Source organism: Talpa europaea (genome assembly GCF_964194135.1).
Source record: "Talpa europaea genome assembly, chromosome: 6".
NCBI lineage: Eukaryota > Metazoa > Chordata > Mammalia > Eulipotyphla > Talpidae > Talpa > Talpa europaea.
In genome coordinates, this window is record NC_140072.1 from 22,068,054 (window position 1) to 22,140,142 (window position 72,089).

Here is a 72,089-nt window from a genome sequence, read left to right on the forward strand (position 1 = left end):
TCCCAAATGGCACTCTGAGAGCTGCCGCAAGCCAGGAGCCATGAAGCCAGCAGGTGAGCAAGCGAGAGAGACCCCAAGGCCCACGTGTCTGGTTTTTATACCCAACCTGGCTGCTTAACTCCACCCTCAGGTTCCAGCAACCTTCCCTTTGGTGGTGACAGGATTCGTCTTTCCCAATGTCTTGATGGCTTTGGTCTGGAGGGGGTTGGAGTCCACAAAGCCTGTATGGAATTAGCTCAGGACATCCTTTCCCCCTAACAGTACCAGCATCCTTTGCTGGACTATAAAGTTGTGACAAAAGGGACAGTGCCCGGGGGTCACCACTGTGTCCACACACACATCATGGTCGGCACGCGGCAGGCACGCCCGAAATGTGTGCTGCATGATGGACTTCGAGGTGAGGGAGACAAGCTTATGCACTCTGCTTGCCTTGGCATAACACCAACTGCACAGCAACAACAAAATGTAAACATTCTGTTCTTGTATTTGGGATAAATCAGTAGCAATCTGGTATGCCTGGCGACCTCTAACAATTCCACAGGGCTAGACGAAATGATGAAACTGGAATATTCTGATTTAAGAATAAAGGTAGACTATCAAAATGCTACTCCTAGAAGAAATGCTACCCCTAGAAGAAATGCTACTCCTAGAAGATATGCTACTCCTAGAAGAAATGCTACTCCTAGAAGATATGCTACTCCTAGAAGAAATGCTTCTCCTAGAGAAATGCTACTCCTAGGATCTAAAGGTCATGAGGTTTAAAAATGAGGAAGGGAGGGGGTAAGGGCATGTGATTGTCTCCAAGAAGAGATCATCCTCAAGTTTTCTGTGTCTTCTTTCATTGCTTCTCCAGAGCCCCCTGCTGTCACCAGCCCTCCAGGGATGTGTGATGTGTGTGTATCTCTCAAGGATTAGTAAAAGCAGGGTGGGAAGTAGGCCTCACCTTTAGTTCAGGATGGAATTATTGAGTCTTGTTAGTGCTAATATCACATTTACTATGCCTGTTGAACTCACTTGAGAAGCTTGGGCTGGGCTAAGCCTAAGGAGTCAACAAATGAATACAATGCAGAAGCATTCTAAAGGAAATAGAATTACGTGCTAATGGGTATGATACAGAAAATATCCAAGAGAGAAGTGTTTCCACCAGGGGAATGTTTTTACCAATTGAGAGTGGCACTCGGCCTTTCCAGGGCCCTTACACCATGGCACACTGCACAAGCCAAACTGGGGAGGGGCTGGGTCCAGAAAACTGTCTTGGGCACAGGAAAGCCAGGGTGAGACAAGCGTGACCCTGTCCTACAGGCCACTTGCCATTGCAAGGAGGCAACTGATGCTGGGTGTTGAGGGGAGAGAGGAAGGAAGGAAGGTTTAACTAGAGATCCCCCCTGTGCTTCCCTGGGTAATGCTGAAAGTTGGCAGAGGATGAGCAACAGTGGAGAAGCAGAGGGCCACCAAAGGCTGAACACCACGGGAATAAAGGTTTGAGTCACTTCATCAGGTCAAGTTGCGAGTTGGTGGCTGAAAAAAGGGAGCATGGAATGGGGACTATTACTTCCACCTCCTTTTCCTCCTCCCTCCTACCCCGACTCTGGGTTCTTCAGGCCCTAAAGGTTGTCCTTGAGCCTAATTGCTATATACTGTATTAATTCTGTCATGTATACTGTATTAATTCTCCTTCTTCCTCCCCGCCTTCCCCAACTACTCTATAGAGATCCGCTGATTCATTTTACAATTCATCCAGAGTTTACAGGGTATTTAGACGGAATCCAATTGCAATTAGAAACACCATCAAATCAAAATCTGGAATATAGACCTCAGTGGGCTGAGGTTTGGGGCTTCCCTGTTGAGGAAAGAGCACACAAGGTGCAGGATGGTCACTCATGTGGCGTTAAGGACACCTAGAATAATCGTAGAACATGCACCAAGAGAAGAGAGGGTCAGCGCCCCTCTGTAGCTGTCTGCAAGGGGGAGAAGAGAAAATAGGGGGCTAAGCAAATTGCCCACTGTAGGGGTGTGCGATGCATGGAAAAGTCCAGCAACTCTAAAGAAGCTGCTTTGCTTGCTGTTGTTTAATACAAGAAAAGATTTGAAATCAGCAATTAGGCTCAAGGACAACCTTTAGGGCCTGAAGAACACGGAGTGTGGGTAGGAGGGAGGCAGCTTTGAGAAAGCTCAGGGAGTGAGAGGGGAAACCAGGTTTCAGTTAAGACAAGAAATGAAGAGAAAACCAAGGGAGATGAAGCATTTAGGGAACTTTGTCAGTGACAAGGAGTGGGTGACAGGAGCACGCAGGGAGGGGCAGAAGGTGGAAGGTGGAGCTCCAGCAGGGAGCGGTTCTCAGTCCGATTGCAATTCCCAGGTAGGGCCAGGGTACGGCGATCCTGATGCAGAGGTGAGAACCACTGGATGAAGTGATATGTAAAGCAGCATGAAGATAAATAGCTTCTCTTTCTGAGGGTGGATGTGGGAAGGAGTCATGAGGCAGCAAGGCGCTTGTCCTAAGCATTGGAGGCAGCACGGTCTCCTAGAGGATGGCTGAAGAAGGTTGTAATTTGGTACAAGGCCTCTAGAGGGCAGTGATTCTACTTCTAGGAGTTTGTAATGATCTCCAGATTAGCAAAGACGTGCACAGATGTCAGCTGTGTTTTCAACACACTAAAAATGGAAATGTCAAATGCGCAAGATTGTGAAGCTAGATAAATTATAACAAAATCAAAGGTAGCCACAAAAAAAACAGAATATGATTTATTCTCAAAAAAAGTCCACTTGGCATATTAAATTTAAAATACATGTTAAAAATTATGTCTAGCATGCTATCAAACTCAAGCACATACTCACTTTACTCATTTAATACATATAACCAATGAAGGAGGTACCAAAAAAAATCAAATCAGTGTTTATCTCTGACAGCTCAGTATTAACGTGATTGTTTTGTATATATTTAAAACTTCTTGCACACATTTTATATGGGCGGAAAATGTCTTTTGTTTGGGGATTGTTTATTTTAAAGAAATGGGTTTATAATAAAGCTCCAATTCCCACTGCTCAAAAGTGGGATTTGTCATTCCCAGTCTGTTTCTGTTGATTAGGAGCATGGCATGCACTTTGAAGTATTAAGAAAAATTATCCAAAATTTGGAAATGAAGGAAAAGACAGAACAGCATATCATTTCAAAGTCCTCCTGGGCCACTGTTTAACATGCACCAAGGATATTTCTTAATCTAGTGCAGTGGTTCTCAAAGGGTAATCCAAAGATCCCTGGGGCCCTCAAGACACTTGGGGAATTCTGTAAGTTCCTCCCTTTCCAACTACATAAATGCGTGAGAGCAGATTTTCTTCCATCAAAATAACATTGCAACTTTTGAATGCAGAAATATGAGAATAAGCCATTTAAGTATTCTATTGCAAAGATGTAAAATGATACCTTTTTCTCAGGCTACTTATAGCTGCAGATATTTTTCATAAAATAACTTGTCTTACTTTTAAATTAATAAATTTAAAAATTTGGAAAGGTTTTCTGATCAATTATCAATAGACTGTGTCAGGTTTTCGGCTTTTCAGAGTGAAGTGGTCTTCAGACCAGAGGTCAGGAATTCCCTGACCTGGGTCTGTCTGACTTTGCTCCCTACCCATGAAGGGCTCAGATCCCCCAGCACCCATGTAAAGATACCCTCCCAGGAGGGGTGCATAACTCCTGCCCCTCCAGGTCTGCTCTGAACAGGCACTACTGCTCTCTCCCTTAGGAAGTGAATAAATTTGTTCATTACCTAATTTGTATGACAGCCAGGTTGGATATTTTTGAAGACTATACTTTGATAAGCTGTAAATTCATGGCAGATTTACCAGAGACATTTGATGATTTAGCCCTGAGTTTCTTTCTCTGTGTACAAAGATGGATGCAAGAACTCTGTGAAGTCTCCTATCATCCTTAAACATCCCCATAATGAAATGCAAGAAGATTGCAATGATCTCTTGTGCCTAAAGTTAGTTAGTTCCTCAAGGAAAGTATTTTTGTGAAGCAAAATTTTAGAAGCAAAATGGCAGTTCTGAATGGATGTTTAAGACTGGGTCTGTTGCTTGGGAGAGCTCTATTCACCTTAATATGGACAAAAAGTATATTTTCAGTCTATTGTCCACATCTGTCCTTACCAACACAGATACCACCTCCCTCCCAGGTAAAATCTACAAGAACATAATTTCAGCTCTGTGCAGAAAGCTTCCCTCATCAGAAAAGCTAAAAACAGTAGGAGAGATCTATACTCCTACCCGCCATTAAGAAGCACTTCTTGGGGCCTCCCTGGTAGCACAGGGGTTGAGGACACAGCACTGTCAGGCTGTCACCAGCCACTGCAGCACAAGTTGGATCCCAGCCAGCCAGGGAAGTGACCCACATGGTGCAGCAGAGCTCTCCTGTCTTGCCCACTGTTTCCCTCAGCAGTGTATTTCAGTGGATCCACCTGTTCTGTTCCCCACTCTCTCTGGTGAATCCTCTCACTCCCTGCACCTCTGGCTTACACCCCAGTTCTTATATGCATAAATAAATAAATCTTTAAAAAAGAAGAAGAAACACTTTCCTGTGCTGGCCCTTCATTTGCAGTTTGCATCAGAATTATCAAAAAGGCCAATTAGAAATACAGATTTAAATGCATTACACAGGGTGATTGGGCCAGGAAATGTGCATTTGCAAGTACTCTAGGGTGATTCTGATTAAAAAAATAAACAAAACCATTCTTTGAGAAACTATCCAACTATTAAAATTTGCTGCTTACCTCTTCTATTTTCCTTTTTCTGAGGATCATCGGCAGATGCTGGTCATTGAAGCATTAGTCCTTCTCCATGGTCAGTTGGCTCTGCCTTTACAACTTCATCTCCTGGGACATCCACCTCAGCCCTTCAGCCCCACACACTGGAGCCCAACGCACACCGTTGCTGAGCTTCTCTCTTTCTCTCTTCCTTCCCCTACCTGTGTAGGGCTGTTTGGTCTTCACAATGTGAGACAGCGGGGGTCGTCATGGCAGTCTGGACTCCGAAGCTGGTAGGCCTGGCCCCCAACCCTGGAGCACACTTTGGGAAATATGGGCCACCTCTCTGAGCCTTAGATGATGCCTCTATCAAGACAGAAGGGCCTCTCTGGTGGCTCAAAGGGTTAAGACACAACCTATGAAGCTGTCCGCAGCCTCTGCAACACGAGTTCGATCCCTGGCCGGGAAGCAGCCCACATGGCACAGCAGACCTCTCCTGTCTCACCCACTGCTCCCCTCTGTATTTCAGTCAGTCTGCCTATTCTGTCCCCTACTCTGTCTCTGGTGAATCCTCTCTACCCCCACACCTCTGGCCTATACCCCAGCTCTTGTATGCAGAAATGAATAAATCTATCTGTAAAAAAAAAGACATAAGTAATCCACCCCAAACATATTGCCTCTGCACTGTTGTATTTAGCTTAGATGCATTTGAATCTGCATCAAATAGGTATACTAAAATTCTCAAAATATTACATATCCGTAAGGGTAACCTACCTTTGCAGCCCTAACTCAAAGTTGAAGATCATACTATATTTTACCAGATTATTTCAAGTTAATGATGATGTTCTTTAGCATTTTGAAGGCAAGGGGAGAGATACAATCACTGATGTTTAAAAGTTCAGAACTGTCAAATAATTACCTAACTCTTCTTAGATATGTGTGGGAGGATAGTGTTGGCTAGTCCAGTTCATATTAAAATATTCTGAGAATTTATCATGCACAGAAATATGAGGTATTATGTAAAAAAAAATGCATATTTTTTTCTGAATGCATGAAGCGTGATATATCCTTTCCAAGTTTAATCCCGCTGATGAATTTACTGAGACTGCTTTCTTCCATAGATGAACTAGCAATGACCTTCACCTTCTAAGATTCATTTTTATCCTCTTCAGGAAGTAGAGGATATAAAATTAAAAGTAGGTAAAAGGAAGACAGATGATTTTTTCACAGATATCATTCCTGCAACCTTGTGACTTAGGAGATATTTCTCATAGATACTTGTTCTTCACCCGGTTCCTGGCTCACAGCTCCCTTTGAAATTCCCAAAGTGTTGTGAGTGACACAGATTTCAAGCTAAGTGTGGAGGGGCGGGTTGCCCAGAAAGTCAATGCGAGTAGAGGGTGGGAAGCTCAGTCCCTCTCTGACCATCGGAGAGGAGAAAGGGCGCTGGTGATTGAGTTCCATTTCCAAAGGCCGGTGAGTTAACTATCCTCATGTCATGAAGCCCCATAAAAGCCCAGAAAGGAGGAGCGTCAGGGATCTTCAGGCTGGAGAACACTTGAACATCTGGAGAACAGCGCACCTGGAGAGCACACAGGACTCCCGTCTGTCCCTCCATCCCTCGCTCTGTGAATCTCTTTTCCATCTGCTCTTCCTTCAGACACTTCAGTATCCTTCGTCATAAACCAGTGATCTAGTGAGAAAACAGGTTTCCTGAGTTGGGTGCAGTTCTAGCAAATTAATCCAACCTGTGGTAAGTGTCCTGGGAACGGTTTACTGCATTGTCAAAGCGCAGGACCTGGCTTGCCAGGGCACCTCAAGTCTTGAGGAAGGGGTCGCTGAAACCTCCAGTCTGTAGCCAGTTGGTCAGAAACACAGGTAACTGTGGGGCTGGCCTGGGGCCTCTGAAGGGGGTTAGTTTGGGGAGACTGAGCCCTTTACCATGGAAGCTGAAGCTCTCCAGGTGGTGTCAGAACCGAGTTGAATTCTCAAGACACCCTGGGGTATTGCTTCTTGATTCCCGGAGCCCCCTCCCCCCCATACTCCAGCTGGAAACTGAGCTGCAGGACACCACCAACTACAAAATTCCTATGAAAGGGATTCAAAAAGAATATTAACTAGAATTTTGATACACATTCTCCTCTCATCCTTCCATCCCGGAGAGGCAGACGTGATCTCCTCGTTATAGATGAAGATGCTGGGTCACAGCTGTTTCCTGCGTGTTTGCCCAGAGTTTCTTAGTTTGGAAATGGGGCTGAGGACAGAGCTCCGTTTTTAACTCCAAGGTCCATCTCCTTTTCTTGGAATTGAAATTTAAGTATCTTCCAGTCTACACAGTTCTTAGGCTGTCTTCATGCGTTGTGCCTGCATTTTATGATATCCCTTTCTTGCCCCATCAAGGGCCACAGACCCATTTACTTCCAAAATGATAGTGTTGTTTACCCTATAAACATCTTAGAAAGTTGAAAAAAATCTCAAGTAGCCCAAAAAAGTTAGCTATGGGCGAGCATTAGGAAGCAGTTATCAGGTTATTGGCCAAATAGGATCAACAGATGGAATTACCCCTGCACCTGCTTCCCAAGTACTCTTCCCATTTCATGACTTGAGTCTCCCTCCAACACTGTTAAGGGGAAAGTGTCATTAAATGTAAGAAAACTGCTAGCAGTGACCCACGGTCTAGCGCACACTCAAAACCCCATCCACCCTCAGAAGACTCAAAGCAAAGCAACCATATGAACATTAATTAGTGACCCAGGAAAATATCCATGTTATGAAATATATATAGGTTAATTCTATTTTTGTGCAAAATAAAAACCAGGAGCATGTTTACGCATCTATAGACATGTAAGCAAAATACACTGATTAGCACACACACCAAATAACTACCCTGACAGTGTACAAAGCACATGAACATTTTCACCTTTTGCTTTGTCTTTTAGGTATAAGTAATATTATGGGTGATTTTCACCTTTGTTTAGTACTTACAAAATCGCATTTTTTCCCCACATTTTAATGTTTTCCAGAATATAACCAAGATAGCTTTCATCTTGAGTTCGGGACAGCACTCGCTCTGTCTGTAACTCCCTATTGACACCATCCTCTGGAAGTGCGTAGTAGAAGCTTGGATTTGCAAACCTGAGATCCCAGAGAAATGTTTGGTTTCCCTTCTCATAAGATGTGCGTGAAATGCTAGTATGTGTGTGGGTGCTCGGAGGTGCAAGGATTTTGAAAACATTCATCGTTCCCATTCCTAGGTCTATTAATACATTATCTTTAGGCATCGTTAACCTGGTCAACTGCTTGTTAACTTTGACTCTGAGGAGTCCAAAATGTCATAAACCTGTTTAAGAACCTAATCATTATAAGGCACTGAAGTATGACAAGAACAGATCAATTCTTCAGCCTCAATTCCAGCCAACTGCATATCTGAACTACCTAGGATTTAGGAAGACTTCGGTAGAGGAAGTGGCATTTCTAACTTGCTTAGGAAAGTCCTAATTCAGCTTTGTTTGCTCAGGAACCAAATGGAAGATTCCCAAAGTTACGTTCCCTCTCTACAGAGGTTCTAAACTAAATGCAAGTAAGACAGTCATTTGATTAGCAAACTCCAGCCATGTGAGAAGACAGCTGCCAACAGCACAGCTGCTAGTTTCCCAAGCTGATTTTCATCACCCCACAACTATCACAAGCATGGAAAAACACTTAGGTGCACAGATCAAGTCTGGTCAAAATATGAGAAATCGACAATAAATGAAACTCTGAGGCCTCAAAGTTTGTGCAGCAGACCCAAGTAACCTGGGCGAGCAGCTGACCAAAATGCCAATTCCCCAAGTTAAAACGCAATTTAGTTAAGCTAAAATGCAATTTAGTTAAGCAACCAAAGTCTTTGAAAGGCCATTTTAACTCCAAATGAGGACCATTAACAGCAACATCAGTGTTTTCTGAAATTTTATTATTTTTAATGGGTTCATAACAAAATGAAGACCAAAAGTTTCTTTCAAACATTCTAAGACAACATAATTAAGACCATCAGCACTCATGCCTACAGCAAAGGTCAAGTCACGACTAGCCTGCCCAATTCTGAAAATATAACCCTCAAAAATGAAATAGTGCTGTTTAACTCCACAAAATTATTTTCAGTGAAGCAAGGATGACTTAGTTAGCTTCATGAGAATGCCATAAAGCATGATCCATAGCAGAGTCACAAATGACTGTCCCTCACACAAAAGTAAACTGTCTTAATTGGGAAGATAATCACTAATCATTTCTTTAAAAATGAAAAACCTTATAATATAGATTACTTAAAAAAAAAACCTATACCACAGAAAATATACCAACATCAAGGTTATTTTTAGTCAATAGTTTTGAGTTCGCCTTTAATCCCTTTTCTTATTTCTTGCTTAACAATGTTCTGAATCTTCCAGCTAAAACCAAGATACTTCTTGGAATTCTTTATAGACTTCTTCCTTGGGAAAAACACTCTCCTTCTGACCAAAAAAATACTAAGAAATCCAATGGAACTGGATTTCATTGCGGTTTTTTTTTTTTTTAAAGTGATGTGCTTTTAATTTAAGAAGAATTACTATAATACAACAAACTTTATTTTTTCATTCATAAAAACAGTCCACAGCATTCATAAAACAGGGTGGCAGAAGAAATAAGAGACACTTTTCAGGTGGATTCTTTATGTTTAAGAACAGATGAGTTGGTAGCAATTTAATACAGATGGAAAACAAATACAACCACATAAAAACAGGATTTAAAAGGGGGAACGTAGGAAATTTATCAACCAAAGTTAATTTAGAGCTTTCAGGCATGCAACTCAACATCCAAATTTTCTCCACTTGAAACCAAACTAAGTGCTTCAATAGCTGTTCAGAAAGGAGGCCACAAAAATACTGCAAAAATGTTAGTCTTACATTTAACACCCCCCCCCAAAAAAAAAAAAAAAAAAGGCAAGAAAAGAGAAATGAATAAATCCCCAGCTACCCCCAGGCTAATCATAACAAGTTTACCCTAACAGAGACAGACAGAAGAAAAAATAATTTTGTACAGCTTATTTCTGAGGTACAATACCTTAGAGCTCTCATTTGGGTGCTTCCTGCTCATGCTCTTTTTGGTCTAAACAAATATGGTTAATGTAATGGAATACATATTGAAAGAATTTCTTAAAAAAAGAATCACAAGTTTCATTTTATATATACAACAAATTTTTAATTATGTACTGAAAATAAATTACAGGAAATAACTTTAAAATGCAACAGAGGACAAAGTCACGATAAACATTCCCATTGAATTCCCTTGGGGGTGGGGTGAGATTGCAGTGCTCAAGGAAGATAAATATCACAAATATATCAAAAACTTCAAATTGTCTATGCATTCACACACGGACATGAGCCACAAACATTCCTTCACAGGGACTGTACTTATTAGCCTACCACAGAACCAGATTTTGCCATAAACTACAAAACTTTTAATACAAAATCGTATTTATATATTTATAATTCATATACATGCCCTATCTGTGATTTTAGAAAATAAAAGCTACACACTGTACAGACACTCTTAACTCATAGCTGTAGGCAACATTTTTGGATGGAATTTCTCCCCCAATAAAATTAATGGCATATTTTATGTACATGAAGGCGAAACTGCATAAAGACAGTTCAGTTTCCCAGATATGCATCTCCTTTTAGGGCAGGTTTATAAATTTAAAAAGGCAAGACAAATGTACACCTCAGAATCACTTTCTTAGCTACAAGAGTTGTCATGTGATTGCTGTGAAGTTTCTGACACATGCATTTATGTAATACTGGTATTGAAGGCAGTAAAGCAATATATACTTTTAATGTAGTGGCTCAATAAAGGCTTCATTGTCATTCCCATCTGATTCTTGATACAGTGATTCATAACTTCTCTAAAAATTAAAATTTCAATGGGACACTGTGTTAAAGAGACTCTGAATAGATTTCTTAAAATATTTCCCTGAAATATCCTTTTACATAAGACAAAGTTCACTAACATTAGATTAAGAAAAAGGGGGGGAAAGGATTAAACATGGCACAAATGTGCGTAATGAAACTAACGCTCCTCAGCCAATCTCCGTGTCTTTGGAGCCGTGAACAGAATGCTTAAAACCAACAAACAATTGTCACACTCTGTGGCAGCCATCTGTGAAGCCAGTTATACTAAACTACTTCTACAGTTGATTGTAAACTTTGGTTTATTTTTATTTGAGTTCTCATTGTACAGCAAGCATGAAAAAAAGGGAGAGTGGAGTCCATGAGGAGATGAACTGTCAGTCTGTCTTTAATCTGGCATGATGAGACACCTGGTCAGTCAGGCCTGCTTTGATGGAGTTTGTTACAGATTGCCTTATGTTTTCCTCCATCAAATTATCACCCAGGGGCTTCAATACCTGTGGTATGAGAAATGTGCAAAACAAATAAAAACATGAGGTAAAAAAAGAGTTACATATAAAAATAGATATAAAAATTCAATTCAAAGCAATGATGAAAAATAACCAGGAATGTGGGAAATAAAAAGATGCGTCTCCCAAAAAAAGGCATGATGCTACAAACAATGCAGTTAGACACTTCATAAAGCAACAAAAATTACTTTCCTCCTAATCAAACCATTTACAGTTCCTATGAGATGGATGTGCAATTCCATACCCTATATGCAGCATCAAATCTGGTATGTATACAGCATTTATGCAGACCGGCCCAGACGGTCCTGCTTATTGTCCTACATGTGTAAGTGTGAACACTTCAGATAGAGAAAAAAGGTAAAAATACTGTCTAATTTTTCTTCTTGTTATTGTTAGATGACAGTCGCTGTCGCTGTGCGGATGAAAGAGCACGATGGACCATTCGACGTCTAGTAACTTCAAACAGTTTGGAAAACACCTAAAACATGGAGTGATTCGTTAGGAGAATGACTTGGAGTGCCGTGCAGTTAAAGAGTTTAAGACTACAAGAATTTAAGACTATGTAGGTTTCTCACCTTCCTGGGACTCCTCTGAAGCAAAAGAAAAGAGAAATGCAAAAAAAAATTTAGACAAGGTTTCTTCACACAGCACAGACCCTCTCTGACTACTGATAACCTTACCTTGACTATATTGAAAATTACTTTACAAACTTTATAGATTCTTCCATTTAATTGTCTTGTAATAAGGGCACTTCTAAAATACCAGAAACAATGCTATACAGGAGCTGACTGGTTTCCAAAAGAAGACATTGTGCAATTATTGAAATTTGTGTTTTAAAAAGAAATTCATGTTGCAGTAAATAATGGTCCAAGATTTTGTATGAAAGCTTTTCAACCATCTTCTGTTAGAAAATATCGAAGGAATATGAAGTAGTGAGATTTTTATCAGAGATAAAAATTTAAATTTAAGAAATATCCAAATGCATGTTTCCAAATCAATCTGAATAAACAAAACATTGCCCTAAGGAAAAAATACAGAATCCAAATTAATAGGTCAGTTTATCAAATCATAATGACATTATTACAGGAAAATCAGCATCCAGCCAACTTTCTTCAAAAAATAGTTTATTTCTTCAGTCTTTGAAATTAAAGCCAAAACAATCATGGACCTTCATATCCCAGGTCTTCAAGTAAGATCAAAACTTCATCAATTCAAAAATGCTATCTGAAAATGACTATTTTACTGTCCATGAATAATATCTGCAGCTTTCATGCTGGCCTTTGACATGATGCTCAAGCACATCTCGATGATCATTTTAATGACAACATTCTTCAGTGGAACTTTCTGTACACAGGCAATTCCAGCAAACAACTGAACAACACACCACATGGCTTTCCATAGTAGATACTTGGCAGGTAGGACTGAATTCTGGTTTGAGGTAAAAGATCATGATTTGAATTCTGGCTGAGGAAAAGATTATGATTAAAAGAAGATGGTTCTCAGTGGCACTGTCCCTTTTCCTTAGTGTTTCCATAGTACAGAGATCAAAGTTTCTTTGGCTTACGAAATTCCTACAGGGAAGTTCCCTGGAGTACATAGCAAATCACTACTCTATTCGTGGCAGGCAACAAAGACCCAAATACTATCCAATATTATTAAGCAATTTCTTTTGCTTACCGTCAAAAATCAGTAACTACATTTTCGTTTCTCACTGCCTGCTGTCTGGCATAAACAGGCCTATGGCTAAGACTCTATCAGAGGATAATCACATTATGACTTTAAAGAAAAAAAAAAAAAACCTCTCCAGTTCATACTTTATATTCAGATTGCACATCCAAACAAACCAGAAAATATCCTTTTGATAGTCCTAATATAGAGCAAAGTAGGTATCAAATGCTGTAAGGGTGGGAAAAAGTCACAGAGATAAGATTAGTTAATGAAAAACCAAAAGATAAATACCAACCTGTTCCCATAGTGTTTCAGCAATCTGATCAATCATTGTTCCAATTTCTCTGAACTCCCCAGAGTATTTCACATATGCCCATGTACAAAGAGATGTCAGTGCCAACCCCATGATAAGGTTACACAAGACAGCTATAGAGTTTAGGCCAATGAAGCCAGTCAGTCCTGAGATTATATACATAGCAAACATGACTGCAAATAGTGTGGCAGGGGTACGAGCAGCATAGAAGATGTTTTTGCCATCATTGTGCTTTATAAAATTTGCATAGGTTTCTTCAATTTCAGCCTCAAGCTGGTCCTGATAACGACGGCAGAATTCATCTCCACCCATTTTTTTTACGGAACGAAACTGTTTAAGAGCCACTTCCTTGAGATCCAAGTGTTTTCGCTCCAGATCTGAAGGTGCAATGTAAGGCTTGTCGCCACCGCATACCTGGACAGACAGGATTACAGGACAGATTACAGGCTAGAAATAATTTATACCTGAAAGAAATTCCCTGCTCATGTTTCAGTCTCAAAAAAAATCAAACCATCTATAATTGTTTTAAATGTATTCATTAATACCTCACATGTAATTGTGACTTATTTCTTACATGTTTAACTTACTCAGGCAAAATAAAATTTTCAAATAAGACAAATACCAGTAAATACAAAAAAAATTACACTGCAATCTGTGTTTACTTGACTACACTCACCAATTTCAATAGAGGACAAAAGACTGGTGGCAAAAGAGTAAGAAGGGTATATTAATGCCTCAGATATTAGCAAGCTTAGTACAGACACTGCTATTGGTCTTAAGCAAATGTTACTTCCATCAGAGGCTGTCAATAACAACACTATGCATCACGTGTCAGAAAAAACATTTCAGGGTAGTTTATGTAAGAACTAACCACCTGTGTCCTGCACTCTAACCATGTGATCTATTGGCTTCATTTATTTCCAGCAAAAACTGATAAAGGGAAATGAGCCAATGATGTCACATGACAATGCATAGGGAGCACAAATTAGTCCAATTCTTTTAAAGAGGAAAATCTTTTATTTCACTCTAGTGTCAGATTTAAATTTTAGTTACAAACCTGTTCCATACTTTTGCAATAGACATCTCTTGCTCCTGCTACTGCAGCAAGATTATTAGCTTCAGCTGTTGCCTAAAAAATAAAATGTGCCAATTTTATGCAAAAAATACTCAATGTCTCTATAAATTTTGATAACTACAGTAAGTTATATACAATAAAAAGTCTGAAAATGAACCAGAGAAAGTATTATCAACTTCCAGCTTTCCTTTCCATGAAAGGGAACACCAGTATTAAGGGCAGAATGATTGCCTCTAATTGGCTGCCTGCCTAATTTTGTTTTGCTTAGGTTTGTTGAAAGGGGTTTGTAGAAATTACCATTCATGTTCCGGAAATAAAATTAAAAAGAGAGAACCCTAAAATGTGCTGAGTCTCCAGATGCAAAAAATCAAGAACTATCTTGATTCTGGTTCTATCTCTTTATCAGTATTACACAAGAGACATGTTGAAATTCACAGAATGGATTATGTGATTTTTATGAAGAAACACTTGTTTAGTCCACTATAAAACTGAGAAGTTGCCCAAAGTTGCAAATATTTAAAAACATGAACTATGTTAAAATAAGACTGCCCCAAAAGTACATCTTTTAAAAATTCAAAAGGAAAAAAAAAAAATCTATATTCACTAGAAGCTGCTCTACATCATTAATAACAACAGAAAATTAGTTATTTCAAAACAGCATTTATTGTCAAGGACTCAGAGAACAAAGCAACTTAGTTCAGAAGGACCCACATAAAGTCATCTTCTGCCACAGAAAATTTCCTCCACTTTTTCAGCATGGTAAGGAAAGGTACTGAGTACTCTTATTTCTGATGGCCTATGTGTACAAGGTCTACAATCTCTAGATACAAAAACGTCATTAAAAAAAACTTTTTGGGCCCATGACATGTTAGTTTTAAGTATCTAAAACTTATTTGCATGCAAAGACGCACCACTCCATTTCCATCATTTATCGCTAAGGAATTTTTTCTCCTTCATAAATAAATAGATGTAAAAACACACACACACTACCTGAAGCATGGACTTTGGATGTGGAAGTTCCTCTCCTTGATAAATTTTAATGTAAGCCTAAAAATACAGAAGGCTCATTATATCAATAGGTCATGCAATTTGGCTCTACATCTCCAAAGAAAGAAAAATCATTAAATATAAAATGATTCATTCACACTATTCAAAGGAAAGACTAAACTTTAAAAATCATACTCGCTCATTCCTTTTGATTGTCTTCTCAATATTATTAAACACAAATGCTGCTAAACAATATCCTAGAGAAATGTTTTCTAAATTCCAACTTCCATAAAAGTTATCTCATATTTTAATGTTATAGGTAAAATACCATTCACTTTATGAAACGAAAACCATAAATCTGCCCTATTGCCTATGCTTCAAATAAATGTTAGTTTTTGACTTTGATCAGTTTAATATTGTATTTCAGTTCAAGAAAGAAATTAACTAATTTATGATTTAAAAGTAAGAAGGAAGAAATGGGAGTTTTAGTAATTCCATTTAGGAATTTTTCATCTGAACTTTCTACTGATTCTTTTATTTATTATATTGTTTCTACTGATTCTAATTCACAAAGACAGTATGAGAGTAATCATTAAGTGTCTGTTAAGTGGACAAAAATACACTCTTAATTCACTGTTATTTGCCCTTCCACATATCTCTTTACTCTGAAGACAACCCTCGACAATTGTCTTGACCTGGCAAGGAAGCTATAAAAACTAGGGAAGAGTAGAGGAAAATAAATCTTGTACCTATTTACTTGAGCTCAGAAAACACTTTTATTACTTTCAAGCTCCTCTTATCAAGTCCTCAGAAAGGAGAGAAAGCTTTTATAACTGGAGATAAAAAAACTGTACTCCTAATAACTATTATCATTCACAAATGACAGGGTGGTATTACAGTAATATGGCAAATGTTAACTTTCTCCATATTGAAGCTGGAAAAAATGGTGGATAATTCTATAAACAAATAAAATCACTGTACAGAAATGCAAGTTGTCTGCTACAATCTTTTAAATACCTTTAAACACTGACACATCCAAATTAAGGAAAAACTACAATTTTTTTTGCTTTAAAATAATTTCTTGTATAGACATGAATTATAAATCATCTATAATTCCAACTTAGACACAACCATTTGAATCTAAGCGTTTTCCTACCTTAAAGTATTCTACAAGATCTCTACAAGTGACTTTAGATCCACTGATCTCTTTTTCTACCAAATTTTCAGGGGCAAGCAGCAATGGAACCAGATTTCGAAGCTCTCGTTTAAAGTCCTCATCAATATCTGGTGGACATGAAATTAGTCAACATATTAGTGCAAAAAAATAAATGTCTTCACTGGTAAATGTTCATACAATTCTGTCTCATGAGACAGTAGTACACAGGATCTTAACCAGATTAACTCCTTAAAAAAACACATTCAAGAAAATTTATCTTATCCCCTAGGGGAAAATATAATCCCGTACTCTGCTCCCCCTTTCCCTCATCCCCAATAATTTTTCAGCTTTGAACAAAAAAGATTGTGGTGTACCAAGACAAATTTCACATTATGTATTAATTAAATTAACTAAAACACACACAAAAAAATTATACTATCACCCCTGAACAGAGAGAATTAATTCTGACTGCACCAATACAGCATAGGTAAAACTTTTTAGCAGACAGCAAAGCATGTGAAATACTGAAATGTTCTCTCAGTCTTCAGAATTTTTAGAACATGGGTGCTGAGCCACAGACCACATAAAATAGGTTAATCATTATTCTAGGCATTTGCAACAAACCAATGGTATGCTAGAAAGACCACAGAGAACATGACAATCATATCATTAACAACACAGAAAATTTAAGCAACCATGTATTTTTAAAAAACTTTCAGCCTCTAAAAAATAAGTTCTGATTTCAGCAAGAATGGGAATTCCCACCTTTCAATCTCCCATCAAAACTAGGATTAGTTGCAACTTTAAGACCAGGATGTGGCAAAAGGAAGCAACCAAGATTTGAGAAACAATTGTGAATGTGCTTCCTTACATTCTGGAGCTCTTCATGTTGATTTTGTTTAACCTGAGGGAGAAGGAGACAGGGTGAAGGTTGCACACAAGAGGGAAAAACTGATTTTTTTAAAAACACACACTCACACGCTCCCATACATGAACACGCAACTTAGGTGCGACTCTAGATGGGTGTTTTTTGATAATGTAAAATATTACCAAAGACCTATTTCTGACCACTTTGGCAAGACCCCACTCAGTCTTAAACCAAGAAAGTTGTTTTTTCCTGTGTTAACTGCCAAGGATACCAAAAAGTATAAACAATAATTAGACAAATATCTAAAACATACAAAAGTTGTGGTTTTATGGTTTACAATCCATAAAATAAGAAGTTGTCTTTTAATCACTTTATCACATAATGGGAAAGAGAAAAGAAAGAAAAGTAGTAACTTCCCTACAAATCAAAGGTCAGATCCTGAGCAAAATAACAGCTAAGGTGAAAAGCTCCAGTGTAGCCCTAACAACCTCAGAAATCTGTTAGGATGTCAGCAGTTTAAACAGTAACTCATGATTTTTTTTTTTTTTTTTTTTTTTTTGGTGGGACTCTCGCCGGGGAATGAACTGGTGCTGCAGAGGCTGCAGGCAGCCTTGCAGCCCAGCGCTCAACCGCTGAGCCACCAGGGGAGGCCCAACAGTAACTCATGATTAATGCTATTTATTACTATTTTGGGAAAAGAGATTGTCATGCATATTCTTGAAGACAGTCTTAAGCTTACACTATTTTTAACAATTACTTATTCAAATATAACTCATTCACATATCTTTCCAGGCTCTTCTCAAATACTATTCTTAAAAAAGAAAAAAACAAAACACCACCGCATCATTCATAATCAACAAAACCTGCAAACCACCTAACTCTTCATCAAGAGTAAAAAAGAAAACGTGTCTATCCATACAATGGAATACTGCAAAGCAATAAGCAAAAACAAACTAAACATGCAGTGATAGGGACTGACATCAGAAACAAATAATTTGGCAGGAGAAGACATACAAAAGAACACACAGTGTGTATGATCCTTTCATAAAAAGTGTAACAGCAAACAAAGCCTGTTAGAGTTCAGGATAGTGGGTGGGGAGGAAGGTCTACTATATGCAGCTGGATTGATTAATTAGTTATGTGACGAAGGGCAAGTTACTTTTCTGGGTAATCGTTGCATTATAAACATAAAAGGCTTAAGCAGATGAAGTCTACAAATGCCTCTTGTAGATCTATCTGTGGTCACTCTGGGAGACCACTTCTTGGAATAAGGGTCTCACTCATCATCTATGTGCAACACATGCACATTCTACCATCTGGCCTGCTTCAAATGTCCAGCAGCTCAGCTGGGCCAGAAAGAGACATCCAAGCAATCTAAGTAGATGAAAAGTTAAGTCTCCTTCAAATTTTCATCCTTTATTTACTTAGAGGGCAGCTGGTTGTGGAGAGAAATATTTATCCTTAGTTTCTACTCAAGGACATTGGGGAATCATGTCCGAAGTCACCTGGGCTAACCTAGGTATGCGGCCTATTCCAAAGACACTGCAGAAAACAGCGGCCAACACAGCACTGCAGCAGCCCGCTCCTCTAGCTGGTTGGGTGCTTCTGTTCTCTTTAAAAAATGGGGGCTTACCTGCAATCTCTTTTCAAGGAATTGTTTTCCACCTTCCAAACCATATGAATGTTCATAAGGGTAACTCCAATCTCGAATCAAGAACATTAATGTCTAAAGATTTAAAAAAAAAAAAATCATTTCTTACAAAATTTTACAAAAATCATTACTTCAACAACTGAAGCCTCCCCATCTCCGCTAAATAATCTTTATCAGAAGTTATAGTCACCAAATGGTTAGTATTGCTCATAATTATCTGAAGGGTTTACCTAAATCAATACCACCGGCAACCCCTATACCAAACAATTGCCTCCATTTGAGAACCTCACTGTATATAAGGAGATGTCACCACAGGCAATAACAAAGGATTTTTAAAGTTATTTATCCCTTTAGGAATAGATTTTTAAATGATAAAATACTTATTTACCTGAAATGGTTTCTGGTAGATTTCTTCCATTGCAAGTCTGCCATACTCTGTAAATAACTATTAAATCAAATTATTTAAAATAACGCCCCCAAAGAGATTGAAAGACATTTATAAAACTGTTCTATATCAGACCACCAGATATCAGAATGTTTAAAAAAAATTGGGAGTTCAAGCACTTCATTTTTTAACACACCAGACATATATTAAAATCTCTTCTACTTCTACTTCAGTCATACATCTGTGATTTAAAATCACAGAATAGTCAATCTTCTACCATGTTATAGGCGTCTAAGACATAAATTCACAATAAAGTGGGAATTAAGTTTTGAATATTCTTTGAGACTACGTACTTGCAAATGTTGAAGATCATCTTCTTGAATATTCTGAGACAAATTATATACCTGTTAAAAGAAAATTTTGTTATTATTTGTGTATAACTTGTGGAAATAAAGGCTATTTTATACCTCAGCACAAATGAATGGCTGAGCCACTATCTTAACCAGTGGCATGCGAAAAGGATTTTCTCTTTTTTCTTACCATCAGGGTAAACATTAAGAGGGAAGTAATGGTAGTAAATTATGTAAAAAATATCAACACACAAAAATGGAAGTCTAGAAAATGGCAGCCATAAAAATGAAGTGTATTATGCAGTTTCTTTTTCTCCTCAAAGAAAAAAGTGAAAACTATTTCCACATTTTTCTATGTCAACAAATATGAGAGGCACAGTCCTCCCTGGAATAAACACTTCAGAGTATTCACTGGATGCCTTGACTACCATCAGTTCTAATGTGGTCTCTTTTTACTTGTGTAGAAAATCCTCAAACTACACAACATGAAATTCTCACCAGCTTGTGCAACAGTAGATGGCACCCTTGCCCTTTCTAGAATTTTTAGAAGTGTTCCAAGGCACAAATCCCAGAGCTGATAATGGAAAGTCCAAAGATTCTCAGGAAAGGGAAACTGGAGAAAAGATTCACTAGGTTCAGTTGCTGAGTCAGACCTTTAAAAGGTGATTTAGGTCACCAGAGGAAAAAAGTGGGTATCCCTAGATGTCATCTCTGCTAAGGTGTGTAAGAAAACAGGGTTACTCCAAAAACAGAAAAATCTGTTCTAACAGCAGATAAGTGATAAGCTAGCTGAACCACTTGGAGGTCAAGAATATAAATAGCCAATATAGACCAGCAAAACTAAAATATTTTCAGCTGACTGATTTCAAACAAGACAACCTGAAAGCATAATCAACCTATTCCTAGCCATATGGGTCTGAGTTGTTAGAAAATAGATCGAGATGCAACACAGGACCAGGTTGCAAATAGTAAATAGAGAAGATGTGTTTACCTTTGATCATTAGTTCTTACCATACTGCCTTGTATTTAATAGATGCTCAATAATTACATGCCAGGAGGATCAACTTGTTATTGATCTAGTAGCCAGAAAGCTCATGTAATGAAGGAAAGAAATTCAGCTTCAAAGATCAGGAAGAAGGCAATAATAAAAATAATTTTAATCTTCTTGATTATCAGTAGCTTACAGAGCACTTTCTTATGCATTATCTCACTTCTAACCGTATACAACAACCACATTTGAGATAAACAAGATAGGTGAAATCCTTATTTTATAGACAACAAAGAGTTTGAGTACCTTTAAATGTTGTCCAAAGCTAGAACTCCTCCTATCATAAAGTTGCATAACTAAACAAGAAGACACCAAAGTACAAGTTTTGGGACAGACAATTCCCTCATGACAATTTAAGGCATATACTAAAACCAACTAACATGAGAGGCTATAATGTAATAATATAAACACAAAGATGTAATTTCTGCTTGCCTCAAAGAAATGGCAGTTGTGACATTGCAAGATCAGACAAAAAGATGAAGAACAAAATGGAAAAAAGAGACTTTAAGAATCCTTTATAGCGTCACTTAATTGGCAATGACAGAGAGCCCAAGTCCTATAATAAACAGAAGTCAAGCTGAAAAGCACTCCTCTTTTTAAACTTTCTTTCCACTCTGACAGTTACACTTCAAATTGAGGAAGGAAATGGGAACTTATGCAGACAGGTCATGTGAAGTATTCCCAAGTATTATAAAAGTTCCAAGACACTGTGACAGGTAACACCTATAATCTACCAGTGACAAGAAACATTTCTTATCTCAGGAAAAGCACATCCTTTTTTTAAACATCTGCAAGTATACTTGATACTTCATCCCAGCTGGGCCCAACACTGTACTTTAATGATACATTTTTCAGCCAGAAGTGTCAGCTGATCTCAAAAATGGTAAAGTCAAGAAATACAAAATGACATGTGGTGGTTTAAATTCAGTCCAATCAGTCTAAATTATACAGGAAAGAAAAAGCCTAGCTTGAACAGACTAGAACTTGACAGAACATCAAACACAATTAGGATACAGACAGAATAAGTGAAAAACAAAGGATATTACCCCTTTTTAGATTTGTCTATACATTTGTTTAACACAAATATCACTTGTTTCCTAAGTATGAATTAATTCTTGTGCCTCTAACTTCATTAGTTCATATAATTGAATACTAGTTGTCATAGATAAAGTAGAAAACTAAGGCTAATTACTTGGCTTGTTTGGCTAACTAAAAAATAAAGATGAACTCTGTGCCTGGCAGGCAAATAACTTGATTCAATTAAGTATAACATGCATTATCTTTTTTCTTTCTTTAAAAAAAAAAAAGAACGGATTCTATAATGACAAACTAGGAAGACTGGCTATGGGATTATTGCTTCCTCTCTTGATAAGCACTCCAATTAAAAAATTTCACATTGTGAGTCAACCCCAAGAGTGAAAATGTAAATGACCAATAAGAAATATAAATAGCTCCTTAATTTTAATCTCTTTCCCCTTCATTCAAAAGGCATCTTGAGGAAGAGCAAAGATATTAGAATCATGTGGATTGGTCAAGCCCAGTACCACATGTCTCACCTGGACAGAGCTAGTCATAGTGCTCAGAGCAAACACTGTTGCACAGTCTTTGATAGTTGACTGGCTATCAAAGGCACCCTGTGTATCCATTAGCAGCACAGCCACCTATGAATATAAAGGTTTAAAATACTAAGTAAAATATTCACTAAAAGTTACTATAAAGATCAAGTAGAAATGATAAATGTTGAAATCAGATACTAAGTCAAGAAAAGTACTCTGGTAAATATCATGCATTTTTGACATAATAATCCATATTCATTAAGGTTATCAGATATTGCTAGTTCTGTGCTGTTGGAGCTTTAATACCAGAAAATAGCTTAAGTAAGAGTACAAGAGAGAAAAACAGTAATGTGAAAATAGCATTTTACTTTTGTTCCATTAGGTCGGTCAATCACAAACACTTCATTCCAGACTTGTATGCCCGTTGTTTCTCTTTCGCAGCCACCTCGCCATGTAAAGCCAGTCAGTGGTTCATTGTTTCCACCAATCCAACTTTGAGAATCCTGTTTAAGTCAAGCATAAATGTAAAGTAAAACACAAAATTTAAAAACGAAAAAAGAATGTAAGAAATCACCCATTCCTTGTTTTACAGATGAGGAAGCTAGTCCAGAGACAGAAAATACACTGCAACATTATGCCAGTAGTTACACATGCAGCCCCAAATCTCTTCTGGGGTGCTTTGCAGGAGATATGGTGTCAAACCTGAAATGCCTTAAAGCTGTTCGCTATTTACTCTCTAGGCGTCTAGATAAGTGGGATCACACACACTTTTCCCCCTTTTGGAAAGATTCCCAGTAACATTTTTAAATTATAAAAAATAGTTTCCACAGCCATTTTGACATCTCCTTGCACAGAAAAACAAAACTAAGTTCTAGACAGAATGGCTGTCAAAATAGCACAGTTCTCTTAGAATAGCTTATACTAAAATGTTTTCACACTGCTTTAATTTTCTCTTTAAAAAGAGTATCAACTTTAAAAATAACCATGAGACTTGTTTGGAATCTGATCCAAACAATCCAAATGTAAGGAAAAAAAGTCTTTTTCAAAATCAACAGGGAAATGTGATTCAGACTGGATATTGTAGTAGATGGTGTTAAACAGGGGCAAACATGATTGTTAGGTGTGATAATAATATTGTGATTATGCCAAAATAATAATAATAATAATAATAATAATAATAATAATAATAATAATAGTCATTATCTGTTAGAGACTGTTATTTATGGTGAAAGGATACATTTGACACTTGCTTAAAATATTCCAGAAGAAAAAGGGGGGTAAGGGCATCAAGGAGGAAAATACTGATAGGTAAACTAGGGTTTGCTACACTATTCTATTTTGAGGTTATGTTTAAAATTCTTCATAATGAAATGCTAACCACAGAGCTAAAGTTGTTCATAAGTAATTTGTCTGGAAATATTAACCTAGGTCACAATAAATTAGTTAACTTTAGTCAGATGTCAAGATTCCTATATCCCATACCCTTTAAAGTATTCCACAGAAAAGATTCCTTTGTTTCAGAAATACTTCTAATAGCTTGAACACATACTCCAAAACAAACAGTAAAGCTCAAATCAAGGGTGAGAAAAGATGTTTAAGGTAGGTTCAATAAGGAATGAAGTCGTTTATTAAAAAAGCTGGTATAAACGGGAGGAAAGCATCATCTAGTCCATTACCTAATGTGAAAACTCAGCCTCAAACTTTAAACCATCTATAATTATTAGCCCACAAAACTCCCATCCCCTGTAGTTTACCAATCCAATCAATAACAAAATTCTCTTGGATTCTTTTATGTATGATATTACTATAATATCTCAAAAAAGCCTTTATCTTTAAAGTGATAAATACTAAATTACTTACAAATGAAATAACATCTGAATACGTTGTAATAATAAGAAGGTATGAAATGAGTTAGGGTATGGATGAAAAGAGAGGGATGAAATTGACAATTGCTAAAATTATCAGTGGACATTTATTATACTGTATCTACTTTCAAGTGACTAAAATTCTTTATAATAATAAAGTTTCAAAAAGAAAAAATAGGAAGTGGCCTAGGGGTTAAGTCTCAGCACTATCACCGCTGCAGCCTGAGTTTGATCCCCAGGCAGGGAGTTAACCATGTAAGGTGCAGCAGACCTGTCCAGTCTCTCCCGCTTCTCCCCTCAGCAGTTATTTCATTAAATCTGCCTGTTCTTCTCCCATTGTCTCTGGTGAATCCTCTCACCTCCTGCTACATCCCAGTTCGCGTATGCATAAATAAATAAAAATAAATCTTTTTTAAAAATAAAAGGACAAAGTATGACAGAAAAGTCAAAGCAAGGCTGTACAGCATTAAGAATGCTTTATCTAACAGCTGGGACTACATCAAATTAAAGAGCTGCTGCCCAGCAAAAGAGACAATAACCAAAACAGAGAAACCCCACCGACTGGGAGAAAACTTTTGCACACAACACTAACGATAATGGACTGATCACAAAAATCTACAAAGAGCTGATGAGACTCAACAAAAACAAAATAAATAATCCAGTCAAAAAATGAGCAGAAGAGCTAAAAAGAAACTTCTCTGAAGAGGAAATGCAAATGGCCAACAGGCATATGAAAAAATGTTCAACATCACTTGTAACCAGGGAAATGCAAATCAAAACTACCATGAGATACCATCTCACACCAGTGAGAATGGCACATATTAAAAAAACTAGCAACAACAAATGTTGGCGAGGGTGTGGAGAAAAAGGAACTCTCGTGCACTGTTGGTGGGAGTGCAAACTGGTCCAACCACTATGGAGAGCTGTGTGGAGATTTCTGGACCTACTAAACATAGAGCTTCCATAGGATCCAGCAATTCCACTCCTAGGTATTTACCCAAAGGACACAGAAACATTAATTCCAAAGAGCACCTGCACCCCTATGTTTACAGCAGCTCTATTTACAATAGCTAAGCTATGGAAACAACCCAAATGCCCGAAAATAGATGACTGGATCAAGAAGACGTGATATATATATATAATGGAATATTACTCAGCAATCAAAAAGATATACTCATGCAATTTGCAGCAACATGGATGGAGCTGGAAGGGATCATGCTCAGCAAAATAAGCCAGAAAGAAAAAGAAAAATACCGGATGGTCTCACTCATAGCAGGAATTTAGAAAACCTAAATAAGGGGCCAGGAAAAAGACTATAATAAAGAAAAAATCAAAATCAACAAGTAACTGTAAACACACTACGGTGGGGGTGGGGGGATCAGGGTCAAAATAGGGGGTGGGGGCAATTGTATGGAGAATATAACCAAAATGAAAATGCATACATTGTGCAAAAATGAAAAATGATGTAAGAATTATATATTTTTTTAAAAAAGAATGCTTTGTCTAGAAAAGTTCAACTAGCAACTATCATTACTTATTTTCAAAATATCCCACATTAACTTTTACACACATTTATACAACTTAATTATACTAAATTAAGTTTTAACCTTTCTAAACTGACTCCTACAATTGAAACTATTTTTTACATGAAAATTTGATCAGCATTTTTCTGACTTCCTATTGACATTGCAATAACCTACTTCACTGTGGAAGCAGTGAGTCACAAAAATCGGCTTCATAAAAGGTATGAGATCAAAGCAAACATCCTTTGACAGTTAAATGGATAAATAAAATCCAGTATAATCACTGTAGTGGCACATTAAGATAACAAAAACGCAAAACCATGAGTACATTTCATAGACAAAATGTTAATGAAGTAAAATCAAACACAAACCCCAATTGTGTAATTTCACTTGTGTGAAGTTTAAAAATAGGCAAAACTAGTCCACATAGAGGGAGTTTACAATATCGGTCACCTTTTGGGGGTAGATACTAAAAAGGAGGAATATAAGGGGGAGAGGAGTGGGGGCATTTCTTATATTTCATCTGGATAGGGGTGATACGGGTGCACACATACATACAATTTCATCAAGCTGTATACAAGATCTGCGCACTCTTCTGCATGTAAATTCTACTTCAAAGGAAAATTTAAACAAAGGAAAAATACATACATTTGCCTCAACTCCACCCCCAATTAACCAAGTCAGCATTAAAAAGGAAAAGGCATAGAATACTGACTATACACAAATACTTTAGAGTGAGAAGTTAATCTCTCTGCCACCGGCATCATCAATTCTGTCTCCCATTACAGATCTTAATCTCCAGTTATGTGACTGCCCACACATGTGATTTTGTTTTAAAAGACTGACCTAATCAACTTAATAATTCTTACATAAATTGTTATCATTTTTCATTTCATAACTTTTTGAGAATGACTAGTGTATCATCAGTACTTGAATTCCTGCAGTTTACCTCCTGCCTGGCAGTCATCATGACTGTCATAAGTCAGTCTATATTCTATAAGTCAGAGAGTCTCTATTTCCCAATAAAAGTTTAACTATAACAAAGTATCAATTCAACATAAGAAATTTTATTCTAGAAAAACTTTTAATTCACCTCTCAAGTTTACAAAAGGCTAATTTTTTCTTTCTTCCTGTAACTTCAGATAAAACTTAACTTTCCTAATACATGTAGCAATTCAAAAACTAACTATCCAAGAGACTATTTCACAAGAAAATGAAACCTAAAAACCAGAATTTCCCTAATTAGCAAAAAACTGGTAAAAGTCACAGCATAATCTTAGCTAAAAAAAAAAATAATAGCTAGTGTTTTTGTTTCTATCCAACTGTTATGATCCAAAATTAAAATACTCATCTATTTCTTTTTTAATTTTTTTTTTAAATAGAGGCATGCTTTATTTATTTATTTGTTTGTTTGTTTGTTTTTGTTTCTACATGCACTGGGTACAGTCAGAAGCACGGGAGGGTGAGAGAATTCACCAGAGCCAGAGCAGGGAGCAGAGCAGGCAGAAGGACCGAAGTACACTGCTGAGGGGAGCAGCGGGCGGCAGGAGAGGTCTGCGTGCCATGTGGGACCCTCCTCTGGTGGCCGGGGAGCAGCCAGGGACTGAACCGGCGCCACGGAGGCCGCGGGCAGCTTCGCAACCCAGTGCTCAACCGCTGCGCCACCGGGGAGGCCCAATACTCATCTATTTCTAAATCACAAAATAAAATGTTCACGTTTCACTCCTTTAGTGAACTGCATCCTTGGATGCAGTAACTTGGATCAATACAGAAGACCTACTAAGTCAGGATGACCCATTGCTTATGTCCTACTTCTTTAGGCAGCCCGCCACCCTCCTAGGCACACAGGGGAATGAAACACATCCAAAGCTGCCCCACTGTTATTTTTCCTTATTGTCATCTCCTAGGAAAAGCATGACCCACCACTAAATTATTATAATTAGTGGCATGCTATCCTAAAAAAAAAAAAAAGTTTGTAATTTTTAATTCACAAACCAGAATAAGATTTATATCAGGAATTCTATAGGGAAATCTTACAAATGAACATTCTAAGCACACTGCTGTTTAGAAACCACTAACTAGGTATATAACCACACTCAGACCATCATAACTTTTCTGTGGCTTCAGTATCTCCCCAAGAAAGGAGAGATTTCACTAGTTCAGAAAGTGACAATACAAGACAGATGTGTGGATGGCTACTCCCACGAAATGATCAGAGGTGGAATCAGAAATCGCACCGGAGGTAAAAATTATCTGTCATTACTAAACAAGTGATCTAAGTTATCTTCCCATTCTAACATCTATTGTCTATGACCAACTTGGAATCAATACATTGCAGTGAAGTAATACAATATCCAGAAGTCAGAGTCAAGGAACAGGAGGGGAAAAATCACCTGATACCATTAAAAAGGTGAAAATGTATAGAGAAAGGAAGATATAGACCAATTACTGTATTAGTCATGGGAGCCACAGTAATAAAGACAAGGCCCACTTTTGACAGAGGTTAAACCAGCCAGGAAATAATGTAATATCAATGAAAGATCACATGTGCTGTGAAAATTGGGAAGATATATATATATATACAAAAAATTGGGGCTCCCTGGTGGCACAGGGGTTAAAGTGCACTATCAAGCTATCGCCAGCTACTGCAGCAAGAGTTCAATTCCTGGCCGGCCAGGAAGAAACCGACATGGCACAGCAGGACTCTCCTGCCTCGCCAACTGCTAGAGCCCCTCAGCAGTGAATTTCAGTGGATCTGCCTGTTCTGTTCCCTACTCTGTTGAATCCTCTCACCCCCTGCACCTCTGGCTTACACCCCAGTTCTTGTATGCATAAATAAATAAATCTTAAAAAAAAAAAAAAGTAACAGTCACTGACGATAACTTATTTGAGATACACAGATGTACTTTCACATAGTCTCTTAGTAAACTACTCTTCACCCATTATTGTAGAAGTGACCAAGATAACAACAGGGGAGAAACTGAAACTTTAGGACATTACTTTTAAACAGGATTAGCCGGCATTTTTAAAACTGAGTTCAATTTAAAAAACACTACTTACCTTGTTATACATATATCTAAGCATGAAGTCCAATAGAAATGATTTCCCTTTACGAAAAGCTCCTGCCACGGATACCACTACTATGTTAAGATCTCGTATGTGCTCCTGCAGCAGTATCTTTTCCAAAGCTGCTTCATCAAGCTCAAAGTTATGGTCATCTTCATGAGCAAGAACAATCTGCACTGGACATGGTTTCTTCATAACCTCATCAGAATTTACTAGGTCATCATCTTCATAATCCTCACCTAAAATTAAAAAAGAGAAACAGGTTACATTAATCACTGCACTACAAACTTTTCCTGAAGGATCACAACTGAAGCAAAATTTCAAGTAACATTTCCCTTCCCCCCCATGTGAAAATAATTAAAAAGTGATGTTTAAGGATGCATTAGATTTCTCACTCCCTCTATATTAGGACCAAGAAAACTTATAGAATTTTCCTCTATATATACATGGGTAAACAGCAATACTAACTGTGGCCTCTGTCTCAATTAAACTGAACAGCTAAATTATGGACAGCTGTTCTTGAGCACTGCATTATTCTATAAACAACTCCTGTTACACCAACCATACAGAAACTAGATTCAGAAGGGGAGAAAAATCAATTTCACCTAGAAATTCAGATCCCAATTTTCCCCACAGGTATCACCTAGAAAACTATTCCAGGTAATCATTTTATTTTTTTTTATTTTTTTTTTTATTTTTTTTTTTTAATAGAGGCATGTTTTATTTATTTATTTGTTTGTTTGTTTTGTTTATACATGCACTGGGTACAGTCAGAAGCGAGGGAAGGTGAGAGAATTCACCAGAGCCAGAGTGGGGAGCAGAGCAGGCAGAAGGACCGAAGTACACTGCTGAGGGGAGCAGCGGGCGGCAGGAGAGGTCTGCGCGCCATGTGGGATCCTCCTCCGGTGGCCGGGGAGCAGCCGGGGATCGAACCGGTGCCGCAGAGGCTGCGGGCAGCTTCGCAACCCAGCGCTCAACCGCTGCGCCACCGGGGAGGCCCTCCAGGTAATCATTTTAAACAATGATTAAAACATGTATCTGTGAACTATAAACAGTATTTTTCATTCTGAAACTTAAAGGGCTAAGTTAAAATCTACGAAGTTTCCACGTATTACATGATCTATTTAACAGGTCCCTATTAAGAAAAACATAAGAGTATAGCCTGTCTTATTAAAGCAAAGCACAGGATTGTTTTGTTGGGAGACAATGCTCAGTGAGGTATAGTTACATCCCATAGTTTCATATACCTATGGGCTCTTTTTCACCAAACACTAGGCAGTACTTCAAGGTTACAAAGCTCCTTAAAAATAGCTATATAAATGTGTCCTTTACTCATCATGGCACACCAAAAGACAATAAACTTTACAGAAAAACGTTACTGAACAGGGATAAAGGAGTGAAGAAACAACTACACAACATGTATAGCATGGACAAATTTCTATAGTTTAGGTTTCTGATCTTTAAAAAACACAACTGCATAGTTAGTTCCAGCGGTTATATACCTTGTCTGGCATTCTTCCCTATCAACAGCTTGATATCAAGTAGCAACAAATTATTCCTGGGGACCTTGTCCTCTTATTATCAATTTTTTGAGAGACTCTTCCCTTGAGCCTGTTTACTAAGTGCCAGAGATAATACAGAATCTACTGTGTTTAATACTGTGACAGTCCCTCCTCTCAAGCAGACAACCAGTCACGAGAAGCGGCACATGATTAGGCAACAGTGCAACGACACCTTATGCACATGAAACACTATTCTCGGAGCAAAGATTATAGAGGTACATGAATGGACTTTTAATCTCTTTACAGAAACATTTAGCTTATTTTTTTTTTTTGCAAGACTATTAGAACCTTTACCTTCACATCATATATGTAGCAAAATCTTTATATACATACTATACTTTGTACATACAATATAGTTAACTATATAGACAGCAAAATCAACAACACTATTTCAAATTGTGCTGCAAACAGTGACAACACAAAATGAAGAGCAAGTAATTTCAAAGGACCATCTTTGGAAGTAAAGGTAGTTAGCAGGTAAATTAAAAGGGTATTACTACTGCCTTTTTCAGTGATATACAGCTATACAGTGATATACAGATGTGCTAAATGAATGCACAAAACAGTAAACTTTTCAGGAAAGGTACAATATAGTTAAAGTAAGGTACAATATTAAAGCTACATATATTGTTAAAATTAATACATCATTAGGTAAGTCCATGAAAATGGCGAAACAGTATACCATCTGAATGGTAAAAAGCTCCAAGCTTAATCAGGGGTGAAGACCATGAACTGGAACACAAACTGCCAAGAGGCCTGTCACAATTTCTCTGTTCCTGTTGTCTCACCTGTAACATGCGGACATGGGGATTATAATAGTACCTATCTCAGAGAGCTGGCACCATGATTAAGAGAGTTGGAGTTGAATATATACAGTTTACAGAAAGCACCTCAGGCACTTGTTATTAAAGTAACAGTAATTTTAAAATCTTTACTTAATGCCTTAACGCCACAGTCAATTTCAACTGACCAGTATAGCTGTGAGCTTGTTACAGGACAGGGAGAGGGGCAGCCCAAGCCCCACAAACCTGCCTATTCTAAATGGGTTCTGCCATCCGCCGCATCAACACAAAACATAGGAGACTTTAATGGGAAGGATCTTTAATAAAACTAGGAAACAATACAGATAAGGCAAAGAGTCTAGTTTCTAAATGAAGCACCCAAAGTTACCCGTCCCCTCGTGGGTAAAAGTCCATCCATATGGGATCGGCCCAGAGCAAGGCCCCAAAGCCTGCCACAAGTCTAAAGCATCTTCCAGTGGGGACCCACAGAAAAGGGCCAGAAACAACCAGACAAGCCCGGAAGGAAAAGAGCAAAATCAACATCAAGATAAAAGCTGCCATTGTCACCTCCCCACGGGTCTCACCCACATCTGTGTCACCCAGTCCACGACCAAAAGGCAAGCGCAGTTTCTTCACGTGTCTCTAGGCTCCATGCGCCTCCTCCAGGTCTCCTTCTGGCTCCATCCTGCTTCCTTCCTTAGTCTCTTCTGCAGCTTCTCCTCCTGCTCAGCTCCACCCTTCCTTGGGTGGGGCAGGGAACGTGGAACCTCCCCCTTTCCTGGGGACCACCCTGTTACAAACTGACATCACCAACCATTCGTTAGGCACAAACCAGGGAGCTGTCCTTGATACAACTCTCCTTTCCCTTATCTGTAAATTTAATCAATAACCAAGGTCTAAAATTTGTCTTCATTCAAAATCTCTACTAATGCCACCCCTGTTCCCATCACTGCCATCTTTCTCTCCGAGCAGTACCTAACTGGTCTCCCTGCTTGTCCCCTTCTCTAATCCAAACCAATGTAACCTCCACAGAGCAGCAAACTAAATAATATTACTCTTCTTTTTAATATCACTGTTACAAAGAATTAATAATCAAAATCCTACACATGCCTAGTAAGATCCTGTACTGTCAAATCTCTCCTGCCCCATTTGGTGCTACTCTCCCCTCTGTAAACTACAGATAGACAAACCAACCCTTTTTTTAGATTGTTATGCTATTACTAAGCTCTTTATAAACTCATTTCACTGGTGATAGTCCTCTTCTTGGGATGCTCTTTTCCATGTTGTTCCCCCAATTGATTCATACTTACTCCTTAAGTCTCAGCTTAAATATCATTTCCTCAAGAATACCTCCCCTGAGGTTCCTAACCAATCTTAACCCACCTATAACTTGACTTTCTATAAAAACTCTCCAAGATGCTCAATCTCTGCTTAAAATCCTCAATTAGTTTCACACTGTAACCAGAAAATACAAAGGAAAAAAAGGGATGGGGGGAGAAACTCTTAAGTTCCTTAACATGCCTCCACAGTCTTTTATGATCTGGCCTCTGCCTCCCCTCGGGGTTCATCTTGTATCACACTACTGTTCAAAAGAAATCTTACTGACTTAGAATAGGTCACACCTGTTTCCCATCTTAGAATTTTGGCCCTATGTTCTCCTCAATCTGGAATGCTCTGTCCCTAGAAATTTAATTTGGCTTTAATTCTTCATCATTTGTGTGTCAGTTCAAATGTCATCTCTTCAGTGTAGCCTTCTTTAATCATTCTGTCTAAATTACAGACCCTTTCTCATCAATTAGACAGGACAGGGTTTTTTTTTTCTTTTTAAAAGATTTATTTAAGCATACAAGAGCTGGGGTACAGGCCAGAGGGGTAGGGGGTCAGAGATTCACCAAAGAACAGAACAGGCGGATTGACTGAAATACACTGCTGAGGGGAGCAGCAGGTGAGTCAGGAGAGGTCTGCTACGCCATGTAGACAACTGCTCCCTGGCCGGCTGGGGAATCGAACTTGTGCTTGAGTGGCTGCATCTTAACCCCTTGCGCCACCAGGGATGCCCTAGCCAAGACAGGTTTTTTTTTTCCCACAGACCTTCCAAAATCCAAAGTAACTTTTTCATTTGTTTACATGTGTACCATGTATCTCTCCCAGATTCCCAAGATGTGTGTGCCACAAAATAAGGATCTAAATCATCCTGTTGACCAATCTCTCTCCCAGCACCTTGAACAGTATTTGACATGCATGTAGCAGCTGTTTAATAAATAGTTTGTGAAAGAATGAAATGCAAATATTTCACTCAGGAGCTTTACATCTACCCCTTACCTATTTTATAAGCCAATTTTATAATCACATAATTTGTAATGCAAATGCCCGACTTGAGCTTTTAGAGGTCACTTCGAAGAAGAGTGCTAGCTTGAAAAGACATTCCTAGCCACATGACTAAAGAGCCAGGCTGCCTTCCCTACCCACCACTGAGGCTCCTTTTGTTTCACTTGGCTGATGTAGATAACTGGACAATTGGGGCCACCGTGCCTTATTTTTACCTTTCTCCCTTCCCCTCACTTTAAATTCCCACTTATTTTTTAAATTCACCAATAAAGAGTTAGCCTGAAAAACCCTAGGTCTCCACCTTTGAACCCAATAAAAGCAGGACCCTCGGGCCATGCTTATGCTATCTACTCTTCCCTCTGCAACCTCACCTTCTCCCTCCAGCCTCACCTGTGGCCCTAAGTGTGCTATGTAATCTCCAGATCTTATAATAAAGCTTTATTGTTTTTGAAGTTTCCTTATGGTTATTGCTAAAAGGCATCCTGCAATCACAGTAAGAACCACACAGAACAGTCCAGCCACAACACTGGTATTGATAGGCTAAAATGGCACACCAATCTATATAGAAAATGGTGGTTTTATTTCCATTCTTCATTGCCAAGAAATTACTGGAAAGGGAATGGTAGATTTCTGTCTTCAAATACATGTTCCCAAATCACTGTTCCAAGTCAGTTCTCCCACTCCAGTCCAAAAAGGGATCTTTCAAGTTCAAAGCTAAAACACACCTACAGACAACTGTTCAGCAAATATTTCTCCATACCTTGACACTAAGTACACATAGTAACCTATTTCCAAAAAGGTCTATAAAGAGACACCTGGCACCTATCTTCAGAAAAAGATCACTAGTTGCCAGAGGTTGGGGAAGGGAAGGAAGAAGTGATGAAGAGGTAGAGCACAAAAGATTTTTAGGGCAGTGAAACCATTCTCCATGATGTTGTAATGGTAGATTCAAGTCCATGTATTTGTAAAAACCCACAGAACATACAACCCCAAGAGTGAACCCTAACATAAGCTATGTACTTTGGGTGTTAATGATATGTCAATGAATTTTCATCAACAATAACAAAAGTACCATTCTCCCGTGGGATACTGACTGTGGGGAGGTTGTAAACATGCAGGGACAGGGACTATAAGGGAACTCTCTACTTTCTACTCAATTTTTTTATGAATCTGAAGCTTCTCTAAAAAATAAACTATAAAAAACAAAAAGACATCTGTCTTTGTAATTGATGTTTAATCATACTTGATCATAAATCCACCAAATTCATACATTAACATGTATTCCAACTGTAAAATTCAGGACTGACCTAGATCCATCAACGAACTTCAAGCTTAATTATAAGCTAAAACAATAAAAATCTGCATTACAGTAAACTGTTACTAAAGTTAGATTACATCAATCCAAAACTAAACTTGTAGCAAGAGAAACAGCTACAATGGCTCACTTTTTAAGAGCAATGAAAGTATATTTTATTCCAAATAAAAACTTGAAATAAATTTTTTATGGAAAGCAACTGAATTCAGTTTACTCAGTCCATTTACAAAAATGAGTCATTCAACAAAAGCAAAGTAATGTTTTGATGTCTGGTTCTTCGACGCAACACTTATACAATAAAAGCTGTATCCAAGTTATCAAAAGTTTGTTCTAGCATACATTTTTAAAAGGGTTAAAAAGATTATTCCATGCTAAACCTATTTCTAGGAAATTATACATAGACTCCAACAAAGATACACAACTTGTTTACCAGTGTTATTTATGGTAGTAAAAATTAATGTTGAGGGTCTAAAAACTGGAGAATGGCCCAATAGTAATTTTAATGGTATATTGACATATAATGCAACTTAAACACACATATACATATTTAAGAAACTGGATTTTTTTTTTAAATCAACATAAGATAAATGGAAAAAAGCAATCACAAAGTACTACAGGTTATGCCCAATTCTGTTTTGCTTATTTTTTCAAAACCTAGGGAGGAAAGAAAATATCAAAAAACCATTTGGGACTTCTTCCAATCACAAGTAACTGCAAAAACTGTGCAATCTGTGAGGCAGAACACAGTGAACAGGAGCTGTGCAGAAGTGGAGATCAGACGTCTTTGGCCAAGCAAGAGTAATAAGATTCAAAGGTGCAGAAATACCACCACACAAGGTTTATACTAATTTACTACTGTAAAGTAGTAAACAGCTAATCCAGGGATAAGAAAGAAACAGATACAAGTCCAGAAGTCTAAACACCACTGGGACATTCTGGCCCAGTCACAGGACAGAGATCTTATGAAACACCCAAAAAGACCACATCTTAGAATTAAGGACTACTGTAGAGTAAGACCCACTAAAGATCAAACAAACAATGCCTAATAACAAGACATGCAGAGACAATGTGGAGATTTAGGAGTGTTTCCTCCAAGTTAAGAGTTGCCTCCAAATCTTCCAAATTGGACACTAACAAAGCATAAAACCAAGCCCACGAATGGTCAAGAGCAATCAGAAATTAAACTACTTACCACAATAAAAACTAACAGAATCCAAAACACTCAGTTATCAAATATAACATCAATATTATTAGACATGCAAAAAAAGAGGAAAATGTGGCCTGACGGGGGGAAAAAAGCAGTTCAATGCTGCAATGGCCCTGATGTTAGAAAGTAGCTGAAAGTACAAGTTAGGAAGAAAGGTACACTATACATATACCAGTGCTGACGTAGCTACATGAATATCAAAGTAGACTTCACAACTAAAAGTATTACTAGATCCAACATGGCAATCAAAGAAAATGCGTAAACATCAAAAAGACATAATAATCCTAAACAAGTGATCAAAAATACCTGAAACAAAAGATTCAGAGAACCAAAAGAAAAAGACAAATGCATAATCATATTCTGAGACTGAACAATGCTCCCTGAGTAATTGAGAGACTCCAAAATTACCAATAAAAATATAGAATCTCCAATCCTGTCCACAAGAACTATGAGCCACATGTATAATTTTAAGTTTCCTGCATTCACATTAAAAAGTGAAAAGAAACAAATATTTTATTAACCCAACATATCTACATATTGTCATTTCAACTCGTAATCAATATTTTTAAATTAAAATATTTATGTTCTTTTTATTTTGAAATCTGTTTTTTTTTTACACTTACAGGACATCACAATTCAAACACTAAATGTTTATCAAAAATATGATACTTAAAGTAGTTCTAAACATAAAGTTTTCTTTACTATCAATACCAACATCAATACTAGTAATTTGCATCCAGACAAAACGACTTCAGTTTAAATATAAATTAAATTATATGTTTGTTTCCTCAGGTATAAACTGTCTTCATAATCTAGATAGCTTTAAGAACCAAAAAAATGTAAATTACAATTTAGAATTTCTTTTAATTTCATAGTAACAAGTTATCAAATGCTTAAATAGTATTTTACAGTTTTTTTAATTCAAAAAAATGTATGTGCTATTTACATTTTTAAGAGTACAATAGTGTACCTTGTATAAAGTATACAATTTAAAGCTGAAAACTAATCAGAAAAGTGCTATACATTTGTATATATGTGATTTACTTCTCACAGGGCACTTGAGAATGCAACTTTCAATGTGCTTTTCCCATAGGAATAATATGGTTCTCTCAACTGAATGGGGGCAAAAAGCTGGAAATGGTTATAAAACAGGAATTACAAACAGCAAAACTGGCAAAGCCTCATCATTGCCTCTCTAAGTACAAGCAAGAAAAGTCTGAAATGGAAACAGCTTTACTTTGAATAACCTTTATCCTACTTGACCTTTAACAGAGTTAAGATTCCCACAATCAAGATCAAAATTCAAACTTAAGGTTATATAAACACTATGATCAACTTCAATCTAAGAATCACTGGTTGATCAGCGGAGGCAATAAATCTGCTAAAAACGTGGAGTTGCTTTTATTGTTAACACAAATATGCATTTTGCTCTCAACTTTTTGTAAATTCTCTTTAAATGCTGGAACTTTTATGCTTTATGATCCCAGAAAAAGAAAAAGAAAAATCACCAAATGTAAAAAATTTTTAAAGTGTAGAAAGGCACTCTTGAACAAGTTATCTTCCAGGTTCAAAGTGTCATGTCCAACAAAGCACCACTGGGAAAGACAGGAAGCACAACTACAAGAAGCACTGATCTCTAGGTCGGTACAATTACCAGTAATTTTTGTAAAATGTGGCACAGTGATTAATGACATGGGAAAATTTGATATGATGGATAGACCAACAAATCCATAAAGCTCTGAACCGGAGATAATTTTCTTACAGGCACTACCTACAGTCTTCAAAATACTTACAAATTGGATAGCTGAGCTTTCAGTGGAATAAGATTTTAAACTCAAAAAATGGTTTGAAAGGTTTATGAAGAGAACTGACTGGCGCTGATATTCAGTGGCAAGTGTTATGTGCCATTAGATTCAAGGAAGAATTACCTAGATGCCGTTGTTACCTAGAAGTTAAGAAGGAATTACTATTTGAGATTATTAACAAAGCAGAATCTTTTAAAAAACGAATGCATTTAGTAAAGTCAAGGAAAAAAGAACAATGCATAGTTTCAAAGCAAACTTGACCTAACTGTTAGAATCTCACTCAGAATAGTTTAGCAAGAAACACTTTCAAAGTGGAAAAGCCAAGAATCACTAAACCCCCCTCCTCCCCCCCCCCCACACACTTCTCTAACACTTGCTCTTCAAAATTTAGAACATCAACAAGGAAAATGAGATGATAATAACTCTGGATATAATTATAAGGTCTTTGGAGTAATGTATACCTCCTACATTTGCAAGAGCAATTTTTAGCAGGGGGAGGGGGTAGATATCCTGACTTCTACTTTATCTTGCTCATGGAAGAAAACTCTTAGCAGACAACCAAAGAAGCCTAGTCATGAGGGTGGAGGCCTCTTGTATGGAGTTAACAAGGTAGCTGAGAGACTTGATCTCTCTCTACCAGGTGATAAGGCAAGAAAACAGCCACCCACTAACCATAAAGAAGATTGTACCTCTTTCCCAATTCAGGCACTGAATTGGCTGATACATCAATCCTGAACTGAACCAGTCTTACTAACTGAGAAATAAAGGTGTTGTTTAAGCCACCCAGTGTATAACGATTTATTAGAGCAGCCCACGCTAACTAAGGTACAACAGAATACAAGGGGACTTTCAGAGGTGTGAGAAATGTTCTATATCATGATTATGGTGGTGGTTACAAAACTATATATATCTGTCAAAACCCATAGACTATAATAAAAAAAATTTATATAAATTTTATTTCAGTAAGGCAGCTTAAAAAAAAAAAATCAAATCCAGCCTATTCCCCTAAACATTTTCATTTATTAGATGATAGGATAAAGCAATACAACCAATTTATCAAACATTTTCCACAACAAAAACATTCTAATTAGTATTAACCCCTTTAAGAATAATTGCCCATGAAGGTTATATTTCAGAGTAATGAAAAACTGGGGCTGTCCATAAACTCCAACACTGCTTAAATTCAGTTCCATATATTTTCTCTTGACTTGAATACAGGACCTAGAAAAGTAATCTCGTGTCTCCAGTGATGACAAATTTACTCTTTTGTGAATGAATTCTGGCAAGTGGTCATACCAAGTTATTTTGTTTATTTTCATTTGAAAATGTATTATTAACTTGAGCGATGGCTTTTATATTGGGAGAGGAGGGCATTACTTTTGTTTTAGAAATGTTTTAAGCATCAGCAGACTATTCTTACCCTCAGTAAGTCAAGACACGAGGAGGACATTCAAGTACTAGGACATATGCTTAAAATTTGTCTCAGTATTTAAGCTGAAATCTAGTATGTCATTCACAAGCCCTTTAAATATCATGCAGTCAAATTCCCTCATTTTAAAGACTAGGCCACAGTTTGGAGGGAGAACTAGGCCAGGTCTTCTCTTAGTTCCTCTATACCAGTGTTTCTCAAAAATTTAACATGCATATGAACCACTGGGGATCTTGTTGAAATGCATATTCTGATTCAGTAAATCTGAGGTGGAGCCTGAAACCACCTTTCTAACTAACTCCAGCATGACACCAACACTGTTGGTCCTCAAAACATAAGGCAGCACCAAGGATCACGATAGTTTACAGGGGGTTAATATGTACATAACATTCATTTTCTTTTATTTCGTGTAGTTTCTAGGGATGCCAAAATTTCACAGAAGGAAAAACTATAATCCTTCATTCTTTCTGGGAAAATGGAGGAACTACCCGCCTAACTATTGAGGATTCGGTATAAAGATGCAGTTTACATCGATCTCTACTTTAAAAAAATATATATGTAGAAAATGTACTAAAATGTTAAAATAATATATAATGAGAGTTAATATTATTGGTCTGTAGATTATTGGTCTGCAGTCATCATCAGTCACTTAAGTGAGCATTTATAACTTGCTGGGCTGACCCTCTCACCCCAGATTGATGCAGACCAGAATAAAAAAGAAAAGCTTGGACTTCGATAAAATACTTTTCCTAAAAAAGCAGCTATTAGTTAATCAGATAGCATAAGAAAAGGTTTTAACTCACCATTTGCTCTTATAAAAGTGTCATTAAGAACTTATAAAGTTAGGGCCTCCCCGGTGGCACAGCGGTTGAGTGCTGGGTTGCGAAGTCACCCGCAGCCTCCGCAGCACCGGTTCGATCCCCAGGTTCGATCCCCAGTCACCGGGTGAGGGTCCCACATGGTGCACAGACCTATCCTGCCACCCGCTGCTCCCCTCAGCAGTGTACTTCCTCACTCTGCCTGATCTACTCTTGGCTCTGGCTCTGGTGAATTCTCTCGCCCTCCAGCGCTTCTGACTGTACCCAGTGCTTGTATGAATAAATAAATAAATCTTTAAAAAAAAAAAAAAAGAACTTATAAAGTTAAATTTCTTGCATAAAAAACTAGAACTACAATATAAATTGCAAAAATAAAAACAAAAACTCCAGAAGGGACCTATTAACAATGTCAAATATCAGTTACATCCCCCCATTAGCCATCAGACCATCTTAAATCACCAGTCTAAAAAATACTTTTAAAGACTATATAATTAATTCAACTCCTTCCTTCATTACTAACCAAACAGGAAATAAACAAAAAGTTGCTTTCTGTTTCTCTAAATGGATGAAGAAAATTGTAAAATGGTATGTTAAATTAGACTTTTCTACTTGTGATTAACGGTTTATAACACTGTACAAGTCTCAGGTGTACGGTCTCTCATCTCAGCACTTGTAGGTATTATATAACGCCCACCACCAAAGTTAAGATATTTTAAATGAGATTGCAGCTTACGATGTCAACTTCCTTGACTAGCTAAGAGATGCTGGAACAAATGATGACTTCAGGGACTCCAAGCAAAAGACTGAATTCAGAAAAATTCTATTTAGGTTCTGCAAGTAAAAGTCATCACTACGGTTCACTCTATTTTCATCTAACAAAAAAATATCTGACAAAAAAATCTCACCCCAAGGGTTTTGCATCTATTTGCTCTTAAATAACTTAGGGTGAGGGATATATTTTTGTATGTGTTCCAAATCGGTAAAGAATTAGAGTACATGATACTGTAACTTTTTAGGTAAGTTCTTTTTGTACTAAAGGAATTTTTACACATATGCACAGGAAGTGAGAGACAAGGCTTCTTGTTCACTGAAGTATTGTTTATAACTGCCAAAAAAAAAAAAAAAACCCTCAATATTACAATCTAATTATCCACGGATAAACCATAAAATAAGAAATGAAAATAAGATCTAAAGGTGTACACCTGCATAAACCTTAAAATCAATTGAAAACAAATTAAGCCACAAATATATTTGTATATTTAAAAATTTTAGTAAGTGGCTCAAAGCATGTATTTATGAAAAATATGTTATGTACTACTTATTGGGAGAACTCTTCAACATTTAATAGCATTTAATTCTCTTAACAATAATTCAAAATAAATCACAAATATTATACACTCTATCTGTACTTGGAGCATCTATTACATTTTCCTGTGTCACTTTCCTAAGTTAGACTTTACAACTTTTTAATCAAATTGTTTCAGAATTTACTTTCACAAGGAAGAAAACTTACTTTTACTGAATGACTCTATGACTATGGCACTATGATAATATGGTATTTCCTTCAACAACCCTGTGACTAAGCAATTATCCCCATTTTAGAGAAAGGAAATGTGGACATTCAAAGAAGCTTTTTAAAATTTCACATTCTATAGCTAAAAAGCAGTGCATGCATCAAAATTTTTATCTAGGTCTTTATATTAAGCCACATGCTGTTTCCTCTATGCCTCAATATTACAGGATAATTTCCGTAAGGAGCAATCATTGTGCCCCAGAGGTATGGCCATAGGGAACATCAATATTCAACAAGCCACACCAACACCATAAAACAGCAAGTACCACGCACACTAGAGCTTAACAACCGCCTGGGTGGCATGTTCCAGATACAGATTCTTGGGCCTCACCCCCAAAGTTGATTCAGCTGATGGGGTAAAGTGCCCAGGAACCTACATCTGTAATAAGGCTCCACACTAAGGTAATTCTAATGTGAGGTGAAGACACTAGAGGTAGAGGTGCATAAACATACACAAGATGGTTCTAACAACTGCAGGTTCAGTAGTGAACAAAAACAAGTGCCCCCAGGAGTTTATCACATCCTAAAGGTGGAGAGAGAGAAAACAGATATATGTCAACAGTTGGTGTTAAGTACCATAGAGAAAAAGAAAGCAGGTTAAGGGAAGCAGGGGTTGCCATTTCATAAATGGCCAGGCAAGGCCTCTCCCCACTAAGAAGATATTTGAAAAAAAAAATCATCAAAATATAACTCATTAAAAGGAGGGAGAGAGGGAAACTTCTTTGTAACAAATCTTGGCACACAGCTCTTTTTCCTGTTACTATTTCCAAAAAGCTCCTTGTCAAAGCTTATTCATTTACACAGACATCAAATAATTTATAGTCCCCCAATATTTGGGAAACAATTTTATCTTAATAAGCTTTCTGGAGTTTTAATTTCAGATTTTTAAAATAAAAATTGTATTTGCCCATCTTCACAAGATATGCATATATTTACATGTAAATAAATGTGCAATTTATTGTTTCATATTCACGGACTCCAACAATGCTCAGCATACCTATACACATGTCATAAATAAACGAGGAAGCCACCCACTACACCACATACTTCAAAGTTAGTAATCAGAGCGCGTGGCACTATGCTAGCTACTAGAGAAGTACAATTTGCTAGTAAGGGTCTTTACTTTCAAGGTCCTAACACAAACTACAAAGTACAGTATAAAGAAAACACTATATTGGCTTATTTAAACAAACTGGATTATTTTAACCTAGAGTTATCAACAAAGACATCCTGAAAAGAGCAGTATCTCTCTGGACGCTGTAAATCAGATTGAGGATCTCTTGAAAGTTTAGGTTAAAAATGCTGAATATTATTTATCCCTGAGGAGAATAATGGAAATTTTCGAAAAGGAGTGACAGGGCCAAAGCCCTGTTGCAAAGATAAACTGAAGTGATGAGTGAGTAAGAAGTGTAATGAGAGTCTAAAACATGGAAATCAGATTTAAGGCAACTAGATGAGCCAGAACATAAGGTGAGAAGCCCAAAGACAGGAGGTGACAGTGAAAATGGCAAACATTCTTCTTTGGACTAGATAACAGATGACCCTAAATTATTCCATAATTTTTACAGGAATATTCTCTTTCTTTATAAGCCTTAACAAAACAACAATGCACTAAATTTCCATTTCCAGAAGTAGTATTGGTAAATGACTCCAAGGTTTTTTAACACAGGAATCAAGAATCCATCGAAATTAGAGTAGGTTTCCTTGACTCAGGCAAATAGGTTAATCATTCCCTTTTAGAGCCAAAAATTAACTCTGTAGGAAGATAAAGACATTAAACCTATAGAGAAAAGCTACTAAAATCTGGGAAAACCAGTTAGCAAAGGAGTCATTAAAATATATATATACCCATACAAGGACTCAAGTTTAAATTTAGAATAAGATTTTTATGACAAACTCAAGTAGGTATCTGCCAAGATTCTGGAAAGAGACATTAAGTTCCATTTTTGCCATAACTCTCTAAGCTCATAGGACTCGTTATAGCAGCACTTAAAAAAAATTAAAATGTATATACTCAAACCCCAAACTCAGCTGACTACAGACAAAATTCCTACTAAGAGAGCAGCTATAAAAAGAACAGTGCCAAAATAGACAAATAAACATTCTTCTAGCTAGATAAAAATGTGACTAATTTGGGGGAAAAAAAAAGGGATAAAAAGTCAGAGCTTCTACCATCCTTGTGTTCCTTCTCTAGTTTAGCAGTTTGAGTGTCAGGACTCCTTGCAGTAGACAAACAAACATGCTCAAAAAGAGAGGACAGAGAAGTCACATTTTGGTCTGTTCAGTATTTCTAGGAATTATCCAGTTATTTAAATCAATTCTTTGCTCTACTTGACTACATATAAACATCCATATTCTTTTATTATTAAACATGCTCAAATACCATTTGACCTTTCAGTTGCCTCAAATGCTTTTTAAATACTTTTTAAGCAGTTCTTTCAGAAAGTCTTAGAAATCAAGACAAGTGTTTAAACTATTTGGCAAAAAAGCTGAGCAACATACATTATTAACAGCTTATACTTGTTCAAACATGTGGTCTTACTCTCAGCTCTAAGACCCACCCATTCTACAAGGCCTGGCAAAGTCCACCCTCTCCACAAAGTCCTCAACAATACAGAACACAAAGTAATGTATACTTGTAAACTTAGAAATGACAAACTTTACTCAAAAATACCAAAAGGTTTATATTTGATCTCCATCTACATGAACATTCAGAAAAGTGATCAGTTCTATACTTTTCTGTGTAGGTATTCATTACAAACAACGGAAAAGCCCTGATACAAGATTTAATATGTCAACTGATAATCTCAAGGGGGAAAAGCTAGTTCTTTGTCTAAATATGATCCTGTATCTATCTGCTCTATTCTCCACCTTTCCACTCCCATAAGAAAAGTAATCTCAGGGCCTCCCCCGTGGCGCAGCAGTTGAGCGCTGGGCTGCGAAGCTGCCCGCAGCCTCTGCAGTGCCGGTTCAATCCCCGGCCACTGGCAGAGGGTCCTACATGGCGAGCAGACCTCTCCTGCTGCCCGCTGCTCCCCTCAGCAATGTACTTCGTCAGTCTGCCTGCTCTGCCCTCCGCTTTGACTCTGGTGAATTCTCTCGCCCTCCCGTGCTTCTGACTGTGCCCAGTGCTTGTATAAATAAATAAATCTTAAAAAAAAAAAAAGAAAAGAGAAGAAAAGTAATCTCAGTCCCTAAAGACAATGGATCAAAACTTCTTTGGTATACTCAATACATGCAAGTACTTTTAAGACATAATTTTTTTTAATCTTAAGCTTCTAAGTTAAGTTTGTTTAGTTAAGGAAGCTGAGGTTTGGAAGTAGCAGTGATTTAAACCCAGCTCCTAATCTTGGAGCTTCTATTGTTATAGGACAGGGAGAGGGGCAGCCCAAACCCCCGCAAACCTGCCTATTCTACATGGGTTCTGCCATCCGCCGCATCAACACAAAACACATGAGACTAATGGGAAGGATCTTTAATAAAACTAGGAAACAATACAGGTAAGGCAAAGAGTCTAGTTTCTAAATGAAGCACCCAAAGTTACCCGTCCCCTCATGGGTAAAAGTCCATCCATATGGGATTGGCCCAGAACAAGGCCCCAAAGCCTGCCACAAGTCTAAAGCATCTTCCAGTGGGGACCCACAGCAAAGGGTCAGAAACAATCAGACAAGCCCAGAAGGAAAAGAGCAAAATCAACATCAAGATAAAAGCTGCCATTGTCACCTCCCCACGGGTCTCACCCACATCTTTGTCACCCAGTCCACAACCAAAAGACAAGCGCAGTTTCTTCACGTGTCTCTAGGCTCCATGCACCTCCTCCAGGTCTCCTTGCTCCATCCTGCTTCCTTCCTCAGTCTCTTCTGCAGCTTCTCCTCTTCCTGCTCAGCTCTACCCTCTCTTGGGTGGGGCAGGGAACCTCCCCCTTTCCTGGGGACCACCCTGTTACACTATCACATTACTGGGCACTGAAGTAGAGGCCCACACGTGCATTATAAAGAGTCAGGAATATATGGTATCTCAAAAGCAATTTAAAACAATATAAAATACACTTTAAAAACTATAGTAGTGTACCTTACAATTCGTAAGACTAGTGTTATTGAAAAATTGTGAATTTAAGAAAAATTCATATGAAACTATTTCTCACTTTTAAAATATATGATTCCTCCCAAAACAACCACAAAATTAAAAAGCAAATTTGAAAAAAATTGTTGCTTGCAAAAGGGACTTTACAAAATAAAAGAACCACTTATAGGTGGTAAAGGAATACAAAACAGCGATTAATAAAACAAATTCAAATTAGGTTTCCACATTAAAATTTCAACATCAATTATAATCAAAGAAATGCAAATTAAACAGTTAGATCCCCATTTTTACTTATATGTTGACATTTATTTCTAAATAATACCACCTACTTGTGAACAAAACTATTTGTAAATAAGCACAAGTCTAACCTTAATGGAGATATTAAATGAGTACCGCCTTTCTGAATGGTCTGCAGGTATGTCTTCAATCTTAAAATTACATGCCATTTCACCCAGAAATCTACTTTTCAGACCTTATCCTAAAGGGCAAGACTTATCTACAAAAGTGTTTAAATAGCATTATTCACAAGGTAACCCATACGCCAAAGGGTTAGTTAAGTAGTACTTGAAAGGTCCATGCAGCAGGCCGGAATGCAAAAGCCTACCCGGAAGCCCACCTGGGGGGCAGGAATGGGGGGCAGGAATACCTGCCTGGAGGACTCAGACAATGAGCATCCTCCCTCCCCCTACGAGTCTCATCACAGACAAAGAACCTCTACCTGCCCTACAAACTTTTCCCGCCATACGAGCCCAACTACCCACCTGACCTCTCCTCACCCTATAAAACCCTGCTTCCCCCTAACAACGTGAGCGACTCCACTGACCCCCGCCTAGGGTCTGCGAGGTCCGCCCGGGGCGCAATAAACTTTCCCCCCCTTTGAGAAATGTAGCCTGGCTCTCCTTTTCTTTACTACTATGCCATTTAAAAAAATCATTTTGGAAAGATTATTCAGACATGAGAGAAATATAAGATGAAAAGGAAAATTAAGTTACCCAGTTGTCACCAGACATTTGGCATCAGCTGCACTGCTCAACCTTCCAGAGAACTGGTAGTCTACTTCAAACTTGGGAAACAACATCCAAGTGCACTGCTGTTTTCCTCAATAAAAACCTCTCCACTCTAAGCAAAAACGCCATCTAGCCAGTGAGTTATGTCATATCTCCTTAAAAATTAAAGTGCTAATGAAAAGAAAACAGCAATCTCTGAAGATTAATAACTATATTTAAAAAAATTTAAGAAAAAGATTTTCTAGTCAAAAATTCCTTGGACTTTTCAAAAATCAACCCTTCCCATTCTGTAAAAGTAAACCTGACCCAGCACTAATATCTCATAACCCATTCATTCAAACATGAAAAGCGTAGATGGTTAGTTTGCCAATCTCCTCCTCCGCTGACCTACCCACACTTTAAAAGAGTTTCTTTATAGAAGGCTTTAAAGTTTCTAGTGTCTTCCACAGGCATTTAGGAGAAGTATACTAGTGTATTTAATTTAGCTGCGGTACATCACAAATAATAAAATGGATGAATGGCTAGCTAACTATGTAATAGGGCAAGAATAGTAAAATATTAATGGTAGAATACGCTTGCTGAATATGTGGGTGAACGCTATAAAATTCTAACTTTTCTATTTGAAGTTTCACAGTAAAATGCTAAAAAAAAAAACCCTTCTAAATGTTAGAAAAATATAAACCACAAAAATTTAAATAAAGTCTTCATAGATACTATTTCCTTAATAAAATTTTTTAAAGGCCGGTAAATTCGTTAGGGTAGATATCTGCAAAAGGAAAAAGTTGTTAGTGAGCTAATATTAGTTAATATCCAAGTCTCCGCTCTAAATCCATTCTGAAGGTCATAGGAAGTTTACAGAACTCAAAAGTGTCTTTAGTTAAAACATGGTCTAATCACTACATAGGCTGTACTATAATTGATTTACATGAAAGGGATGAGGAGAGATTCGCTATTAGTGTGATTTTAAACCAGTTGTTTTTTTAGGTATTCCTGTGCATAAGAGACCTAAGTTAGATTTGCTCATTTGCTGTTTGAAAAATCAGTGTACTCCACCTGGAAACTGCCATGACCATAACCTAATAAATTAATTCATATTGAATCCTGTAATTGATATAAAAATTTAATAAGACTATTTTGCCACGTGTTTCTCCAAAATGCAATTTTATTAAAATATCTGAGAATGTAGATTTTTATTTTATAAAATGATCAAAGCCCCTTCAAATCACCTGTTTTAAAATTTTCTTTTTAGTTCAAAGTCTCACCTTAAAAAAATTATAGCACTAACTAAGCAAAGGAATATTTGCTACATTTTGATCACAATTAATACAATAACTCCAATCATGAACATATTGTCAGCATTTTACAGATAAAGTCCACATTACAGGGAGAGAAAAAACATAGAAGAGACTTTCTGATTACAATTATATATGCACATAGCACAAACAGTCAAACTGGCACATTCTTACATATACTTTACTGTGCCTTACAGAATTGGAGAAATAGAAATTGTACAAATAATTTTTATTAAACTGGCAGGCTAGGAAGGAAATCCCCTAGATTTACGTGGACTGGCTAGAAGATTACACTCGCATCAGTCAGAAGCATGTACTGTCTCCTTGGGAAAACAAAAGATGTATAAATTAGTCTTTTGTGACTTATAAGTTGTTTCTAATAGATATTCTCTACCCACAAAAGCAACCACCTGACAACCATTTGCCACAGAGTATAAGAGGATGTCTACTAAACCACACTGAAATGTTTACCAGTAACTTGAAAAATCATCTATAAAGTTGTTATCCTGGCTTTGCAATGTCCATAAAAAGCAAAATTGTTTTACCTCATTAATTTTTCTATTGCTTTCTATAATATCTACCTTTTCTCTTCCTACTTTAGAATTTCCCACTCTGCTTAATACATACCCCATCATACACTGTTTAATTGCCCCAGCTTATCACATTTCAGACTTCATTCCACAAAGTTTTATCCAGTCATCTCTACTTAAATGTGATACTTTTCAATGAAAAAAGGCCCATACCCTCCCTCCTCCAAGTTTGATGAGAAAGAATAAGGGTGCCTCTGAACAGTTTCTGTGAGAGCAGACAAGTCACAATCACTCCCTCCAGCAGGAATAACTTAATTCCTTCACAAGCAGGCTTTAAAAAATAAAATCAAAGCCAAATGTGTGAAGTACTTTATAATATGCCAAGTATTATCATATTGCCATCATATTTTCAGGTTGGTGCTTTTTCTGGCTCCCCTTTTGTAGAGCGGACATAAAGCTATATATAAATCTCCATCACCAAAAAAAAAAAAAAAAAAGTTTAACTTCTGAACCATCCCTTATATTTCTGGCTCCAAACTTTGAAACCCTTGTCAAACAGTTTTGCCTACCAACAACTGGATATATGGAACAGTCTTCCAACTATGCATAAACAATTTAAGTGCATTTTGCTACCAAATCTCCCAATTAAAAAAAAAATGTGGTTTGAAATCCAGCAGCAAACTCAGCAACAGTCTTCCAGGTACTCACACCAGCTGCTTAATATCGGATGGATGGAAAAAGCACAATTTTGGATAAGGCCTAACAATTTTAAGTTCCTTTCACTTATGAGTATCCAAAAACTTGATCCCCTAAAGTTAAAACCTAGTAGCAAATTAAAAAAACAAACAAACAAACAAACAAAACCCTCCAAAATAGGTGCACTAGAACTTAATGCAAGAATTTCATTTTGAAATGCTTTCCTCTAATATATATCCCTTTACTAAAGGTGCTCCTCTCCCAAAGAATTCAAAGGATTTCAAAAGATTTGACTAAATAGATTTAATCACATCCACAGATTCTTCTCATCAATCTACAAAGTCATAAAATGTGAGAGTGCGTAAGTGCATGAAGATCCTACATTCTTAAAAAGAGCAAGCATTTCTCTTAAAGACAAAATGTCGTCTAAAACTAAGCCACTAGAGTGGCACCTGATTCACACAAAACTCAGCTCTTACACTTTACTTATCCAGAGGCAAGTGGGAGACAAGTTTCTAGCAGAAAATAGGTGAGTCCCTATTCATTTACCACCAGTTTGTTCTTCAAACACAAAAATCTTAAATTTGTTTTATTAATGTTGCAATGGATGATTCAGAGCAAAGTGGTAGGAACAGGGACTGTTCTAGGCAGGCTAGGAATGGCTATCAAAGTTCTGACTCCAGCAAGGGGGCGGGGGGGGAAACAAAGTTGCTGAGTAGCAGACAACATTTAATAAACTCTGAACTTACTTATCAACATTCTCAAGAATTATCTCTGCTCAATGTATCTCTCAGCATAAAGGCATAAAGTTATGTGACTCCTGGTACAAGTACACAAAACATTCTGAAACTACACCTAAAACTGCTACCTTAAAAAACACAAAAATAAATTTAAAACATACACTTCCTAGAGTCCAAAAGACCAATCAACCCAACAGCATTCCAGAGCAACAATGTACTTGAGGATTCCAACCAAAAGCGATCTAAGGCAAAGTCTCTTCTCTAGCAGAACTGTAAATAGTTCTTTCAAGTGCTCTGACTCGCAGGTAATAATAAAACAAACTTCATTTTCTGTTCTCCTTCCCATAGCATAACTCAACAACTTGTCATCACCTCTGACCTATGTCTAAGAGCTACCATGAAAGAAGTGTATTATTCCACATGCATTTTTCTATGAACGTGGTAGGAGAAAAATAAAAAATAAATCTGTCCATATTGAATAGAATTAATAAACTCTCATCTGTGCCACGGCCCCGCTTAACCTAAGCTTTTTACCATCGCTAACTAAGCCTTTGGAAAACCTGATGCCAGTAAGTACCATCGAAATTCTCAATCAGGATTTCATGAGTTCAATTCACACCACGGCGAAAGAGCAAATGCTAAACTCCTAAAAATAGGGGTGTTAGGAGTGAGAGGGACACACAACATTCTGGCTGCCAAAGAAACGCGTCTCGGAGGGGGCAGGGGCGCGCCTGGTGCACATACAGTAGTTCACATGCAGCAACACCCAGGAGCGAGCGAAGATCAGGTGACTCCACACTACGGACACTTTCGGTCTGATCGGGCCTTACAACCGTCCAGAGTGACGGGGAAACCGGAGTGACCCCCTCATCGCCCCAGTTTGACAACTAAGTCTGGACTTGCATCCCAGCCACGCGCACCCCGCGCGAAAGCGGCTCGGGGGTAGCGGGGTGGGGGGTGCCCGCGGCGCTCGGAACCCGAGCCCCCACCGCAGGCACAGCCCCGGCCTGCAGACTGCGGCTCCCAGCTGGAAGGGTGCACGGGAGCCTCCCGACCCGACAGCGGGGTGTCAGCTCCCCGCGCGCGCCCCGCGCCCTCCGCCGCCGCCGCGGGGCCCCGCGCGCCCCGGCTGTCCCTTCCTGCCTCCCTCGGACAGCGCGCGGCGGGCGGCCGCCGGCTGCGGGGCTGCCCTGCGGGCGCCAGGGCCGAACTGGGCCGCCGCCGACCTCCCCGCGCCCCGGGGCTGCGGCCCCGGCTCAAGGCCGCCCCCTAAGGTCGGGGCGGACGAGCGGGAGCCACGCGGCGGCCGCCGGCGGCGGGCGGGCAGGGGGCCGGGCCGGGCGCAGACGCGCGCGCCTCGCCTCACCCGCCAGCGGCCGGAGCCGCGGCCCCGGGGCAGCCCTTCCAGGCCGCGCGCGGCGGGGGCGAGGCCCAGCGGCCAGACGCGGCGGCGGGTGAAGCGCTGAGGCGGCCGCGGACGGAGACCCCGTCGCCTGCGGCCGGCGCGCGCGAGCCCCCGCAGCCCGCGCCCACCTGGGGCTGCGGCCTCCGCCCCGCCGGCGCGTACCTAGGGACGTCGTGGACGAGACGTGGTTAACCCCCGTGCTCGGGTCGCTGGTCCGCCGCCGGCGCCGCAGCCCCTGCTGCCTCCGCGCTGCCTCGTCCCCCTCCGCCATCTTGTACCGATTTAAAATTAACTCCCCACTGACGTCAAACGCCGCCGCCGCTTTATCAACCTCCCGGGAGCCGGCGGGGCGCCGGCGGGTCCTAGCGCCGCCCCCGGCTTGCGCCTCCGCGTCCTCCCCACGCCCTCCCTCGACCCGCCCAGCGGCCTCGCGCCCGCCTCCGCGCGGCCGGGCTGCCCGCGGCTTCTGGCGGTTTTCCTGGCCTTCCGCTTCGGGGAGGAATTGAGCGGCGCCCCCATCGCCACCGTCTCGCACGCCCACCTCCCTGAGCTCAGTACCACACCCCCTCAGCGCGGGGTTGGTCCGTGTAAACGCAGAGGGGATCTCCAGAGAACCTACGCCTCCTTCCCAGCCCAGTCACCCGCTTCTCCTCACATCTGTTCTCCATAATCGTTAACTCAAGCCCTGCACGTGAGGCAGAGTTCGCACTCCTTTCCTTCTCTCCTTTTTATCTCCACCTCCTCCTCTACTGCTAGTCTCCTCGTCCTCTCCCCCCTGCCCCCAGCTGTTGCCAGTGTCTTGTTTCCTCGTTTTCTCTGGGTCTTTACTGCAAGTGCTAAGGTTGCTTTCCCTCCAGAGACCACCCCTATGGTTTGTTTGCAAAGGCTCCTGCATCTGTTCATGGGACCCTGGCCCGATGGATCGTCTTCACTGTGCATGCCTCGCCCTTCTGCTCCTTGCACCCTGCAGGAGCCAGCCAGCGAGCACGCCAATCAGAAAATGAATTGTAGCTGTTATTTTCCCTAACAGTGATGAACCTTCTTGTGAAGACCCAGTGACATCCTATAGGAAGTTCAGTCACTTTTAAAAATGAGTCTCAGCCTGTGGAGGCTTCAGTGAAACATTGTCTTTATTCTTTTGGAGTCTTTACCACATCACCAGCTGCATTAGAAATTCCTTTTCTCTGATAAATACAGGTGGCCGAATCACTGTCTTGTTCCAGTCTTCTCACAAGCCTAAAATCACCTTTCACCCCACCTAATCTTTAGAATAGCATAGGTGTCACTGAAACTTGCAGGGTGCCACTCTGTAGGGGTTTTCCAGGGCTGATTGTTTATTCATCTGTTTTCTGTCTTTATGGAAAGAGATTTGGACTTCCTCCTGATCTAACTCCTTCCTAAGTCCCTGTATCCTGGTGTGCCCCTGGGGTAGCCCAAGCTCCAAATCATAAGCCTTGTTTGATGATGGATTTCCTTTCATAATCTTTCTATGCAGTATCTATTTAAGAGCGTCCAAAATCTGCTTTACGCAAAGTGTCATCTTGGGTATAAGAAAAAAAGATGCAAAGACAAATATTTTTGCTGTCAAAGAATAAATTTCCAGTTAGAACTAGCAGTTAACTTAGCACTGAGCATAACCCATTAGCTTCCCACTGCCAGACTGTGGCCAGATGCTGGCCACTGCTCCTGAATCCACAGAATGTAAAGAAGTCAAATGCAAGTACAGTCCAGAGAGTATTATCCCACAATCACCTCAAATCCATATGATTAAAAGACCTTCCATTTTCCCCAGTCAGCAATCCTCCTCAATTTGTTATCTCAGTGAAACCACTGTTTTAGTGTATTCGACTCCTCTCCACACCTGGCAGTTCTACATGAAGCCAATTCAGACTTCTAAATCTCTCTTCAGCTCACCTTCTCACCATCCCCTCATCCTCTGCCTTGTTCCAGCCTCCATGCTCCCCTACTAGATTTATGATAACAACTTCCTGCTTTTTACCCCTTTATATATCCTCCACACAGCCCCCAGCTTGAGTTTTCTTTTTTTTTTTAAATAATAAATTTTATTTTTATATTCCCCATACAATTGCAGCCCCCCCATTCTGACCCCAATCCCTCCCCTCCCGCCCCCGCCCCCCTAAAAGTGTCTCTGGTTCATAGTTTTTTGTTGATTTTGATTTTCACTTTCTTATAGTTATTCATTTTCCTGGTCCCTTATTTAAGTTTTCTAGATTCCTGCTATGAGTGAGACCATCCGGTATTTTTCTTTTTCTTTCTGGCTTATTTCGCTGAGCATGATCCCTTCCAGCGCCATCCATGTTGCTGCAAATTGCATGTGTTTATCTTTTTTGAATGCTGAGTAATATTCCATGGTATATATGTACCACATCTTCTTGATCCAGTCATCTATTTTTGGGCATTTGGGTTGTTTCCAACAGCTTGAGTTTTCTTAGATGCAAATCAGATCATGTAATTTATCTGCTCAGGATAAAGTTGAGCCCTCTCAGAATAGCTAAAGGTCTTTCAAGACTTGGGCCCTACCTATGTCTTGAACCCCATTTTTCATGACTGTCATTTATTCTTTCATTCTTTCATCTAACAGATGAATTGTGATACTGTCGTGGGTGCTAAAGAGACGGGTGATGAAGAAGACAGACAAAAAAAAAAAATGGCTTCCTTGAGTTTTACCTCTTTCCACACCCCACACAGTCCTCTCTAACACCACCACAAAAAAGTGAGCTCTAGGAGCTCAAAGATCTATTTCACTGAGAGTAAATCCCCAACACCTAGACCAGTCCCTAGTGCTTAGCAGGCCCTCAAAAAATGTGGAATGGACAAATGAATGAATGAATCTGATTTTACCACTGATTCACCTAATATTTCTAAACTTTTAGGTCCTCATTTTTCATAACTGCCTGTATAACAGGATTCTCGCATGGATTAAGTCATAGAATATATTGAGGCCATTTCAGACTGCAAGATAGCTAACATTTATGAAATGTGCGGTGTTCTAGGCACTGTTCAAAGTAGTTTACACTTGCCATGTCATATAGTCCTTACAAGAGTTCTCAGAGGAAAGCATTATTGATGTTTTCATCTTTGACATGGAGAAACTGAGGCACCAAGAGGTTAAAAACTCACCTAAGACTGGCATTTGAAGGTAGGCAATCTGGATCCAGAGCTTATGCTCATATACACTGTGACAGTGTTCAGCTTAGAGACTGTGAATTCCTGAGGACACAATTCATAGATTCTCCACAGCAGGTACTTTGAGATTCTGCCTTCAATTAGTGGAAACTGTATTAAAAACTAACTCTGCCAAATAAATAGTTTTAAATTTTTTAAATTCTAAAAATTACTAATAAAACAACCACATATAATTCACAAGGAGTCAGAAAAATGGATCTTAAACATATGAAAAAATGTTCTGTTTCACTCATCAGAGAAATGCAAATTGAAACAACACTGAGACACCATTTCTCACCCATCAGGTTGGCAAAAATTCAAACACTTAGGATTACACTGTTGGCAAGGATGTGGGGGCGTACAGACACTTTCATACATTGCATTCTCACCAAGAATACAAAATAGTATAAGCCCTATGGAGAGGAATTTGGCACTATCCAACAAAGTTCATTTGCATTTACACTTGACCTGACAATAGTACTTCTGGGCATTAACTGAGGATACAACTCCAATAATATATATTTTTTTTTAAAAACTGCACAAAGTTATTCACTGCAGCATTATTCACAGTTGCAAAATATAAAAAACAATTTAAATATCCAAGCATAGGTGATTGGTTAAATAAACTACTATAAATACTCATGATGAAACACTTTGTAGCTATAAGAAAGAGAGAGAGAGAAAGATTTCAGAGAGGTATCCTTAAGTGAAAAAAGCAAAATGCCAAAAAGCATATGTGGTGTGCTACCTTTTGTGTGCAAATGGGAAATAGGAAGACATACATAAATCTACTTAACTGTCCAAAAAAGAAACTCAGAGGTTAAACAGAAAACAATAGATAGTTCCCTCCAAGGAGTGGGGCTGGGGACAAGGAACACAGAACGCAGTGACACTGCTCTTGGTGGGCCTTTTTGTATAATGTGAACTTTTGGAAACATGTTCTACCTGGTCAAAAATAAATCCAATCAACAAGGACTAGTAGGGAGTAACAAAACTGAAAGCAAATTAAATAAATGATCATAACCATATGGTTGCTAAATCTAGGAGGGGGATATTGGATGAAAAGCAGACTATTTGCAAGTCTAAAAGTTTCTCTCCATATTGGCTTATTAATTGCAAAGGAAACGTAGAAACCACATCACGTAGAAACTGGACAACACCTTGGCTGAATAATTAAAGTTAACATCACCAATGAGGAGACAGGAGGACACCATGTACCTCCAGATGGGATGTCCTTCGAGGGACAAGGTCACTTCTGTAGGATTTCAGTCTGGAATGCACCTAACCATGAGAGAACCTAAAACAAACCTAAAACCAAAAAATTCTCCAAGAAAAAGGAAGGTAGGAGAATGTATTATTCAAAAAACATCAATGTCATCAAAGAAAAACTAGAAATGTTCTAGAGTAAAGAAAGCTAAAGAGACATGACAACTAACTGCAATATCGATCTCAAATAGGATCCTGTACTAGAGGGGAAAATGCTAGAAAGGACATTATTGAGTTAATTAACAAAACTGGAATAGATGATAGAGTAGATCAAAGAAGCGCATCGATATTAATTTTTTTGAAGCTGATTACTCTACAATGGTTATATAAGAATATATTCCTATTTATTTAAAATACATACTGGAGGGCCTCCCCTGGTGGCGCAGTGGTTGAGCCCTAGGTTGCGAAGCTGCCTGCAGCCTCTGCAGTGCCAGTTCAATCCCTGGCCACTTGGCTGGCGAGGGTCCCACATGGCGCGCAGACCTCTCCTTCTGCCTGCTGCTTCCCTCAGCAGTGTATTTCATCAGTCTGCCTGTTCTGTTCCCCGCTCTGCCTCTGGTGAATTCTCTCACACTCCTGTGCTTCTGACTGTACTGTATTGTATAAATAAATAAATAAATATTTTAAAATAATAATAATAAAATAAAATAAAATACATACTGTAATGTTTCAGGATAAAAGGTCAGTGTATATGCAACTTCCCTCCAAATAATTTAGAAAAATATTAGTAAGAAAGAGAAGGAAGAGAAAAAAAGAAATGATACAGTAAATGGGGCAAAATATTAACAACACTGAATCTTGTTAAAGAATATATAGGTGGCCTATGTCTTATTCTTGAAACTTCCCTGTAAGTCTGTAATTATTTCCCAAATAAATATGTTTGTTTAAATTTTTTAATGTAAAAATAATTTTAATTTTCTTTTTTAAAAGGGCAAAATGTCAGATCTCTTTGATCAAAGATCAACCAATACTTACACTCTAGGTATTTCTATGCAGTTAACAAAAATAACTATCTTACAATTTAGCAATAGAGAAAAAAATTCTGTGAAGTCAAACAGAAAATCAGAGATTACAAACACGTAAAAACATGTGGACATGGAAAACACTGGAAGGAGATATATTAAAGGAAAGTGGTAGGTAGACATGCAGGTTATATTTATTCTCTATTTTTACAAATTTTCTTCTATATGGCCTATAATATTTTTAAAAATTATTTTGCAAGAGCCTCCTTTGCACTTCTAACAAATTCCTGTGATAAAAGAGGCCTGAATTTAGGAGGAAGGATTTAAATTAGACCGTCTAATGCTTATGACTTCCTTCCTGGCAGGAATTTTTTAAAATATTGGCACAAGTTAGCAATGCTAGAAAAAATTTTAAATGGAGCAACTGATGATCCAGAGTCTCTCAAAATCTATCTCAAGGATAAAGTTTGTTCTTTCTATATACACTACTACCAAAAGTAACCCAGGGATATTCTTCACAGCCTATCTCATAGCTCTAGAACACAAGGAAAACTCAATTTGTACTTTAACCACACAGTCCAAGTTTTCCAGATGATTTTGATTTAGTATATAATCTTCCACTGCGATTGAAATCATGGATTCAGATGTTTGCTTGTAAAAATGCTGTCACTATGCTTAGGTCTACCTACTGTAGGAGAACTGAAGAATTTGTCTCCTCATTTCCTCTATTCCATCTAATAATGATCCTTTTCCTTTCTCCTTGCAGGAGCTCTAGAAATGGCTTGATTTGTCTAAAAAATCAGAAAGGAGCAATTATGCTGATTTACAGAAAAACCAGAGACTCAAAGCAAATATATTTAAACAGAATCAGAAGTTTGTTCCAGTGGTCACATAAACCTAAGAGAAAAACCATTTCCATGTTCTTGGCAATACTCTTTGGGTAATGAGTTTCTAGTTCTGGAACCTGAGGCACCACCCGATCCAGAAAATGACCACTCTCCCTTCTTCTTCTCATTAATGGAAGATTCTTGCTCTACTTGCTAAGCAGCATCCTCTTTATGTCTTTTAGAGACAGTTTAGGGAGCCCTCTTTGTCAGGGTATTTACTGTTTTAAGTATTATTATGGATATTTACTGAAGCACATAGTATTTTTAAAAGAAGCCCAAAAAAAGAGAGAAAACTTTAGAAGGATTACTGCACAAAGATTTACTCAGTAAAAAAAAATTGCTAAGAAACACAAAACAGCTTACAAAGCAGGACATGCATAGATGACTGGCTACACTGAAGTTGATACAGCAAACTTTTAAAAATGACTCAAGTCCTAACCAACCTATAACATGACTTCACCTAAGAAGTCATTTCACTCTTACTGCTTAGGGTAAGCATTCTTCTGGATGATTCAGAATGTCCTGTATGTAATAAAGCTGTATGGTTTCCCTCACTGTAACTTCAGCTTTAAGGAATTCATTGTAACTTCTATAACTCTGATCTCCTCTCTATGAGTTTTCCTCTCTCTTTCTTTGAGGAGAGGGAAAGAAGTAAGGGGAAGAATAAAGGAGGATATAGAAGGGCAGGGGAGGGATGTCCATGATTCCTTCCTTATCTCAGGGAGACATTCTTTCACAGTATGAGAATTCTTTCAGTTAATCTGACGGGCACTGACCCTATAATCTCTTTAACCTTCATGGATATGTTATAAGAGAGAAACAATGTTCCTCCCCATCAGAGCTGGAGATTTGGTTATCCATTAGTGGAATAGGTAAACGAATGATTTAGGGGATGCATGGGGAAGGGTCAGGGTAGAGGAACAGGTAAACCAATATATAAAATAGTGACAATAGAAAAAGTGTTAGATATTGTTGTGGCTAAAATGAGATAAACGGCTCTCTCTCTGAAGAGGAAAATAATTTGTCTGTGTTAGAGGCAAACTGCATCTCTGTAGACCTTCTCTCTTCAGTGATGTATTTTCTAGAAGTACAGTTTAAGCTAGACCATGCTTGCAAACTTGCTCCTTTGTGTGAAAGATGGGTGTGTTCTTGTGCAAGAATGGCTGACAGAAGATGAACGAGCCCTTTCCTGACACCCTGTAGCATTCTGGGCACAGGAGGAGATGCTTCCCAGCCCAGCTGACATAAAGTCAAGCTGGGGAACTGGCCTGGGTAACTGCTGGCTGGGAGGCCAGCAGTGAGCTTGACCCAATCTCTGGCATTTTCTTGGTGAAATTTTTAGGCTCTTTTAATTGACCTCAGGGGCAGTGGTCACTGATTAACCTCAGAGGGCGCACGGTGACAGTGGCTAAAACATATGACGTGTTCTTGGGGACTGAGCATTTTGAGGGCGCCACCAGAGAGGAAACTTTTTGCAGGGAAAGGGAAATCAGAGGTGGAGTATATGTGGCAAGAGTAGAGACTCCAGGTTGGTGGGGAGATTTTATTTGTATCCAAAGCTGATGAGCCAGAGTCATTGGGTTACATCCTCTCAAAGAGACCAAACCAAGGTCATCCAGGGTTCCTTGAGGCTAATGCCTGCAGGAGTCAGGACCTGGGCGGTGCTGCAATGACACAGCCGCATTCGACTCGGCTTGAGAATTGCAGGCATCTCATAAGGCACTGGCTCCAAATGGAACACTATGGGCAAACCGGCTTCCACGTGGGCTCGCTGCTTAAAATTAGATGTCCATTTTCCCCTAGAGCAAGGAGAAGCAGTCCCTCGTGTATGCAAGAGGGAAATAATGACGCTTCTAACCCATATTCCTCCTCAGAGGTAATGGCATGAGCTGGGTGGGACACATGAGCATCAGTGTGGTTTAGGGGAAAGAGTGTAACAGGGTGGTCCCCAGGAAAGGGGGAAGTTCCAGGTTCCCTGCCCCACCCAAGGGAGGGTGGAGCTGAGCAGGGAGAGTAGAAGCGGCAGAAGAGACTGAGGAAGGAAGCAGGATGGAGCCAGAAGGAGACCTGGAGGAGGCGCGTGGAGCCTAGAGACACGTGAAGAAACTGCGCTTGTCTTTTGGTCGTGGACTGGGTGACACAGATGTGGGTGAGACCCGTGGGGAGGTGACAATGGCAGCTTTTATCTTGATGTTGATTTTGCTCTTTTCCTTCCGGGCTTTTCTGGTTGTTTCTGGCCCTTTTCTGTGGGTCCCCACTGGAAGATGCTTTAGACTTGTGGCAGGCTTTGGGGCCTTGTTCTGGGCCGATCCAACATGGATGGACTTTTACCCACAAGGGGACGGGTAACTTTGGGTGCTTCATTTAGAAGCTAGACTCTTTGCCTTACCTGTATTGTTTCCTAGTTTTATTAAAGTTCCTTCCCATTAAAGTCTCCTATGTTTTGTGTTAATGCGGCGGATGGCAGAACCCATTTAGAATAGGCAGGTTTGCGGGGTTTGGGCTGCCCCTCTCCCTATCCTATAACAAGAGGACCAATTTAGGAGTTCAGACCCCAGCTCTGCCATTTGGTTTTATGACCTTGAGAAAGTGAATTAACCTCTCTGACCCTCACTTTCTCCTGCTGTCACGTAAAGATCTCTTCCTATCATTGCTGTCATGGTGATTACAGATAATGTAGCTAAACTCTTCAGCCCAGTGGCTGAAAAGATAACCATCGTGATTATCATTTCAGTGAAGCAGCTCTTTCAAGTCTGAGATTGAAGACCAGGAGGGTCATTAATAATAATAATACTTATTTATAATTTCGTGTAACCTACAAAATACCTCTATGAGTCCAGGGGTGATGGCATCATCAGTCTTTTACAGATGAAGATACTGGGGCTTGAAAAGATTACGCCATTTGTGCAAAGTCACTTAATAGTAAATTGAGAAGCTAAGATTTAAGTGTTGTTCTGCATGCCCCCAGAGTCTATGTTCTTAACCATGAATCTCGGTGTCCACACTAGACACAGAGACACTGTAATCAGAAGAAGCATTCATGCAGACCACTTCTAGATATCCAGGAGTCTATTCCAGAAGGCTGCAGTGGAGGTTGACACCACTCAAAGTCCACCAAGAGGACCACGCAAGTCTCTCCTACATGACAAGCTTGAGTGAGCAATTTCCATGGAATCCACAGGTTTCTTGTGGTCACTAAAAGACTCTACCAGTGGGAGCAACTAAAACCCAAATCTGTGAACTGGACTTGCTCGTGAACATTTGGAAAAGTAGATAAAGACAAGTTTTAAAATTAAGATTGCCTTACAAAAGAACAGTGGTGGAAACTCTCTCCGCAATGCATTATTTTCTGTAACATTTTTTTCAGAAGGAATAATGGGGCATGAATGTAGCCACCATGATACAGAAAATGTGCTTGTTGCTTGAAGCCAGCACTGCCATGGGAGTTCACCTCTTTGGTGAATGGAGGTGCAAAGGGTAAGCACCCTAGAGAGCCCACGTGGACACACCAAGCATTCTCCAAATAACTCCCTGCCCTCAGAAATGCCTTTGAAGTCAGTGGGAAATCCATGCTTCACAGCAAAGTTTAGCCTCTTTTAAGATTAAGACAATACCTACATTGGCCTTCACACAATCAATGCATGTTATTGTAAGTGGAGAGCAGCCAACTCTTTCTATATCGCACCCAAGCTTAATAAATCCAAACTCTAAAAAAACTGACTGGCTAGTTGGCAGGCAAAACACCTTGACAATATCCTTAGAATTAATTGTCCTTGTTGTAACCTACTGAATCCTTGGATTCCCTGTTGCTATGGTTGTTTCCTTGTTATAGTTGGAAGGTAAAATCTGCACAGTCACTCAAACATGACCCCTGAAGCCCACACCACTTCTCCCCTCCCTCATTATTCCTGGAGTCTGAGTATGAACACTCAGGATGAGACAGTTCTTTGCTCAAGATTAGATATTGGTGAGCAATAGGTTGCCACCTGACCAGCCTTGCCAATATTTCTCGTTCAAGCTTGTCCTGATCACTTTCCAAGGGGAGAGGTCCTAAGACATAATGAAATGATGGTTGTTTTTTAAATTGTGTTTTGGAATAATCTGCTATACAGTAATAGATAACCAGATGCATGTACATGGTATAATAAAAATGTATAAACTATAAATGCAGTTAAAATACAAACAAACACACAGCAATATTATACACTGAGCTCAGGACAGCAGTAATCCCTCTGGTAAAGTTATTTATTTGCTTCTGCATACTTAATATCTTTGTGATCATTTTGTTTTATTTTGATAACCAGACAAATGATAAGAGGCATTCACTTGCAGGACATGTTACCACAGGCCTGGCCAAGTAGCCATTGGTGCCATTCATGGGGCCGAAAGAATCTACAAATTTGCGGCAGTGCTTTATGAAAATTAATTACGAGTCAAAATTAGACACAGAAGCATTTCTTTTAAATGAGAAAAGAAATCCCAAGGAATCACAAATTGTGTAAAGCTGACACAAACTATAAACATGCAAAATACTTTTTTTCTGAGTTTTTACCTGTACAGTCTGTGATTGGTCCTTCATATTATACCAACCTGGGGATATCATTTTCCGAGACAGCACCCATTTCATCCTATTCTCTAGCCTATTCCAGAAATCTCTGAGCATCTGAAAAGCATAAGCCCTCCCAGCACAACCATGTGTTTCATATTTTAATCCATGGACATCGATCCTTAGAAATAACTACACTTGCTATGATAAACCAGAAACTGGAGCAGCAAGGGTTCCAGATTATAATTCTGAATCTTGAAAATGCATAACCTTAAGAGTACATGACCATGATGTACTTTCACTTCCACAAAACTGAGGGGTGTATAACATATTACTATCATTTGTAGACTGGTTGGGTGGGTCAGTAGGTCGGCATTTGGTTGGTTTTCCGTGAGCAAGTATTCATGTTCAATGTACTTCTCTGCCCAACCCCGCTATGTTCTCCAGCACCTTCTTTCCTCAGAGCTGTCGAGCCAGTCCTATCCTTGCTTGTGCTGACTATTGCATGAACTAGGATCTGTGCCAAATGTACAGACTGCTGATAGTCCTACAGCCTTTGGTACACTGGTTACCATAGCTAAGAAGATTCCACAGAGGCAGGGAGATCAGCCTCCAAGAAGCCCTGCCAAGCTTTGTTCTAGGCAGTTCTGCTTGTGCCTAAAGAGTCCCAAAGTCATTCCTTAGTAAAATATTTGCATCATCTTCCTCTCACCTGTTGCTGAGGATGCCTCAGGTCTCATGAAGCCAATCCCTGGCCCTGGCCCCATGGCCTCTACCAGGAGTCTCCAGCACCTCTTACAAGGACAGGTAGGGAACTGGTGCTGTGCTGCTTCTCCTCCACATTCACCTCTCAGGCCGTGCTTGCAACTAATCCCACCTGTGTGCTCTGCAAGGGCACTGGATGTTTGAATAAATCGGCCCCAAATGATGCTCAGTGATGACAATGGGTGCAAAATCAAAAGGGACTTCAAAGAAAAATATTATCTTCACTGCCAGTATTTTGGTCCCTGCTTAGTAAAACGAAATCACCCTTTAACAAACATGAAAAATATTTAATATTTTCAGCATGGATTAAATACTGTTCTCTTGTTCTTATTTTATATACGTAGCACCAAAAATATGCCTGTCCACATGAAAACATTTTTAGATTTTAGTTCATGGGCATATTTAAAATGGAAGGTCAAAACCAATAGCACCCTGTATCCAACACCGGGATTTTCGCCTCACATACATTTATGTACTTAACTGATAGGATTTATCAGATTCAGATCAATGAGGAAAAACTATGAGACGTTCACAGTAACAATAGGCAGGTTACTTGCTCTTTACCGATAAGCAAGTTGTTTCTCACCATCAAATTTACAATGGTATAAAAGAACTCAAAAATCTCTCAGTCTAATACTTTTAACAAGGAAAATGCCTCCTAATGACATTTCAGAAATTTCAGAAGACACACTGCACATATTATGGTGGTCCCTATATACAGCCTAGGTGTGTAGTGGCTTGTGTTTTGTCTCTGATGTTTGCATGACAAAATCGCCTAACGAATTTCTCAGTACACATCCTTGTCATTAGGTGATTCATGAGACTAGAATGTTCATAGACAAAAAGACAACTTTGTAGGGTCATAGAGCCTTTGATAGTTTAGATTATTTGCAGCTTAATCAGCATGGGTGATTTAAATCCAAGACTGTGACCATGGAAGTCCAAGACCATCCACCATGGAAGGCCAAGAGGACTCTTCTCTCCTGCCAGTGAGAACTGTGATCACATCTGCAAACCTTCAGCAGATCCCTCCACACACACACTTGGAACCTGCAGAGGCTTCTTCTTCAAGCATCAAGGGCAACATTAAGGCACATAAGCTGCTTCTGGGAAACACTCTCTGGATACTGTTTAACCTTGAGGGGAGAGCTAGGTTATTGCAATATTCTAAATGGAATAATAATTGATAATTGATTAGGATGCTTTAGGCTGAAAAGAATGGAAAACCCAACCAGCAATGTCATCAACAAAAAGAATGGAGTATCTCAAGGAATAGTAAGCTCAAAAGTGGGACAGTTTCAGAGTTGGTTCTATTTTCTGCCTTGAATCTTTTCTCATCAGAAGGAAATTTTCCAGGAAGATCCTAAGATTTTTCTCAGTCTCACTGCTCAGCCACGCATGACAATTCTTTTTTTTTTTTTCCCTTAGTATTATTTTTTTATTTTTTTATTTTTTTTTATTTTTTATTTTTTTATAAATTTTATTGTTATATTCCCCATACAATTGCAGCCCCCCATTCTGACCCCAATCCCTCCCCTCCCGCCCCCGCCCCCCTAAAAGTGTCTCTGGTTCATAGTTTTTTGTTGATTTTGATTTTCACTTTCTTATAGTTATTCATTTTCCTGGTCCCTTATTTAAGTTTTCTAGATTCCTGCTATGAGTGAGACCATCCGGTATTTTTCTTTTTCTTTTTGGCTTATTTCGCTGAGCATGATCCCTTCCAGCGCCATCCACTTTGCTACAAATTGCATGTGTTTATCTTTTTTGAATGCTGAGTAATATTCCATGGTATATATGTACCACATCTTCTTGATCCAGTCATCTATTTTTGAGCATTTGGGTTGTTTCCAAAGCTTAGCTATTGTAAACAGTGCTGCTATAAACATAGGGGTGCAGGTGTTCTTTGGAATTGATGTTTCTGTGTCCTTTGGGTAAATACCTAGGAGTGGAATTGCTGGATCATATGGAAGCTCTATGTTTAGTAGGTCCAGAAATCTCCACACAGCTTTCCACAGTGGTTGGACCAGTTTGCACTCCCACCAACAGTGCAGAAGAGTTCCTTTTTCTCCACACCCTCGCCAACATTTGTTGTTGCTAGTTTTTTTAATATGTGCCATTCTCACTGGTGTAAGATGGTATCTCATGGTAGTTTTGATTTGCATTTCCCTGATGACAAGTGATGTTGAACATTTTTTCATATGCCTGTTGGCCATTTGCATTTCCTCTTCAGAGAAGTTTCTTTTAAGCTCTTCTGCCCATTTTTTGACTGGATTATTTTCTTTGTTGTTGTTGAGTCTCATCAGCTCTTTGCAGATTTTTGTGATCAGTCCTTTATCATTAGTGTTGGGTGCAAAAATGTTCTCCCAGTTGGTGGGGTTTCTCTTTGTTTTTGTTATTGTCTCTTTTGCTGTGCAAAAGCTCTTTAATTTGATGTAGTCCCAGCTGTTTATCTTTGCCTTCACTATCACTGCTTTGGGTGATGTGTCTGTAAAGATGCACGCATGACAATTCTTAACCCAATCTCTGAAAAAGTAAATGGACTGATTGCCATGATTGGTTTGGTGTAATCAAAACCAATCAGGGTGGACGGCTTTAGGCTGGTACCAGATTTCCCTGAAGCACATAACTGATATCTGAACAAAGTTGGAATATTGTTAGCAAGGAGGAAGGGAGGAACAACTGATGGAGAAGCACCTACAGTATGGGGCCTCCCTGGTGGTGCAGGTGGTTGAGCGCCACACCGTGAAGCTGTCTGCAGCCTCTGCAGTGCTGGTTCGATCCTAGCCGGTGGGTGAGAATCCCATATGGCGCAGCAGACCTCTCCTGTCTCACCCACTGCTCCCCTCAGCAGTATATTTCATCAGTCTGCCTGTTCTGTTCTCTGCTCTGTCTCTGGTGAATCCTCTCACCCTCCCGCACATCTGGCCTGTACCCCAGTTCTTGTATAAAAATAATAAATCTTTAAAAAAAAAAAAAAAGCACCCACAGTGTCTCTCATGGATCGGAAATTAGTGTGACTTCCAGACACACCCTAATCTACCAGTTGTCCCTCTTCTGCTCCAATAATCCACTTACCATAAGGAAACTGCACACATACACATATGAACACACACAAATGCACACACACACACAAATTTGGGCATACATATTCTCCTACAATAGGCTAGAAGCAGCCTGGAAATCCTGAGATACAGTCATGAATTCTACAATTACCAGGAAAATTAATACCAATCATAGCCAGCTTATGTTAAAACATGCCACCAATCAAATTAAAGAGCTTCTGCACAGCAAAAGAGACAATAACAAAAACAAAGAGAAACCCCACCAACTGGGAGAACATTTTTGCACCCAACACTAATGATAAAGGACTGATCACAAAAATCTGCAAAGAGCTGATGAGACTCAACAACAACAAAGAAAATAATCCAGTCAAAAAATGGGCAGAAGAGCTAAAAAGAAACTTCTCTGAAGAGGAAATGCAAATGGCCAACAGGCATATGAAAAAATGTTCAACATCACTTGTCATCAGGGAAATGCAAATCAAAACTACCATGAGATACCATCTTACACCAGTGAGAATGGCACATATTAAAAAAACTAGCAACAACAAATGCTGGCGAGGGTGTGGAGAAAAAGGAACTCTTCTGCACTGTTGGTGGGAGTGCAAACTGGTCCAATCACTGTGGAAAGCTGTGTGGAGATTTCTGGACCTACTAAACATAGAGCTTCCATATGATCCAGCAATTCCACTCCTAGGTATTTACCCAAAGGACACAGAAACATCAATTCCAAAGAACACCTGCACCCCTATGTTTATAGCAGCACTGTTTACAATAGCTAAGCTTTGGAAACAACCCAAATGCCCAAAAATAGATGACTGGATCAAGAAGATGTGGTCCATATATACCATGGAATATTACTCAGCATTCAAAAAAGATAAACACATGCAATTTGCAGCAACATGGATGGCGCTGGAAGGGATCATGCTCAGCGAAATAAGCCAAAAAGAAAAAGAAAAATACCGGATGGTCTCACTCATAGCAGGAATCTAGAAAACTTAAATAAGGGACCAGGAAAATGAATAACTATAAGAAAGTGAAAATCAAAATCAACAAAAAACTATGAACCAGAGACACTTTTAGGGGGGCGGGGGCGGGAGGGGAGGGATTGGGGTCAGAATGGGGGGGCTGCAATTGTATGGGGAATATAACAATAAAATTTATTATTAAAAAAAAAAAACATGCCACCAATTGATTAGGAAATAAATTTTCTCACAACCCCATTTCATATTCACACTGCCTACTTGACCCACCCCAACCATGTGAGCTCATGGTCCCTAGCTACCTAATCAAAAATACACAGGGAGGGGCCTCCCTGGTGGCTCAAGGGGTTACGATGAAACCTGTGAAGCTGTCCGCAGCCACAGTAGCACAGGTTCGATCCCTGGGCAGGGAGATACCCACATGGCAAAGACCTCTCCTATCTCGCCCGCTGCTCCCCTCAGCAGTGTATTTCAGTAGATCTGCCTGTTCTGTTCCTCACTCTGTCTCTGGTGGATCCTCTCACCCCCCCCTGCACCTCTGGCCTGTATTCCAGTTTTTGTATGCACAAATAAATAAACCTTTTAAAAATATACACACATGGAATTGCCTAGTGGACCAGAATTTAATATACCCAAGAGTCATAGCCAATCTGAGATTGAAAAGAAAATACATATCAGAAGGAACAGATAAGATTACATGTGACATGTGATAGGAGACATATGCTCTCCTACCAGGAGATCTGTGACATCAGGCCTATCCCCAAAGGAAAAGCATTCTGGAACTCACAGCTCTCTTCTCTCTCCCCACAAATCTTGGGAAGCTGGCCAGCCCTGATAGGAAAGAAAGAGGAGAGAATAAAACATCCCCATTGTTTTGGTCTAGACCACAACAGTCATTGTGTAGTGAAAGGAGCACTAGATCTGATTACCTGCTGATCACGATTTCAGCTTGCAGAATAAGTCAGTTCCCATTAGCAACCGTATACAATTACTCTCTGATATGCTTTTGGGATCTTACCACTATATCTTTTTCAAGGATTTCTTATTTCTTCCAACATTCCCTACACACACACACACACACACACACACTTTACCTTGATGTACCTGGCAGCAGTCAGCCCAAACGCAGTCTGGAAAATGGCTCAGTTTTACATGTTTCTCAAGGCTCAATTTTTTTTCCTTACATAATCCCCACTTCATAACCACACCCATTAAAACCCATCTCTGTAGCTGAATATCAGAAGCCAAAAACTGAAAGAAAGACCAGGGGTGTTGGGGACAGGGGTGTTCATACCAGCAATTTTTAGTAAGGCCTAATTCCAAACTAAATTAGAATTACTTAATGAACTAACAGTATTTCAGTATCTCAGTCCAGAAATAGCCAATATTCAATATGAGTGAAAATGTGCATAGCGTGACATATTGCTGTGTGTTGAAATGGGTAATTGAGTACAGATCCTGGGGTGACAGAAATAGTTCTTAAAAATAAGGTCAGATTTTAAAAATCAGCCATAAAAGAAAGAGAGAGAGAGAGAGAAAGAGAGAGAGAGAGAGAGAGAATGAAGTATCCCAGAGATAACTGTGGCCTATGGAGAAATTTCTATCAAATTGGATACACCATAGGGAAATCAGGTTAGTGTAATAAGATCAGATATTTTGAGTGCAATGCACCCCTTCAAGCATGGAAGGACACAAAACAGTGTTCTCTCCTGACAGCCCTGGGTAAGAGACAGTCTTCTGTCTGTTCCATTTTTGGTAGTCTAATGTGCATTGTTCAGGAAAAACATGCTGAAAATAAAAGGGTTCATTCTACCTAAAGATTTGTCAGTACTCAGAATGTAGGCTCTCTAGGAACATAAAGGGATTTCTAGAATTCCTCTCTCCTGGTTCTTTTATCACCTAGGAAGTACCTGTAAGTGGAGTGATTAATCAAGGATCTATGAACAGAGAGATATTCCATAAACCTTCATGGGTTTGCCTCCATCATGTAGTTCAGCACAATCCTATTAGAATTCACTCAGTATCTACACTGATTTACTCAGTATCCAGCACTGTGCTGCAGGATATAACACTAGGAAAGAAGACTACAGCATAAGCCCTTGACCTCAAGATAAGAATTTAAGCATCCAAACTGGTCTAATGTCTAATTAATCTCAGGTTCCTTATGCACCATTCCAAAAATGTATTTATTAAATTATAGCAAATTAAATTAATTATAATTTAAACATATTTAAATCTACCATGAGTCACATTCCAACATAAATCAAATGAGAAAGAAGAGAGATTGGGCCAACTGTCAAGAAGAATATTGAGCAACTGGGTCTCTCCTACATCAATGATGGGTGAAAAAACTGGTAAAAACCACTTTGAAAAACTTGGGCAATATCTATGAATATAAGTATATCCTATTATCCAGCAATTCTACTTTTAAATTTATACCCAGCTGAAATCCATATATATTTTCATCAAAAGACATATACAAGCATGGTCATAGTAGTACTTACTATTCATAAAGCCCCAAACTGGAAACAACCCAAAAAACTATCACTAATAGAACAGATAAGTAACAGATTCAGCAGTAAGTTACTACAGAGACACATAATAAACAAACCACAATTATACACAGTGTCTTTGTCTCAGTGACATAATGCAGAAGAAAAGAAGTCAGACCAAAAAACATGACTACCTACTACAGGATTCCATTTGTCTAAAGTTCAAAAGCAGGTAAAGCTAATCTATTGTGGTAGAACTCAGGGTACTGGTTACCTCTGTTCAGATAGGATAGTTAGTTATTGGGATGAGAAGCAAGAGGAGGACCCTAGGGTGTGACAGCGATCTATTTCTTACCTGGGAGATGAAGAAGAGTGTGTTCTCCGTGAACATTTATTGAACTCTATATGACTTGCACACTCTGCTATACAATTTGTTGATTTACAAAAAATAAAGCACACAAGGATCACACTCAAGTATTACAAATGCATTAACATTTCCTAAATATGTCCATTAATGGAACACTGAAGCCTAGCAGAATTACAGAAATTGACTTCTAATAGTCCTGTGGGACCAGGAATTTCAGGCCTCTAAACTCCTTGTTCTGTCCCTGATTCTCTAGACCATTTTAGAAAAGCATTACTTTCAATACCTCTATTTTAAAAAATAGCAAGGTTGGCTTTCATTCTTCATTCACCACCTAATAGATTTGCCTTTAAGGGTGAAATATGTGTAATTGCCCAGCAGTTGACATTTTTGACATTAAATCACAATGAAAATTCAAGTCCTTCACCGTTTTCATGATAGGTAACAAAATTGTATTTCTAGTAGAGAACGTGTTGTTATTGTCTAAACTTAATCATCACTATATAATTATTAGCCTGATTCGCTGCTGAACCCTCTGGGGAAGTCTACACTGCTGCCATAAACCTTTATATGGAAACCAAACTCCCTTTTCCTTCCTTCTCAGAAGAATGGGAAGAGATAACTTTCTCAATCCTTATATTCATGGATTCCTTTGTTCTACGGAGCCAGAAGAAGCAATAAATCTTGAGAATATGAGCCAGAATGGAAAAAGAATTGGTATGGGAGCTATCACTTATTAGATAATTTTAGACAAGTTACCACACATCTCAAAAGTTCAATATACTCATCTTTGAAAAAAAGCAGACCCTCTCCTACTTATCTCAATTGGTTGCTCTGAGGTAGAAATGAGAATATGAGATTATATATATTTAAACTTTTTTGAAACTACAAATTGCTATACAAAGACAAAGTATTATAATTATGTAAAAATGCTATCAGTAACTCTGTTGGTTCTTTTAAAAACAAGTGTCAATTCTTCAAAGAGATGGAACAAATATTGCTGAAAATTGTATGGAGTCACAAAAGACCCCAAATAGCCAAACCTCTCCTGAATCAAAAATGGAAGAATGGCGGTATTACACTTCTAGACTTGAAACTATACTATAAAGTCATAATAATTAAAACAGCATTGTACTGAAACTAAAACATACAGACCAATTGAAGAGAATTGAAAGCCCAGAAATAAAACCACACATATATGGTCAATTAATCTATGACAAAGGAGCAAAAAATACAGACTGGAACAAAAAAAAAGTCTTTTCAACAAATGGTACTGAGAAAATTGGACTGTCACATATTAAAGAATGAAACTACACTACTATCTAACACCATGAGGAAAAATCAGCTCAAAATGGATAAAAGACTTGGATGTAAGACATGAAACCATAAAATATATAGAAGATAACTTAGGCAAAATACTCCATGGCATAAACTTCAGAAACACCTTTAAGAACTCATCTCTAAAAGTCAGGAAAACAAAGAAAATATAGACAGATGGGACTATTTCAAACTTAAAAGCTTCTGTGCAACAAAAGAGACAGTAGCAAAAATGAAGAAACGTCCCACTGAATGGGAGAAAATATTTGCACACCATATATCTGATAAGGGGCTAATAATGAAGATCTACAATGAGCTCACAGAACTCAACAAAAACAAATCAAACATGGCCTCCCTGGTGGAGCAGGCAGTTGAGTGCTGCACTGTGAAGCTGTCCGCAGCCACTGCAGTGCGGGTTCAATCCCGGCTGGCTAGCGAGAATCCCACATGGTGCAGTAGACCTCTCCTGTCGCGCCCACTGCTCCCCTCAGCAGTATATTTCGTCAGTCTGCCTGTTCTGTTCTCCGCTCTGTCTCTGGTGAATCCTCTCACCCTCCCACGCATCTGGCCTGTACCCTGGTTCTTGTATAAATAAATAAATCTTTAAAAAAAAAAATCAAACAACCCAATCAAAAAAATGGGGAGTAGAGCTAAATATATACTTCTCCAAGAAGAACTGCAAATGGCCAACAGTCATATGAAAAAAAGTTCCTAATCATTTATTATCAGGGAAATAAGAGAAAGCCAGAAACAACAAAGGCTGGTGAGGAAGTGGTGAAAAAGGAACCCTCTTATGCTGCTAGTAAACTGGTCCAGCCACTATGGAAAGCTGTGTGGAGATTCCTCAAAACACTAGAAAGGGACCTGCCATATAACCCAGCTATTCCACTCCTAGGAATCCACACAAAAAACAAAAAGGCACTAATTTGAAAAGAAACTTGCACCCCTATGTTTACTGGAGCACCATTTACAATAGCTAAGATATGGAAACAACTTAAATGCCCCAA

At 38.8% G+C, this 72,089-nt stretch overlaps 1 protein-coding gene across 4 annotated transcripts; it reads right to left on the reverse strand.

Moving 5' to 3' along the window:
* Window positions 1-11,040: 11,040 nt before the first annotated feature.
* On the reverse strand, window positions 11,041-51,526 carry ATL2 (atlastin GTPase 2; the record flags this gene model as incomplete). 4 transcript variants are annotated; one of them, XM_084235265.1, is made up of 14 exons in its annotated part: window positions 11,041-11,160; window positions 11,748-11,762; window positions 13,136-13,567; window positions 14,211-14,282; window positions 15,219-15,275; window positions 16,372-16,499; window positions 17,137-17,275; window positions 18,873-18,965; window positions 19,279-19,335; window positions 19,629-19,679; window positions 22,230-22,334; window positions 22,598-22,732; window positions 28,678-28,922; window positions 51,418-51,526. In XM_084235265.1, 14 exons carry the CDS (start codon window positions 51,524-51,526, stop codon window positions 11,041-11,043), a joined length of 1,758 nt encoding a protein of 585 aa, XP_084091391.1. The 4 variants fall into 4 exon arrangements, with proteins under 4 accessions (XP_084091391.1, XP_084091390.1, XP_084091393.1 ...); XM_084235267.1 differs by lacking the exon at window positions 11,041-11,160 and adding an exon at window positions 11,543-11,650; XM_084235264.1 differs by lacking the exon at window positions 11,748-11,762.
* Window positions 51,527-72,089: the final 20,563 nt, after the last annotated feature.